The 72,089-nt window shown below is 31.9% G+C and overlaps 3 protein-coding genes across 3 annotated transcripts; all 3 read right to left on the reverse strand.

Annotated features, from left to right (window-relative positions):
- Nucleotides 1–5,400: 5,400 nt before the first annotated feature.
- Nucleotides 5,401–8,695, reverse strand: LOC145950791 (receptor-like protein EIX1). Its single transcript, XM_083062542.1, has 3 exons — nucleotides 7,154–8,695; nucleotides 5,966–7,076; nucleotides 5,401–5,855 (listed from the first exon to the last, which is right to left on the reverse strand). The coding sequence occupies exons 1-3, from the start codon at nucleotides 8,693–8,695 to the stop codon at nucleotides 5,401–5,403; spliced, it is 3,108 nt and encodes a 1,035-aa protein (XP_082918668.1).
- A 10,895-nt stretch (nucleotides 8,696–19,590) lies between these two features.
- LOC109790959 (ABC transporter C family member 10-like) lies at nucleotides 19,591–28,933 on the reverse strand. The gene is made up of 12 exons (XM_083076040.1): nucleotides 28,837–28,933; nucleotides 24,545–26,610; nucleotides 24,023–24,343; nucleotides 23,857–23,943; nucleotides 22,517–23,104; nucleotides 22,276–22,440; nucleotides 21,784–22,078; nucleotides 21,433–21,647; nucleotides 21,028–21,333; nucleotides 20,887–20,950; nucleotides 20,271–20,510; nucleotides 19,591–19,880 (listed from the first exon to the last, which is right to left on the reverse strand). Exons 2-12 carry the CDS (start codon nucleotides 26,582–26,584, stop codon nucleotides 19,765–19,767), a joined length of 4,437 nt encoding a protein of 1,478 aa, XP_082932166.1. The 5' UTR covers nucleotides 26,585–26,610; nucleotides 28,837–28,933; the 3' UTR covers nucleotides 19,591–19,764.
- Nucleotides 28,934–34,568: 5,635 nt separating this feature from the next.
- Nucleotides 34,569–47,454, reverse strand: LOC114915481 (ABC transporter C family member 10). The gene is made up of 13 exons (XM_083076043.1): nucleotides 46,889–47,454; nucleotides 44,736–46,792; nucleotides 44,219–44,539; nucleotides 44,041–44,127; nucleotides 42,731–43,318; nucleotides 42,485–42,649; nucleotides 41,884–42,049; nucleotides 36,883–37,011; nucleotides 36,520–36,734; nucleotides 36,113–36,418; nucleotides 35,683–35,746; nucleotides 35,351–35,590; nucleotides 34,569–34,983 (listed from the first exon to the last, which is right to left on the reverse strand). The coding sequence occupies exons 2-13, from the start codon at nucleotides 46,758–46,760 to the stop codon at nucleotides 34,871–34,873; spliced, it is 4,419 nt and encodes a 1,472-aa protein (XP_082932169.1). The 5' UTR covers nucleotides 46,761–46,792; nucleotides 46,889–47,454; the 3' UTR covers nucleotides 34,569–34,870.
- Between the last annotated feature and the right edge of the window lie 24,635 nt (nucleotides 47,455–72,089).

A 72,089-nucleotide genomic window follows, 5' to 3' on the forward strand; every position in this document is an offset into this window, starting at 1 on the left:
ATAGAGCACTCTAATACATATTAAAACATGATCATTCTAAAAATCAATCACATATCTACACATCACGTCTAACAAGAAGCCCAGCAGAACAATCAGGAGGCAAAACATAAATCGTTCATATGTTGCCTGTTCTTAGAAGCATGCATGCAGGCAAGGGATTGGGGGGTCAATCCTACTACCAAACAATTATTCCCACACCCCCGAGCGAGGTTTCTCATTGCCCCCTTACCTTCATAAGCAGGAGTTGAAACTAAAGCTAGATCTTGTTGGTCTCCTCCTCTAGGTTCCCCCTTGGTCTTTAGAGATTGTAGAAGAAAAAGAGGTGAAAAGTGAAAAATGTGCTTTTGGAGTGACAGAACATTCTATTTATAGGCATCAGTAGTCGCCAGAATGGTCTATTTCAAATCCAGAACGGCCCGTTTTGGACTCATATACTTCATGTCCAAAATTCTCATTTGGAACTGCCCGTTCCAGAATCAGAAGGGCTCGTCTGGAAATGAGTTTCAACTCACAATGGCCACATTTGAAATGGCCTATTCCAAAATCAGAACTGCCCGTTCTGGGTTCGAAGTGTACTCAGAGAATCATGTGTTGGAATGACCCGTTCCAACCTACTCTTTCTAGGCCATTTTAGTAGTCTAGAACGGACCGTTCCAATTTGAGAACGACCCATTTTGGGCTACTAAAAATCAAAATATTACAAAATAATTTTCATAAATATTTATGGTTAAAATAGTCATAATTATTAAAAACCTTTAAAACATTCTATAAAACCCATTAAAATAGCTATAAGAAAATAATCTCCATAAATATAAAATAAATAATAAATAACCATTATACTAGTAGAAAATTCGGGATGTTACAGAAAGGCTTGTTGCTCAAAGTATACTTGAGTAGTTGCTTAAAGAGGCAAGTCAAAGACTACTTAGTATTGAGCCAAAAGTGGCTTGGTAAAAGAATACTTGTAACTTTGTTGAAAGTTAGTTAAATTCAATCTGGTTAGATTAAGAACTAGACGTAGTCTCGATGGTTGAAATGAACTAATATAAAAATCTCTAGTGTTTCATCTTACTCTTCCAAGTGCTTCGTTTAATAAGTTATTTTTTTTACTGCACAAACATGTGAGTTTTTTATACAAACTCTTCAACCCCCCTTTTAGTGTATGTCTTTTCTCCACACCTAATTTCTTAGGCAAAAAATTCTACGTTGTTTAAGAAAAATCTCAATTCTTTGGTAAATTTTTTTAAAAACCCACATTAAAGTCATAACCTAAAAATTAACTAATAAGGTTTATCTTATTCTTTGTAATAAGTCTTTTTAACATTTTACCTATATCGTAATTCTAAAAGGTTTTCTAATCTCAGTTAAAATTATAAAATAATGCAATGATTGATCAGGTTACAATAAGCATTAAGTGAAAAGTAAAAATGATTAATCAAATAAAGACATTTCATTGAATGAGAACAAGGAGACTTACATGAGTACAATAGCTATATGTCAATTAATGTCCAACAGTGGATACTTGGTCGTTCATGGCTAAGGATTACACACAAGAAGGAAGGGATTTCAAGTGATTTATGATTTCAAGATTGCTCTCAAAAGAACTCTTTATAATCCCTTAAAATTTTTATCATAAAAGTCGAGTTGTTAAGCCTCTCTTCAAACCTAATTTATAATTTTTTAAATGAGTTGGGTTGGCTCATCACAAATTGATACTTTAAATGGGCTAGTTCAACTTGACTCACTTTCTAGTGAGACAAAAAATTTCTAACTCAACTCAACCCACCACAAATTGGTGAGTTAGGTGGGTTGACTCATCATATTTTTTAAAATAAAAATTAAATATTTATATTTTTAATAAATAAAATAAAGAGTTACACATTTTTCTGTTAAGAAATCAAATCAATCATTGATTCAAATGCAAATAAAAAAGAAAATATTAATCAAAATTTCAAATGAAAATACATAAAATATAAATATATATTTTTAATTATTTTTTTAATTATAGTAGGTTAAATGAGTCAACTCAACTCACTTAGGTTTAAAGCCGTTTGGTTCATAGGTTAAGTGAGTTGGCTGAAATTTAGCAAAATTGATACAAATTTTTATTTTCTAACCCAATCCAACTCGAACTTGTAGTGACTTGGGTTGACTTACGAGATTGGAGTTTACTTTGACACCTTTACTCAAAATGTTCATATGATTCACTTAAGCAAGTTGTTCAATCCTTCTATAGGTGATTTTTGATTTGTATCGCTCAAAAGGTCTGTCGTGGTTACTCTAAGCGAAGTAAATCCCGTTGAGAGTGAATGGGTCATTCACTTAAGGGAGCTAGTATGTACTTCTAGAGGTGGTCCCTGACTTGCCTTGCTTCGATGGTTCATCATGGTACCTTTAAGAAAATTTTAGTTTGCTTAAAGTGAGTAGGTCATTCACTTAGGCGAGATAATACCTGCTTTTTGGAGAAGTCACCATATGGACTTGCTTAATTAGAGCAAACTTTGGTTTCTTTAAGCGATCTATATCTAAAAGGCTCACTTAGAGCCCCCAATTAGTTGGCTTGGAGTAATCCTAGGTTGATTTCTTCTTAGACCGTGTAATTTTCAAGTTCTTTTCTCCTTGTGTCACATTTTAATAAAGAAATTATTAAAAAATACCTAATATGAGTCAAATTCATCCTAAATATGAAATTAACTTTAACTATGTATTTATGGGCAAAAATAAGATCTTGAACCATAAGATATATTTAATAATTGTTTAAATTAGATAAAATTTATTAACATATTTGATAATTATCACACCTATTAAATAATTACTAGAGAGATCAATGCTACTTAGAAGATACTTAGGATTCCAAAACATATGTTATCGTCAATCATTTTTAGATGACATTTTTCACTTCATATCTCGATGTTGATAAAAATTTAACCAAGTTGAACTATGTAAGAATTTAACTAAACTATGTAAGAACTTAACTAAAAAAATTGTTTTCTTTTTTAGTAAATCAAGATATCTCTTAGCTGAAAGCTAGAGACTAATTCACTAAGGTACTAAAATCTATATAATGGGTTGACCTCCCTCAATAAATATTTATATTTTTCTATACAGACCAACAAATAGTTTTCTTGAAACTAATGGAATTGTTTTGTTTTTTTGAGAATTATTTTCTCAAATTTAAATGTTTTATGTCAACCTAAACCAAACTATTTTTTAATGCACTAATAAAAATATTTCATTTATGAAAATTTTGGAATTTAGGAGATATTTTACTCCGTTATAAAAATAATTCAGTTTATTTTTTAAACAATGAGTTTTTCTTACAAGAAAATTTTGGTTTAGGTTTCTTTTATATATATAAATGGTTCGATCTTCATGGATCCGGTCAAATATGTTTTTTCTTTCAAATATTTAATATTCAAACAGTTCGATTTATTTTAATTATTAACGCTACTCGCTTTAGGTATCACTGCAAAATAAATAAATAACATTGGCCTAAATTTGATGGCCATTGTAACTCGATCTTTCTAGGTTCGTTCCTGGAGTATCCACCGTCAGAAGCAGTGACTAATCTCTCCGTTACGTTGGAGGCACCTCAAAGGGTGGGATAGCTGACCCCAAGATTTAACGCGGCTACATACACAAGGCAGGATTCGAACCCCTGACCTTGCTTAAAGGTGGAACAATCCCTACCGCTGAACTATACGCTTGAGGTTTGTAACTCGATCTTTCTAATATACTATTCGGGTTGAGATATATATCTTTCTCAGTGTAAAATTCATTGATTTTTCATTCTTCCTCAAAGTTGCTGCCTTTGTAAGTAGTGGCAAGATCAACAATTTGCAATTCTTGACACCAATCTCCAATGATGGCTTCATAGTTATACCATTAGAGGGCTTTTCTTACGACTCTGGAGCAACAACTATATACGGGCTTCCTCCAATGAGAGATTATACAATACGATTCTCTTTCTACTGAAAATGTTGGTTAGTATTATTACACTCTTTGATGAGATAATTCAATTCATTCAAACAGAAAAAAGGATAAAGAAAGAAAAAGGTGCTCGGCCCTATAATATAAGACTGATGCTTAATGAATATTGCTATATGTTTTATGTATTTTAGCAGAGGATATAAACAATATGTATATGAAAATTGTGATCAAGTTGTATGTGTGACAATATTATTTATTATTAAGATGGATGAACAAGAAGAAAATCAGACAATCAAAACAAAGTAAAATTACAAATAGATTATTAAAAAAAAACAAAAACAAAAACAAATCAACAAGTTCCCTGAAACATTGATTTACATTGTAAACCTTGATATTACGTACGCAACCAGCAATCCACGAGCTTTCATCCCTTGGAAGTTTGAAGCTAATTTGCCATAAAATGCAAATTTTGTGCTACAATTCAAATTACACGTATTAATGGTGGAGAAAAACTAAAGTTTGGATTTTAATATTAAACTAACGAAACTGAAAATGTAGCTAGCTATTAGAGTACAAAAAGTACAAAACAGCAGGCATTTTTTAAGAGGTTTAAATTTTGGATAAGTCATTTGAAAACAATAAATTTCTCTAAATAGAACATACCATCTAATTTTTGGGAGAAGTAATTCAACTTATGGGATAAGTCAAGGCAGAAACTAAAGAAATAAGGAAAGAGGAGAATCAATATGCTCAATGTTTTATCTTGATGAAAGCCGATATGAGTGTGTTGGAATAAGAGATATACAATGAAGTAAACCAATTACTTCTTGGCATGGTTTTAAATTGCAGTTGCGGTCGCGGTTGCGGTCGCGGTTGCAGTTACTGCGGTTGCGGGTATTGCGGGTATTGCGATGCGAATTGCGGCTGTTGCGGTGTGAGATTATTAATTATTTTCACTAAATATAAAAAATTTATAATTATCAATATATATTTTATTTTTAAGGATTTATACATTTTAATTCCTTTTTTTTTAAATATTCTATTATTTTAATGAATAATTTAATTTATTTTAAAATTATAGTATCAATTTATCGTGTTGCGGATGTATTGCGGTACATTACAGATGTGTTGCAGACGCAACACCGTTACGTTGCGGAAAAATGTGTGATTTCCAGTATCATCGCAATTGCGGTCCGATACCGTTGCGGACAAGGCCGCAACAGCAATATTGCGGCCGCAACACGTGTTGCGGTCCACAATTTAAAACCATGCTTCTTGGAGTTAGCATTAACAAGGATAAAGAATTAAATAAGTAAATTCTAACAATCAGATTCATGCCATTGTGTACATTAATTTTAGAAAAAAAGACATTCTTATTTCCATGTCAAAGAGTTATTGGTTTATATAACTAAAATAGAGAAATTAACACTATAACGTTCAAAGAAAGAAGTTATTAGAATTACGTACCTACTACCCTTTGAGCCACATCTGGAACTTCAATAAGTTCACTTCAACCGTCACAAGTATATAGTCTGTTACTTTGTTCAAGAATCTCATGTAAGAATTTCTCCATGGTCGCCAAACTAGTATTGGCCCTAATAGGCCCCAAAAGCCTACGAAGAATCCTATCCCCAAACTCATGTATAATGCTTCATAGAAAACTGAATTGTCATCTTCATCATGAATTGCTTGTCCTTTAGGGTTTTCTATTGTCTCATCTCCAGGACAACTTTTGTTAAGTTGTTGACCACAAAGACCAATATTTCCTTCAAAACTAGAGGCATCAAATGTTTGCAACTGTCTTCCCCAAGGGATTCTTCCAACGAGATCGTTGTTTGATAAGTCTAACACAGCAAGACGATCAATATTGGATAAAGTAGAAGGGATTTCTCTAGATAAATGATTTCTTGACAAGTCAATAAATTCTAGAGAACTTAAATTCCCAATCTCAGATGGAATTTCTCCATTCAAGTTGTTTCTTGATAAATTAAAGAAACTAATCCAAGTAAGTATCCAACCTCTTTTGGTATTTCACCAGTTAAACCATTACTTGAGAGATCAATGCTACCCTCGGGATCCCAAAACATATAATCCTGGCCTTTCCACATAAATATCACGCTAGGATCATACTCCTCATGGGTAAACACTTTCGATTTCATTTGACGAATCGAAATTCTTTCCTCTCTAGTTACTTTCCTGTCCATCATTGTAGTAAAATTCCTGAGACATGTTGGAATTCCTCCTGACAAGTGATTCCTTGAAAGATCCAAAAACTGAATTTGGCTTAAATAGCATAGGTGTACAGGAACACTTCCAAAGAACTGATTTACTCGCAAGCTCAAGATTTTCAATTGTTGGAAACTTTCTCCAATCCACGGGGGTATCGAACCAGACAACGAATTTTCACTCACATCTAATATATTTAAATCAGTGCAATTCTTCAATGTGAATGATAGGTCTCCAGTTAAATTGTTGTTTCGTAAGGCCAAAACTTTCAAAGAAATAAGAGTGCCCATGGATTGTGGAATCTTCCCTGACAATTTATTACTGCTTAGGTCAAGATATGTTAAGGACCCTAGATTTTTCCAACAGTCGGGTAGTTGTCCTGTTATTTGATTAGTTGATAAATCCAAATACGACAATTTTCTGGCTGTGTTTCTTCTGCACAAAAATGTCTTTAAATCTGAAATCTTATTTTTGGAAAGATCAATTAGAAAAGCTTGTGACAAAAAAGCAGGAATTTCACCCTCAAGTTGATTTGAATTTAGAACTACGTATGTATCATCATTAGGAAGCTTGATTGGTAAATTTGGAATTTTACCTTTGAGACTGTTGTAAGACATATTCATCTCACTTATAGACTGCAACTTGTTCCAAAACCAATCTGGTACAAAGTCATCAATCCCAGCATTAGAAATATCTAGAAACTTTAATTGAGTTTGAGTTTGGAGCCAACGTGGGAAGCTAGGACCCAACTTGCACGAAGCTAGTCCCAAAATATATAATTGGAAAGGTGGAACCCAGGTAGAACCAAACTTTAGAGACAATGAATTGTCTGTTAAGTCTAAGCTTTCCAAGTTAGACAAATTTGTGAGATGTAGTTCAGTGATATCACCTGTTAACTGGTTATTGGAGAGATATAATTCCTTCAAAGATGTAAAAATTGAAAGACTAGGTAACATTCCAGCAATCTGATTATAAGATAATCCATAGTCAGAAATACATGTCTGTTGCACCTTGAAGAATTTTGAATGATGCTAGAAATTTCCCCACTCAAATTGTTTTCGTTAAGGAGTAAGTTCTGCAATGTGCATATATTCCCAAGAGAAATTGGAATCTCCCCTTGCAAATTGTTCCTGCCAAGTTTTAATTGCTGCAATGTGCGTATATTCCCAATGGAAGGTGGAATCTCGCCTTGTAGATAGTTAGACTCAAGGTCAAGAACTTCTAGAGACTTCATTACTCTCCCAAATCCATCTGGAATGGGACCTGTTATCAAGTTTCTACGAATCCATAAGCTCTGAAGATTGGTTGTGAAGTTGGAAATCCAGTGAAATATAATTGATGATGTCAATAGATTAACGGAGAGATCAAGGGTAACAAGAGAAGATGAAGAATTTTGAATGGAAACAGATGGCACAAGAAAATTTTTTTCAGCAAGACTACAATATGCTAGATTAAGTACTCGTAGTTTGGAACTGAAGTTGAAATTTGCTTGAAATACTGATGATGTCATATTATTATAAGACAAATCAAGGATCACAAGAGAAGGAAAGTTTGGAAAGTGAGATGGCAAAACAATATTATTAAAATGAAGATAAAGCTCTTGGAGATTATGGCTATAGTTGAACAACAATTGAAATGATGATAGCGTGAGCCAATTATAAGAGAGATCAACGATGGAAAGGGAAGTGGAAAGGTTGGAATGAGAAGGAAACAAAGATGAAATATTATCATCTGAAAGTTGACAACCGCTTAGCCTCAACTCTCTTAAGTTTGGAATAAGCTCACTAATCGCTTGTTGCCAATAGTGAGAGGATTCAATTATATGAAACAATTCTAGGTGAAGAGTTGTTAATGAAGAGAGAGAAGATAGCCACTTTGCATTAGTAATTTTAGGATAAAAAAAGGTATACGTAGAAAATTTAAAAGAATGCAACATAGGAAGATTCCCAACCTGGAAAGGAATTCCAGAAAGTGAAGTTTCCAAGAGATGAAGATACCTCAACTGTGAGAGATTTCCAAGTTGATAAGGGATTTCTCCATGGATTTCATTGTAACTTAGATCAAGATAACGCAACCTTGTAAGCTTCCCTAGTTGAGAAGGGATTTTTCCGCCTAAGTTATGAGAATTGTAACTTAGATCAAGATAACATAATCTTGTAAGCTTCCCTAGTTGAGACGGGATTGTTCCATAGAGAGAATTTTCTTTAAGATCAAGGTACTCCAACTTTGAGAGATTTCCCAACTCATGAGGAATCCTCCCAGCAAAATCCGACCATGATAGATTGAGATATCTTAAGTTTTTTAAGGAGTCCATGTGTTGTGGGATTTGAGTGCCCCTGAAATCATTAAAACTGAGATCCAAATGTTGAATGTTTTGCAAGTCAAACAATGAAATGATATTGATTGCACCTCTCAAATAATGTGTTTGTGAACCAGGAAGATGAAGCACATGTACGTGACCTGTTTCATTGTTGCATTCAATGCCTTTCCATTTGCAGCAATCACTGTTATTGTCATCCTCCCTCCATGTAGATAGCATGCCAGACCCATCTATGAGGCCATGTTTGAAGTTGAGGAGTGCTTGTCTCTCCTTCTCAATGCATTTCACATGTGATGGAGAGTCAAATCCATGAATGGATTTTTGAGTATGCAAAAAGCATATTAAGATTGCAAACAAGGTTTTCACAAACTAATAGCCCATTACAATTTTGCAGATACGAAATTTCTGCTGTTAGTGTAAAAGAGCAAACACTTCGAATTATGATTTATGATGTCTTGCAAACTTGGGGACAGGGTTTAAGTAGTTAGTTTAGTTGCACACGCTACTTAATTTCTATGCTCTTAGTCTTCATCGACTATTCCCAGTCAAGCAAGCATGAAAGTTGAAATCACACAAAACTCCTCAAGCCACAAAATAAGATAATATGGAAATAAAGATAAATTGAATGACACAATTACCTCTTTAAAATATAATTTTCTTTGGTTTTAAATCAAGATAAGAAGCAATAAGAACGTAATAGATTTACAGAAATTTTGAATTATAATGGAGCTTTAATGGATAATAAATATATTTCAACTGAATTATTGAATATTTACTTACATGTACCATTTTAATACATTGAAAAAAGTAAAGCATAAACAACTATAACCGATGAAAATAACGCTCAGATTTATGAGATGAGAACTAAGAGATAACGCGGATATTCTACAAAACAGAGTATGTTAAATTAATTAAAAACATAAATATTTAACAGCTATTATCACCGTCAATTTTAGATAATATTAAAAAAAAAGATTTTTTATTAGTATTTCAACTAAGTGCTTCATAATAATATTTTAGTATATTATTTGGAGTAAGTACCAAAATATTATCTTTGGATCAATTACACTATAAAAAGGTTTTCAAAGGTTTAAAAAATTGAGATTGTATAAGTCATGTACAATAGAGATGAAGATGAAAGTCATTAACATTGAAGATTGGGAAGGTAGCATCTCCAATGTTAGGTTTTTATCCGGTTCTTAAGTTTAAGTTCTCATTACTTATAAGAAACCTGTATTAGAGCATGTTGACATGACAGATCAAATTGCTAAAATTTAAGCATTGTTACTTATATAAGAGACGGTTGCTTAAGAATAAAAAAATAATTTAGTATTTCTTTCCTTAACTGATGTCAACAACTATAATAATTAAATTTTTTAAAATTTATTAAAAATAAATTATCAATGATTAAAAAATGGAGGTACTTATAAGTAATTTTTATTAGAGAAAATTATAAAAATATTATATAAGATGTTTATGAGTGACATGACAGTGTGGGATCCATTTAAAGTGTATGAGAGTTATTTATAAATAACTTCTATTATAAATGCTATAGTCATATGTAGCTATGATTTATTTTCTATAAATACTTGTAAACTGATTGTAATAGTTGTTGAAACTTGTAAACACCTCTTATATATTAAGTTCTAAGAAAGTGATAAATCTAAAAATTTTAGATATATAGTGAATAATCCTCATACATAAAATCATGAAGAATAGTATTGAAAGAATTGCACGCATTCAAACGTCCATGATTTGTGGAAAAACATTTCAGTCTTGACGCACAGTTGACAGTGTTCAACACTTCAATGTGTCATTTTTCTAGTTTGTCGCTGCGAAGTTTGAAAAATAACAAACAAGCAAATAGAGTACACAAAAGTAGGGAAAACGTTTCCAAAACGATAGCGCTATTACGAGTAAGATTAGTTTTTACTTTTAGTAATGAAAGGTTTAGATCAAACAAAGACACCACCCCGTATAATAAGTTAAATAATATTTATAGTATGACTAAAATATAATGCAAACAAAACTTTTTAAATCATCAAATCTACATTAAAAAAAATTACAAAGTACAACTTTTTAATTGTAATTGGTATTATTTGCTAGTCAGACTTAAAATTTTATTTGATAATATATATAAATATATATTAATAAGACTTGTATTAAATATATTTATAATTTTGAAATAAAACTAGTTTTAATTCGATAATAACACCAACATTATCTAAAAAAATGTGCTTAAGTTTTGTCAAAAATAAATAAGTAAAAATCAAACAAATATATATAGAAACTCACATTTTTTTACTGCGGTTAGAATTGGTTTTTAATTCTTATCATTAAAATTAAACCAAATCTGAACTGCGCTTCTAATATATATACGTATTGATTTATATTATTACTATTATTTTAGTTTACAAAATGTATGTGGTATATATTTGTTTTATATAATTAAAACTTATACTAATACTTTAGTTAGTGTAATGTACAAACATATTTATTATATATAATTAAAAATAATTATATATAAATAAATTATATTTTAATATATAATTTTTATTTAATATTAATATATATAATTTTAAATAGATAAATTATATTTTAGATTTATGATAGATAATTTGTATTATAACAAAAAATTATTTATTTATTGATAATTTATTTTAGAATATTAATATTTAATTTATAAATATTTTGGATAAATAAAAATGAAATTAGATAAGAAGCTAAAAAAATCTATACAAACCCTCTTGTTTAAAACAATTATTATAAACACTCTCACATCAAATAGATGTTTGTGTTTAATATATAATAGTTTTTTTTTTTTTAGAAAAGCATGCAAAGGCATCACAATAGAGAAGGAAATTCTAATTATATATGTTGGCACATAAAACTCTACCAATGATTTATAGCACGCCAAGATTGTAATATTTATAAGTGTCCATTTTCTTAAAAATTGTAAGCCTTTTGATAATTATCTAACTAGGTTTAAAAAAAATGTTTTTATTAATTTCCTAAAATATTGTAAGAATCAAAAGGATATGTAAATAGCGGATTAGCGGATTTGGTTCAAAGAGGGAAGAAAATTTTAATCCAAAAAGGCTCGATAGATTAGATTTGGCTCAACTAATAAGTTTTCTTAACCCTAAAGAATTCAAAAATTTACTCAAACATTTGGAAAGGGTTAAGCAGATTGGTCAATTAAATTACAAGAAAACGGTGAATAAGCGGCGGAAAATAAGTGTCAGTTAATAGCCGATGCAAATAGTGTCGAAAAAGTCGACGCTATATTTAAAGAATAGTGTCGGCTTTCCTATGCTAAACTTAAAATAATTTAAATTTATTTTTAGCGTTGGAAAAGCCGACGATATTCTTTAAATATAACGTCGGCTTTTCCGACACTAATTTAATTTAAATTTAAATTAAATTAGTTTCGGAAAAGTCGACGCTATATTTAAAGAATAGCGTCAGCTTTTTCGACACTAAACTTAATTTAAATTTAGTGTCGAAAAAGCCGACGCTACATCTTAAAATAACGTCGGCTTTTTCGACAGTATAGGTGATTTGAAAGAGATAAAGATAATTTTTTCAATGTAATATACGCATAATGTGTCCTGGTACACTTGATTATCAAGTTCACGTAAGACCCTCAAGGTTCACGGATCGAGTCCCGGGAATGTTAAAAATACGAACGAATAAATGATAAGCTGGAAAAAGAAGATAAAGAAAAAAATAAAATAAATTGTGTCAACATAGTTTCAGATTAACTGACAATAAAAAATTAAAATAAATAAATTTGTTAGTGACAGCTTAGCCGACACAGAAAAAATTGTGTCGAATTATTTAACGTCAGCCAAAAATCAACAAATAACCGACAATATTACGTCGGTTTTTATGTGGCCGACTCTAAATCGAAACGTTCTTGTAGTGTTACAAGCCTAATCTATTTTATTTCTAGGACAAATATAAGAGATAAAAAGAAAGATAAGGTACATCAAACAAAACATGGAACATATTAAGAAGTAGAGTTAAATAGGAGAAAATTTTAAGAGACATTTAGGGACAAAGATTTTGTGTTCATCTTTTCCTTTTTATGTTTTCTTTATACATAGAGATCGTTTCCAACACCATGAGCAACTAATTTCATTCCTTTGTTGGAATTGAATATAATTTTCATTTACATATATATGTGTATATATATATATATATATATATATATATATATATATATATATATATATATATATATATATATATATATATATATATATATATGAATGATTGTCTGTTATTCAATGCTAGTAATTTGATTTTGTTCTTAATGTCTGAGGTAGATTGATCTTTCACCTTTTGATTTGTGATATACACTTTGATTACAAAATATTTTTTAAATTTATTTTGAATCAAATCACCTAATGATTCTAAAGGTTATAAACAGATTTACAGTTAGTTGAACAAATTCTTGAACCTAATGTGTGAACATTGATTTAGTAAACGAAAGAATCATTTATTATATATTAGGATCCTAAGAATTTTTAAAGACAAGGAATTGATTTAGAATGATCTAGGTAACTTAGCTTGTATCACATAATCAACGAAAAATATACACAAAATAAGGCTGATCATTTTTCCTATATCAAATTCATGTCTATTTAACACTCACTCGACTATGTGATATAAATTGTCCTCGAGGTTCCTATGTTGTACACCCTGATTCTGGTGAATTTGATTTAACATTCTTCAGGAATTTTTGTCTCGATTTGTTGCCTCATCTACCATGTTATGATTATCAATTCCATTCCTATTAGTGCTATTTGTTCTCGAAGGCTGATTATCACTCGATTTGTCTCTTATCTTAGTTATCAAGTCATATAAGGGAGTTAATACATTATGGTCTGAGTTGATGATAAGTTTACCATGTCAGGATTACTATGGTTCATTTGTTGTTGAAGAGTCATCATAGTCTAATTACTTATATCCATAGGCATATAACTACCTTGTTGAATCAATGACCATTCTTAGCTCTTACCCACATGTTGGTAAGGGTCTTGCATAACAAACCTTATTTTTCTAGGGGTCGCATTATACCCATAAGACTAACAGCCATTTAAGGATTTGGTATAGGGTAAGGTACTGGCATTTCTACACTTATAGGCTAGGTAGCCCTCCAATTTGAAGCCATACCCCATGGGTATTCTCGAGTAGTGTTCACAACTTCTTATGACACATTTGCTAATCCAACAATATTAGTAACATTTATTGGAGGTGGAGAAATTGTCCTTATGGTTACATTTACCATTACATATACATTTTCTTGATTAGGGTTCTTATTTTCTACATTTCAATGTTCTTCATTGTTCATATTTACTTGACTAGATGTAGACATTGTTCTTCCACTCCTAAGTATAAAACATGCCTATAACTAGTTTAATTATGTTTGAATTAGTACAAACGAGTCCCACCAGAAGTGCCAATTTGTCTGCGGGGATTTTCGTTTATAGATCCTTCTTGTTCAAACTAATAAAGTTTTCAATCTAGATATGTGTAGCAAGTGGTGCTTCCTACGTATTTCTCGATTATGATCACCAATGAATTTTGCAACTATTTAGATTAAACCAAATCAAATAAATTTTGTAGAAGACACCCATATTCAATTATGTACGTTCTTAGCATGTAACAAATTTTCTAGGAATGAATTTCATACACATAAAATATAAGTGACTATATTGAAATAAACAAGTTAAACTAATTGAGATTCAATTTTATGTATTTTAATGTGCAAAGATTTCCAGATGCTCTTCAATTATGACTACCATGAAACAAGATCCATGCATATAGACACTTAAGTAAATAGAATTAACAACACTTGCATTAAGTACAATAATTATATCCTTTACTTCAATTAGTTCGTGAATTACAAGGCATGAGATTCTGTGAAGAAATAGAGATACTAAACTATGCTAAACTAAGCTAAGAAAGAAAAGAAGATGGCCAATAAATTATACTCAATAGTCTCGTGCATGAGAGCCATGAATGTAGGCAATGAATGCGTGTGATTGTATAAGTATTGAATTCATGATCCTCATGAATGAGCTTGATTCGTTTATTTATGGAAAACAGGGAAGAGGCGATTATTTTGCACTAGTTCGACGGTGTGATATATAACCACTTCGCATTATGCAACGCAGGTAACCACTTTCAACTACTGTTAGCCTCTCGCAACTGCCCTCTCGATTTCTTAATACATTGTCGAATGATTTCTTTGAGGTCTTTAGTTATTATATCAAACCTTCCTCTGTTTTGAGCATTACCTCGTTTTTGAAATCCTCTCCATCTTTTTACTCTTTTTCAATTTTATAAAATTCGGCTATCTTAAAATTTTACGCAAATACATATATAAGGATTTGTTAACTTATATCCATTTATTTTTTAAGAACAAGTTAGCAAGTTACATTTTTGTGCATTTAAAAAAATATTGTAATTATAACAATATTAAAAAAAAAAAAAAACAAGTGAGTGTAAATTAATAAAAAAACAATTTCTCTCTCTCATACACACTTGCTCACTCACTTGGTGAGGGCATTTGTCCCAACAATCACAAAGGTGGATCGGTCTCTGCCAGTGACACACACTTGGTGGGGCATTTGTCCCCAACAATCACAAACGAATCAATGAATTATTACATTGTTCTCAATTATCATTTCAATTTGTTTGTAATCAAGGACGGAGCCAAGGGGGGACCTACGGGTGCCACGGCCCCCCAACAATTTTAATTTTTTTTTATATACATATATATTACTATATGGCACTCCCTATTTTTAATATAAACTCATATTTTTAATATAAACTCATATGTATATTACTATATGGCACCCCCTATATGGCACCCCCAGTATTGAAATCCTGGCTCCGTCCCTGTTTGTAATGTCTTTCTATTTACTTGTTATTCTCCAAATTTAACTTTTTTCGCTTTTTAATCTTTATTTCTTCTTTAAACTTACTCTTTCATTTCTTAATATTTTTTTCTTCTCTAAACTCTTAACTTATTTACATTTCTGCAATCTATTTCTCCCTCATACGAATGGTAATTTTAACTTTTCTTATCTTGCAAGTTGAAAACCAATAGATTAACACCCAGAATAAAAAAGAATTTACGCTCTTTTTAAAGATTTTTAGTCGTACTTAAAAAATTATTTGTATTCAATTTTCAAAACTAATTCCACTGAAAATAAAAGCATGACATTTTATCATCATTATTCTTTTAAAACTGAATATTAAAAGAAATAATAAAAATAACGTTTTTATAAAATCATGAAGAATAGCGTTGAAAGAATTGCACGCATTCAACGTCCATGATTCGTGGAAAAACATTTCAGTCTTGACGCACAGTTGACCGTGTTCAACACTTCAATGTGTTATTTTTCTACGTTTGTCGCTGCGAAGTTTGAAAAATAACAAACAAGCAAATAGAGTACATAAAAGTAGGCCAAACGTTTCCGAAACGATAGCGCTATTACGAGCAACATTAGTTTTTATTTTTTAGTAATGAAATTTTTTTTTTAATCCTTTTCGTAATACAAGGTTTAGATAAGTTAAATAATATTTATAGAATGACTAAAACATAGTGCAAACAGAACTTTTTAAATTATCAAATGTACATAAAAAATTTCTAATCAAACTTAAAATTTTATATTGATAGTATTCATAAATATATATTAATAAGACTTGCATTAAATACACTACTGAAATAAAATTCTAACTTTAATTTGATAATAACACCAAATGTATCTAAAGAATTCTGTCAAAGTTTTATCAAAAATAAATAAATACAAATCAAACAAGTATATATAGAAACTCATTTTTTTATTGCGGTTAGAATTGGTTTTTAATTCTTATTATTAAAATTAAATCAAATATGAACTATGCTTTTAATATATATCCGTATTGATTTATATTATTAATATTATTTTAGTTTAAAAATGTATTTGGTATATATTTATTTTATATAATTAAAATTTATACTAATATTTTAGTTTGTACAATGCACAAACATATTTATTATATATAATTAAAATTTATTATCAATTATATATGAATAAATACTATATTTCAATATATAAATTTTATTTGATATCATTACAAGAATGTTTCAATTTAGAGTCGGCCAAAAGCCGACTCTAAATCATAAAAGTCGACGCAATATTGTCGGTTATTCGTCGGTTTTTGGCCAACGTTAAATAAGTCGACACAATTTTTTTTGTGTCGGCTAAGACGTCACTAATAAATTTATTTATTTTAATTTTTTATTGTCGATTAAGCCGACACTATGTTGACACAAATTTTATTTTCTGTTTTTCTTTACCTTCTTTTTCTCGCTTATCGTTTATTCGTTCGTATTTTTAACATTCCTGGGACTCGATCCGTGAACCTTAAGGTCTTAAGTGAGCTTGATAACCAAGTGTACTAGAACACATTATGCGTATATAACATTGGAAAAATTATTTTTATCTCTGTGAAAGCACGTATATTAAAAGACGCTAAACTTAAAATAAATTTAATTTAAATTTATTTTAAGTTTAGCGTCGGAAAAGCCAACGCTATTCTTTAAATATAGCGTCGACTTTTCCGACACTAACTTAATTTAAATTTAAATTAAATTAATGTCGGAAAAGCCAACGCTATATTTAAATAATAGCATCGGCTTTTCCGACGCTAAACTTAAAATAAATTTAAATTAAATATTTTAAGTTTAGCGTCGGAAAAGCCGACGCTAAATCTTAAAATAGCGTCAGCTTTTCCGATACTATTTGCGTCAGCTATTAGCCGATGCTTATTTTCCGCCGCTTATTCAACGTTTTCTTGTAGTGTATTCATATACATAAATAATTTTAAATATATAAATTATATTTTAGATTTATGATAAATAATTTGTATTATAACAAGAAATTATTTTTATTTATTGATAATTTATTTTAAATATTAATACTTAATTCATAAATAATTTTGATAAATAAAAATTGAATTAAATAAGAAGTTAAAAAAAAACTCTCTACAAATCATTTTGTTGAAGAAATATCTTTATAAGCAGTCTCACGTAAGATATATAGTAATTTATTATTTATTTTTAATATACAGTAATTTATTTTTTTATTTTTAGAAAAGCACGCAAAGGCATCAAGAAGAAAATTCCCTTTATGTTGTCACATTAAACTCTACCAATGATCAGTAGCACTCCAAGTTAGTATAGAACTTAGGGGGACAAGAACCGAAACCCAAGCAAAAAGAAGTTAACAAAATAAAAGAACAACAGGCCTGGTTTTGTTATGAAAAAAGTCATGCCGACAAAAGATAGGGATAAAGAATTTCCCTCGTGGAAGATATGAGAGACTCTGAATGGCACTAGTGGGATCATTTAAAGACAATTTTCCATCTATTTTTAAGACTCTAGGGAGCAATAATTGGAGATGAAAATGCTTTTATACCAAACCTATAGAGAGGCAATTTCCATATAGCAACCATAGCCCCGATGAATTCTGCATGGAGAGAAAATTTAATGTTAAGAAACTCATAAAAACGCCTAAGGATAGCCCCACTACTATCCCGATAAAAGACTACCACAACCAACAAAAATAGGGTAACCTTGGCATCACCATCTATATGTTGCATTTAATCCACCCACATAGAGGGGGAAACCAACTCACTTGAATTATATATAGAACACGCTTTCACGTCAGTTTAAAACGTTTTTAAAATATTGTTATGTCAACAAAAATGCTTACGTCTAATTATATACTATCCTTTTATTTTGATATAACTCTTTAACAAAAAAATAATATACCTTCTTAATCCACAAACCTAATGTGTCCCTTCATGGAGTTCTATTTTCATTATTCTATAAAAATCCTATATATGCAAACATGTGACTCATTGTAGACACGAGAAGGTTGCAACTTTGTTATAATATAAAACTTGAATTACTCTTTATTATGACGACACATTAGTTTAATGTCTCTAAAATGTTGTCATATCTAAGAATACATGTGATTATATATTATCCTTTTATTTTGATATAACTCCCTTAACAACAAATCATATACCTTCATAGGAACAAACCCAAATTTCTCCTTTCATGGAGCTCTATTTTTGTTACTCTATACAAATCCTATGTATGCAAACATGTGACTCGTTGTAGACACGAGACAGTCACAACTCCATTATAATATAAAACTTGAGTTACTCTTTATTATTTCGACACATTAGTTTAAAATATCTTTAAAATGTCATGTTAGCAAAAATGCTTACACGTGATTATATACTATCCTCTTATTTTGATATAACTCCTTAACAACAAATCATATACCTTCTTAAGTACAAACCCTAATTTCTCACGTCATGGAACTTTATTTTCATTATTCTATACAAGTCTTATATATATATATATATATATATATATATATATATATATATATATATATATATATATATATATATATATATATATATATATATATATGTGTGTGTGTATATGTGTGTGCGCACAGACACATAACCGTAGCAAACACGAGACAATTGTAACGACATTATAATATAAAAAGTTGAGTTACTCTATATTACATTGAAAAATCAATTTAAAATATCCCTAAAATAATGTTGTCATGTTAGCAAAAATATTTATGTGTGATTCTATACTAGCTTCTTATTTTGATATATCTCCATAACAACAAATCTTATTCCTTCATAATTAGAAACCCTAATTTCTCCATTCATATAGCTCTATTTTCATTATTTTACAAAACATATGTATGCAAACGTGTAACCCGTCCTAGACACGAGACAGTTAATTATAATGTAAAAGTTGAGTTATTTTGTATTGCATTGACACATCAATTTAAAATGTCTCTGAAATGATTTCATCTCACAAAAAATACTTCCGTGTGATTCCATAATATTATCTTATTTTATTATAACTAATTAACAACAAATCATATATCTACATATATAAGTACAAACCCTAACGTTTTCCTCAATGTTTATTTTTAACGATTTTTAATAGAACAGTGTGAACACAATTTTGTGATGTAATCCATAAAAACCTAGCAACTATAAATATTATGTGATTAATATATAACAATTTTCATATATTTATTTCATATCTTTACATTCCAAAATAATAATTATCATGTTACAAAATTTTGATATACATATATTAAAATATTATATAAAAACATGAAATTTCAATAAACCGCACCGCAAGTCCATGTCTAGTTCACAATAAAACCAATTTTCCAGCATCAACGTGATTCTATAGTAGATTGAAAATGAGAGTAGTATTCATTGACAAGCTGCCTGAATAGTGATCCTTCAGTCTTCATTAGGCTCATTGGTTCATCATATTCCACCAAATTTCCTGTTAATACAATATCCTTTTCTTTGAAGAAAACATGTAAATGATAAGAAATACTCTTCAACTTCTTTGTTTGTTGTCTTCAAGTGTGAAATCAGGTAACCCATAATTTATAAGTTATCATTTATAAGCCATGGAAGTGTACGGAAATGTTAAATCAATTACCTTATTGTTTATCATATTACCATCTACGTTAATGCTATGCAACCAGACCCTTTTCTCAACAACAAACCTATGTGTTGTGTTGCTCAAACCAAGTGGTATTTGCACTCTTAAATGTTCAATTTTTATAAAAGGATAGTTTGGTATCAACATTAGAAAATGGAAGTAGACTTAAGGACTAGTCTTAAAAGTTTGTTAAATGATATAAAATGCAGTCAATATGCAACTTACCTTCACTGATTGAAAGAACCATTGTACAATCCATCACGGTTGGTATTCTGTGAGCTACTGTGATCACTGTGCAATCTGCAAACTCAGTCCTAATGGTTTTCTGCAGAATCATATCAGTTATGTTATCAATTGATGCAGTTGCTTCATCCAACACCAATATTTTACTTCTTCTCAAAAGAGCACGCCCCAAACAGAATAGTTGTCTTTGTCCCATGCTCCAGTTTGATCCCTCTCCAACAACTAAGTAACAATTTCAATGAGTCATTACTAATTAGGAAAAAAGCTCTTGCAGTATAGTAAAATTTTGGTTTAATTACCCTTGTGGTCCTTAAAGTTTCATGAACTTTATTTTTAGTCTCTATAATTAAAAATATTCATTTTAGTCTTAATTTATACATACTATTTTTGTTTCCTTTTAGTCTTTATAATTTCATAACTTTAGATTGTAATCCCTATAGCAGTATATGATAACGATAGGGACTAGAAACAAAAGCTGTATGTATAGGAACAAAAAGGGAATGTTTTGTAACTATAGAAATTAAAAGATAAAAGTTTATGAAACTATAAGGACTAAAAGGATAATTAAACAATAAAATTCTGAAACTTTAAGTTGTACCTGAGGAGTTGAGGCCATCTTCTTTCTCTTGAACAGTTTCTCGCAATTGACATTTACCAAGAACCTGAGTTTATATTATGCATGAATTAGTCCATATTTGCTCTGAAAATCTATGATAAAATGAATGTAACAAAGTGTTACCTCCCATATCTCTTGATCAGAATGTTGAGATAAAGGGTCCAAATTATATCTAACTGTTCCATTGAAAAGGGTAGGATCCTGAGGTATAATACAAAAACGTGACCTCAAATCATGAAGGCCAATAGAAGAGATGTCTATGCCATCAACTACAATTTTTCCACCAGCTGGCTCCACAAGACGAAATAAAGCACCTATAAGAGTGGATTTCCCACTGCCTGTCCTGCCAACAATACCAATCTTGTGCCCTCCTACAAATGTGCAAGTGATACCATGGAGTACAAGTGGCCCTTCAAGCCTATATCTTATCTGTTTTCGGTATACACCAGAAAATTGTGCAGTTCATTTAAACTCTTATATTTTATAACACTATCCTGCAAATTTTAAGATATGTAATTAAACAAGTACCTGCAGATCATGTATTTCCACTTTTCCTGCAACTGGCCAATTCAAAGGAGGGCGATTTCCTTCTATTACTTCTTCGGCCTCACTTGGAATATGCATATATTGATTTATCCTTTCTACAGATATTATATAATTTGCTAGATTGCATTGACTTTGAATTGAAACTACTAGAGAAGCGTTTAGGGAAAATCCATAAGAGAGAGCCATGCCAATAAATCCTGGAAAAAATGATATTGAAATTAAGAAGCATGCACCAAGAAAGTTAATGCTACTTTCTGAGGAAAAAAGAAAATAATTTTGAGGATAGTACTCAAAGAATGACATTTCAGAGGTCACAATGACCAAAAGTCCTACCAGGGGCGAAAGTCCCGGGTGGAAGCATAACCATGCAAAGCGCTGCAGAGGCGAGAACTACTGCAGAGACCATTTCTAAGCGTTGGATCAACCATTCATTTGAAGAAAAACTATGGAAGAAAGAACTGGCATTGATATCAATTAGATCAAGATTCTTATCAAAGAAACGAGCTTCCTCCTCAAAAGCCCTTATTGTCACAACTCCAGCAACAGTTTCAGCAAAATGATTAGCTACAAAGGATTTTGTTGTGCCATTCATCCGCATCACTTCTTTGGCAGAGGCAAAAAAGTATCTCTATTCAAAAACAGAAAGAACAAATCTTTAATATGCTTACCTTCCAAGTATTTGAAAGGCTAAAGTAGAGAAGGCTTAAAACATATCAGCTCCTCGTACAAAATTGAGGTTTATGTAAATGTATGTGCCAATAGAAATTAAAAAGAAGACACTATTTCTCTATTACAATATATTTCAAAGAAGAATCTGTTAATTACCTGCAAGCAAATCGCAATGTACACCATTGGTATAGAGACAACCAAGACTTGCCAAGTGACAATTGCTAAAACTAAAAGATTAGAACAACAAATTATAGGTCCTCCAACAGATATACCAAGGCTGAAGGGTATATCGAGATCCACAATGCTCAAATCTGATGAGACCTTGACAAGGAAATGACAGTCAAAATACTATTACCTTCATTATATTTCATTGCAAAGAAATTGTTTATATGCTTACTCTGCTAAGTATTCTTCCCATCGGTGTAGAGTCATAAAATGACATTGGTGCACGAAAAAGTGAATCCATCAACTGTACAAATAAATTTTGTGATGATTTAATACCCAAGGAAACTGTAGTTAGACATCTGATCAGTAAGAAAATAGTTGAAATTGCTCCAATCAAGATGTAAACAAGAATCAATTGTAACGAGCTGACATAGGGATTGTCAACATTTGCTGCCATCCATGAGTTTTGCAATATCTGGCAAATAACGAAGGCAATGTAACAAAGGGAAACCATAGAAAAGTATATATAGCCTTTCATCTGATTCAGATACTGCCTGTAAGGCTTCAACCCTGTGTCCCCTGTCTCTCTCTCTTCTTGCTTAATTAATTGATCTCTATTTGTTGCTTTAAACTGCTTCTCCATGAAAGCTTGTGTAATCTCTCTATCAGAAGTCAAATTTCTCTGGGAAGATGTAACACTCACAAATTGATTAGAATTAGAAGTTTCTTTGTGAGCATTGACAAGGTCTTGGAATTCTTGGCTTGAGCTCAAAATATGGTGATAAGGAGCTTGCTGTAGGATTTCTCCATCTGACATGAACTATAATGGAAAATAACTCAGTTACAAAGTCCAAGTTGGAAAAAAATGACTGAAAAATAACTAAACAATGATTTTTTTTTGGATAACCATGTTATTCGTACGAAATATCCACTAATTTTACCGATAAATAATCTTTGTGAGAGAACATGACTGATCACCTTTAGTGGGATCTCTCCTTTTAACCATGTTCAATTCGAGATCTTACTTAAGGAAACTGAGTGCAGTACCACTTGGACCAACAACTTGTTGGTAACTAAACAATAATTTACTACTCACTTAGCAACATTAAAATGAAGTGGCAAAAACTACTATAGCAGGAACAAGAGCTCAAATATAAGCTTCTAAAGTCAAAACAGTCCATTTCTTTCTGAATTGAGGAACCTTGTTATTATTGATTCTGGAAAATTAATTATCTTCTCTAGTAGATTCCACTCATCTTCGAAAAGTATTTAATGTTAAAGTCTTGATAGTAATTTAACAGGTATTTTCCTTAGGAAATGTTAAAAGTATTAATTATGATACATGGGTGAAAAACAGCATAATAATCGACAGGTCTCGTTCTTTAGCCTAACATGTTAAACCAAATAGGTAGAAGCAGGATAAACAAGAAAGATATTGAAACAAAACAAAAATGAAACCAATTAGTTCATTACAAATCAACAATTGCTAGTTACATGGCAGGAAACAGAGATATGAAAGATGAACAGTGGCATTGGCATTCTAAATTAATGCCTTAAGATGAATGAAATTACCAAAACAGAATCAAACGCTGGGAGAAAGTCAACTTGATGAGTCACGAGTAAGACAGTCTTCCCTTTTAGTCCTTCCATGATGTATTCCTGCCAAGATTCGAAGACATCTTTCAGTAAAGAATGACAAATATACAAGCAGCATTTGATGAAAGGAAGATGTCATTACATTAAACAAATTTGTGGCTGTATTTGCATCAACAGCACTGAATGGATCATCCAAGAGATATACATCAGCATTCTGATAAAGAGCACGAGCAAGTTGAATTCGCTGCTTTTGACCTCCACTCAAGTTAGTTCCTCTCTCACCTATTTCAGTTAAGTCACCATGGGGAAACAGCTCAATGTCCTTAACTAGTGAAGATCTATGAAGTGTTTCTTGATATCTATGCATGTCCAAATCAGATCCAAACAAAATATTTTCCCGTAATGTACCCGTCTGTATCCATGCTGTTTGCGAAACATATGCAAACTTCCCATAAATTTCAATCTGTAAATCAGAAAATGAAATAGACATTCATAACATTACTGGTTAAATTAAGGACATGAATGCTTCACTGCAATATGGTGAGGACATTTACTAAATATACTTGGTGACAGAAAAGTAGGAATGTCATTCATATTATAACCAACCAGAGCATCACAAGTTTTCATATGGTATTTTATGAGCAAACAAAGAATAAAAGATTACATTTCCCTTTGTCTTAGGAACTTCTCCAAGAATTGTTGCTAAGAGGGTTGATTTTCCTGAGCCAACTTGTCCACAAATAGCCACCTTTTGCCTTTGTTTAACCTCCAAGTTTATGTTCCTCAAAGTAGGCTTTGATGCATTACCTTCCCATGAAAAGTCAGCAGATTCGATTAAAATTGAGCCTCTAATATTATCATCAAAACACTTGTTCTTGAAATTTTCACTTTCCAGTTCAGATGCTTTGAGGAATTTAACAATCCGAGCAAATGCAACTTTTGCTTGAATGACTGCCCCAACAACATCTGGGATGGCTGTTATTGGCTCTTGCACAAGGCGTAAAGTAGCCACAAAGGTAAATACATTATTTGCATGTAAAGGAATGTTCAGAAAGTAACATGCCCAAAAGGAAACAGCAGAGACCAAAATAGGTGCACTCCAAAAGAGAAATATATTGTATGCCCTTCTTAATTGCACTGAAGCTAAAAATTTGAGTTCCACATTCCTCAACTTTTCTATAGCATTTTTATAATGACTTTCCCATGCATATAGTTTTAGCACTTTCATATTCACAATAGCCTCGGAACTAGCCTTCAATCTCTCATCTTGAGCCACCATGAGTTTGGTCTGAAACTTGTGTTGTAACTTTGCTAGTGGAGTATTGCAAAGCATAGTAAGAACTATCACAACCAATGAGGCAATTGTTGCTAGCCCAATAGCACGGAAAAGTATTACTAATGCAATACACAGTTGGATGCTTGTAGTCCATGTCTGGTGAAACCAAAATGGGAATTCTCCAATTCTATAAGCATCCACAGTCACATAATTCATTATCTCACCACCAGAGTGTGTCAATTTAGCTACATTGGATAACCTCAATAGCTTTTTATAAATGCATGTAGTAAGCAGTGACTTAACATTCATCCCAACAAGTCTACTGCGGAAATACCATTGCCTTTGTGATTGGGATTCTATGATCTTTATAAAGAAAAGTGATATGGCCAATACATAACCTTCATATTTGAAACTTCCTTTACCCTCAGAAACCAATATAAAGGCATTTAGAAGTAAAGGACCAGCAGATTGAGAGAGTACTTTGAACAATGCAAAAATCCCTGATATCAAAATCTCTCTCCAGTGACACAAAATTATTACCCACAAAATTGACAGTGATGACGGTTCCTTTTGTTTCTGTTTGTTCAATTGTTCTACAAACAAAAGGTAACAAGTTTCTGCTCGATCTAACTCCCGCAACTTTGGGATATCCTCATCCTCAAGTGTTTTATCTTGACCCCTTTTCATCAATGGATTCAACCACCAAAATGACATCCTACTAAAGAATCCAGCTTTGGCAAATGGGGTTACGTAGCTAATAGGATCAACTTCATTGAACTGGCCATTTAAAGGAGCATAATGTCTTTCATCATTTTCTTCATTAGTGTCTTTACATTTGCATGTTTTATAAGTGCATGAGAGTAGTAAAATTGCTCCTGGAAATGATAGAACGTCTAAAGTAGCCTTCAGAGACATTTCTTTGCTAGTAATTGCATGAGAAATGGAAAAAGCACATAGCATAACAGAAACAAAGAACATAAGAATAGAAAATAACCATAACCATACTCTTGCTAGTTGCTTCAACTGAAGACTTACGATTAAACCTACTAACAACCATGTGAATCCCTGAAAGAGTTCTAATAACCACCAATTAAGAGGAAAAGCAGTGTTCGTTTTCCTCAACTTTTCCTCTAAAACCCAAATACCTAAACACAAATGCAACAACCCAAGACTACCATCGATTATGATAGATACTAACTGCAAATTTGAATAACTTTCCATTCGGATTAGAGTCCAAAATGATCTCGGTGAAGACTTGTGAATCATTTTTAGTGACAGCATGATCAGTAGTAACACATCAAAGCAAATAACCAACAAATGGCTGAAGCATGTAGAAGGATCTTTCAAAAACTTGAAATCATAACACAAAGGCTTTCTTCCACACTCAGAATCCCCACAAATCATGCTCCAAAAATCCTCCATCTTCATTTTGGCTTCTCTTCTCTGCTCAAACTCTGTAACATATAGGGCAACTGAATCATATCTTTACCGAGAAAACTGTTGGATACAAACAAGTCCCACATTAATAAAATAAGAGAAAAAATAACAATTTATAAAACACACACATACTGCAATGTTAGAGAGGCTTTTTGGGTAATGACCAAAAATAAAATCATAAGCGCTTTAGACCCAAAACGGACAATGTCTCATCATTATGGAGTATATTTGTGTAATAACCTTATAAAAATAACCCATCAAAAACTGTTTTCTAAAAGTTGAACAATATTTGAACCAAAGAATGCAGCTCCTATCAATTGTAGAATAAGAAACACAGCTGTCACCATGAACCAAGTCTTCCAAATGCTAAATTTATTACTTCTTAGCTAGGTGGGGGTTGCAACTAACCCATGCAACAATATTTTGGGCTTGAAACCTTGTGCTGAAATTCAACTTATTCAATAGAAATAGAAGGCAAGGGTGGAACTTAGAACTATTATCATCTTAGAAATAATCCTCTTGGAAATAAAAATTTATAGTCATATCATCATATGAACCAATTCACCTAAAAGCTTATGACTCCTCTAGAATGAATCATTCACTTTTGAGAGTACTAGTAGAGATAAGAGATCCTAACCTCTTAATTTTTTTGAAAATTAATAAAACAATAAAAGATATAGTGAAATAGATGATTGTGGATGATTATTTAAAGAGAACATGAGTTATTTTTTTTTTACTTTTTAATATTTGAATAATATAATGATTTACTATAAAATGAAGATTCAAAAATGGTTACACACTTCTATCTCCTTATAATACGTACTTAGAGAAAAAAGAGGTGTCTCGTGCCTCTCCATTTGAAAATAAAAATAAAAAGATAATAAGTTGTTATTTAAAAGATGAAATTTTTGAAAATTAAATATCATGGAAAGTAAAACAAATGAAAATAAATAAATAAAATATAATGAAGTACAAAGTGATTTAATCGCTTAGAAATAATTATAAAAATAAATTAGACCAAACTTTATATACATCAAAATTTGATATCCCTTTTTTATTAGTATAAATTATAAAGTAATATCAATCATTAATTTTCCTTCAACGACTTAGTTTACTTATTTTTATCCTTACTTATTCTGGAGAAAATAAAATAAAATAAAATAAAAGCTTACCCAAAGTTTGTTAGAACACATTAGATATTTATGTTTGTTACTTTTTTTTAAATTGGGTTGGCATAGTATTGGAGAGTTATACCCAAACAACAACAAAAAAGTCCAAAAAACCTAAGTTATTAGGAACATAAGGAAGGCTAACTAAATAATCATAGGTTAAATTATTGTTTAGTCATCCTATTTATTTTTAAATTTCAATTTGATTTTATTATTTTTAAATAATTTAATTTAATTTTTTAATTTTTTAAAAATGTTCAATGTTATCCTTCCGTCCAAATTTACATTAATGATGTTAATGAAATCTGAAAGAAGGACATCATTGAATGTCGTTTGAAAATTAGATGACCAAATTAAATTATTTAAATGTTTAATTTAATTTCACTGTTTTAAAATAATTTAGTCCTCTAATTTTTATAAAATATTTAATGTTGTCATTTTTCATCTAATTTCTTTAACGTTGTTAGTATCTATTTGGACGAAAGGATAACATTAGAACATCTTTTAAAAATTAAAGACCCGAATTGAATCTTTTAAAAACAATGAGACTAAATTAAATTCTAAAAATAAATAAAGAAATTAAAAATATAATTTATCATATACAAGAAACACCAGAAAGCAAACTTCATAAGAAAAAAGAAATATTAAACATACAACGAACCAAGAAAAAAAAAAACTAGTCTTTCTTAAAATGTAAACTGTTTATGCCAATTGTATGGAGTATTTAGTTTAAAAGGCAGTTGCATATGCATCCACTACATGACACAAGTGTTTGTTTCAAGAACACAATTTCAGCTTTGCAAAATAAACACTAAGACACTTTTTCAACGCATGCAACACAACCGATTTCAGCTGGGTCACTTAAAGGGTCTCTCAGATACTGAATAATATAGAAGAAGAAAACGAATCCAAAGACAGATGATTGAGAGACACAGGAAACAAGAGTGTGATATCATAGAAAGAAGATAAATAACAACAAATCATATTACGTTGGGCTCTTCATGTTAATAAAACATAAAACCTTAGAAGCGTTTAAAACTACATGCAAGAATAGAACATACTTGTAATAATTACCTAGGGAAAGAAAAATCAAAGCAACTTCACAATCGTCTATGTTGAATGTTGTCAAAGGGAAGAACCTTTGGTTGTGAACCTCCCTATTATATATGACTGCATTAAAGTATCTATGTACATCAATATACTATTTGGTATATGATTTTCTTTAACCATTTTACAATTTGTATGAAATATTCAAATGACTAATTTTTTTATATAAAAAAATATCTAATCATTACTTTTAATAGCATTTCTTTTCTCCAACACATTTTTTTCTATTTTCAAATTCAATTCAAAACCTTATTAATTAGAAGATTAAATGCTGCATGCATGTTAAAAAATCAGTATTTTTTATTATTTGGTATAATTGCTATTTGTTCATTAGATGGTATATCTTTTGGTATGTTAAAGTAGACATTATTAAAATAATAAAACCAGATCTTCTATAAATCTGAAAGCAATAATAAATAATAATGTGTTACACGCGGTAATTTTTTAAGGACGCGTTGCATGCATGGTTAGTAATAAAACCCAGCTACTTAACCTTTTTTTTATTTTTAATAAAACCTCAGTCTTTTGAGATATTCAATCTTCATAAAGCACTGTTTGGCTTAAAATATATTCAATTGACTTGTAGAGTTGTAGTTGTAGTCGTTTTTTAGAGATAGCTATTGCTCATAACACCTAGCTCCCCTCCATAGTAATAGATCAAATTTGTGGGTTTAATGATTAATTCCATGCAAACATATTTTGTCAAGTTCTAATTAAAAAGATTCAAAATATTTATGGTAAAATGCTAGAAACAGAAATAATTTTAATCTAAGAAAAATATTGTCATTTCACGAAAGTTATTTCAATGAGTTTATTATGATTTGATCGCATATATAAAATTTAGAGGTCAACAATAATCTTTTATTCGTACTATATAATCTTTAGAATTAAATCCTCTAACATCTCGAAAGTGAATAATGCGATGACCTTTCATATTATAAATATTAGTCTTTCATATAATGTTTAAATTTATTTAAAATTAATATAAAATAAAAGTAACATGTAATGCATATAAATTAATATGAAATTTATATTTGTTTCTATTTATATTGTGTTGAATTTACATGTCGAAAGATAGCGCAACTTGGTTAAATTTCATAGGCTCTTGTACCTTGTTAAATTTCATCTTAAACTCAATTGGCATTAAGTGAAATTGTTCAATATATATATAAATTGCATCCAATAATAATTGAATAGGCAATGTAAGACTTTCCAACACCCATCACAAAGTGATCACTAGAAACAGCCTGAAACTATAAATAGGAATTGTTGCACCATTTTACATTTTCTCTTTTCTCTCTTCCTTGTGTTCTTAGTGCTAGAAATTAATAGGTTTGAGTTTTGATTCTTGAAGGTTCTTTGATGGAGGTTTGCTCTGGGAATGGATATGTAGCTGAATGGATTGCATTCATGGATCTTCTCCATGCTCCAATTTTGTGAGGGAAACTTTAATATCATTTTTCAAGTCCTTTTGTAGTGATATGATATTGATACTTTGTTCTAAACTTTGTGATTCCTTTAATCGTATCTTGATATCATACAATACATCTTCTCTTGTTGTATTCTTTCCCCCTGTTAATGAATTTACACAATTATTTCCAAGCTTGTTAAGGTTTTTCAATTATTATTCTGTTTTAACATAAACAACTAACAATGCTTCTTATCATTATAAAAGGATTCATTCACCTTCAATGAAATTTAAGTTCATTATTCACCACAATCTTTTCTTCTAACAACTCCACTTCTCTAATGGCATAGATTCAGCTTTGGTAAAAAAATTGTTCCTTAGATACTACCAAGGATAGTATTTAGAGGAGAAAAATGAGATGAAAGGTAAATGGAAAGGCAAGGATTAGAGAAGTAGTTTAAATAGAAGAGATAAGAGAGGTTTACTAAGAAAATAAAAATGGAAGGATGAAGATATAAAACTCGTCGGGCATTTCTCTTTTAGTTGTTGAACCCTTCACACCATAAGGCCCTTTAATAGAATCCATCAACTATAACTTCCTCTAACAATGTGATTCAGTAACCTAAAAATCACTATTAAAAAAGTGTCATTTTCTTATGAATTTTTCTATAAAAAAAATATTCGCATATGCTAATTTTCTTGTAATAATAATTTCACAAATTTTTTTTACAAATTTATTTATGAAAAATAATTTAAAGTTATTTCTTATAATTTTTTTATGAAAAATAAAGTACAAGAAATTTCTATAAATTTTGCTATAATTTTAAGGATCGTAAAAAAAATTTCCATGGTAAAAATTTGTAAAAAATATTGTAAGAATTTTATTTTGTTTCTTGTAAATTTTCTTGCAAAAATAAATTCGTAAGAAACTTTCCTACGATTCTTCTTTTTTGCGATTTTTTTGTAGAAAATTTTCCTGCGAATTTTTTCTCAAGAAATTTCGCAGGAGAATTTCTAGTAAATATTAAAATTTGCAAAAAATATATTATCTATGAAAGTATTACATGTAGATAAAATTTAACCGAAAAATTAGTAAGAATAATGTTTGCTACAAATTTTAATACAAAATTCACAAAAAAAAACTCATATAATAAGATAAATTCTAGTAGTGAATGAGACCAACATTCCTTTACAAGCTTCCCAAATAATGATTTTTCATTATTCATCAAGCTCATTGGTTTATCCCCAAGATACTACAAAAATATCTTAATTTTGGAACCGAAGCTACAAAACTAGCAAGAAAAACTCAAAACCCAGATCAAAGAAATAGAGATAATTTGTGTTGTGTGATAGAGATGAGAGTTTTGCTACTCATGAGTTCTTCTTCTTCAAAAGGTAGAGCTATTTACTGGAGGCTAGAGGTACACGAGAATTAAAAATTAATTTAAAGGAATAAAGAGTAATAAAGCACCAACGACCAGAAAATAAAAATCATTAAAATGGGATTTTATGAGTAATTAATTTATGAAGATGCTAAAATAGTTACTCTGGTGTAAGCTCTTAATGTTTGAAAATATTTAAAAATAATATTAAATTTTCATAAAAATTGTGAGAAGCTCATGCATCTCATCCATAAGGGGGATAAATCAGTTGATGTGCACTACAACAAACCCATTTGATCTCACGCGAGCCTCTCCACTCTTACTAGCCTCTTTGTAAGTCTATATCACAACTTGATATTAAACCATTCTCTACAAGCAATACCAACCTATGTAGGACTTCTACAATTTGTAATACCTTAGATATAACAATCCATAGCATATTACAAAAGGTAAGGGAACATTTTAAAGAAGAGAGATAGAAGCTCTGGATTCTTTTATAGGATGTAATGCATCAAATATGGTATAACAAGCTATTGAACCAAACCTTAGACTGATAAAATCTAATACATAATGTTTTGAGTGAGTAAGCCATATTAAACCTAAAACACTTGACATGTGTTAAAAGTTAACCAATCAAAACACACTCCACAATTCTTGTTTTTATCCTTGTGTTGCACTTTTATGACATGTTCTTGTCCAATATTCATGAGTCTTCTAGAGATTTCGCCAAAATCTCATACATATGACCCCACTTGACACTTGTGTAGGTGATTTCATCAAGTGTATGTTGCTTCCTACACCACCCATAAGGGATATGAACTTCATTTAAAGTTTTATTTTGTTAAGCTTTCTCATAACCACATAATGTTTAACTATAAAACTTATCTTCTCAATAATGCAATACCTAGCACTTTCTCACGTCATTTGGAGGAACCAAAATTGAATTCTAATCAATTTTAGTACTAGGAGAACTAATAAATGACTTGTTTTTCTCTTCATGGGATTTTCAAACACAAAAGTTGGGTTACCATAATAGTTTGTTTTTAGGTGGCTTATGTCTGATTCCTCTTAACGCTTCTAAAATCATTTTTCTTCGTAGGAGTTTTGTTAGGGAACCTGCTAACTTTCCTTCTATTTTCACTAATCGATGGAAATTGTTCCATCCTTTGGCAATGACTTTATCACATAACATCTCAATTGTATGTGCATATTTTTCCCATTGTAAGTTTTGTTCTTAGCTATAACTATTGTCGATTGGCAATAACAATGCATTGACAATAACAATGCATTGACACTGATGTAGTTAGTTTTATTCTCAAAGGATATTTGCTAAGTTTTTCAACCACTCAACCTTAGTGCTAGCCATTTTTGGACTAACAAACTCTAATTACACCGTTCCTCCACCAATTGTAAACACGTAACAACTAAGTGCATTTGTTTCATCTGAGTTTAAAATCTAATTAGTATCATTATACCCTTCTAGTACAACAGGAATCCACTATATACAATACCATAATCCATGGTACCTTCCAAGTATCTCATCGGTCTTGCAAGTGCATCCCAATGACACTCATTAGGATTTTGAGTGTATTTGCTCAATCTACCTACTACATATGTTATATCAGGTCTATAGAAATTCATAAGATGTAGTAGGCTGCCAATGATTTGGGCATTTGGATATTGAGTAATAAGATCTCTTCTATTTTTCTTTAATTGAGAATTAGCATCATAAGAGGTACTAATTGACTTAGAGTCATAATAATCAAACTTTTTGAGAAGTTTTTCAACATAGTGTTCTTTGGATAGTAATATATTATCTCCCTTTCTTATTATTCCCAAGATTACACTTGCTGCTCCCATGTCTTTCATATCAAAGTCAGAGACCAAAAAGGATTTAAATCTTAAAACTACATTAATGTATGTACCAAAAGTAAACATGTCATCCACATATAAACATATTATGACACAATCACCATTTACAGATTTTGTGTACACTCATCTATCAACATCACTAGATTTAAAATCATCACTTAGAACAACAACATTAAACTTTTCATGTCATTGTTTTGGTGCTTGTTTTGGACCATTAAGGGATTTAAGAAGTTTGCACATTTTGTTTTCATCACCAAGAAACACACACCTTTCAAGTTGGGATATATATATATATATATATATATATCTCTTTCTCTAGGTCAACATTTAAGAAAGTCATCTTCACATCTAATTGCTGAATTACTAACTTATATATAGACACTAAGGCTATCAAAACAAAAAATAGAGGAAATTTTGGTAATTAGAGCAAAAGTGTCAAAGTAATCTATGTTTGTTTTCTGAGTAAACCATTTAGTTACCAACCTAGCTTTGCACTTGTCTATAGATCCATTTAGGTTTATACTTTTTCTTAAAGATCCACCTACACCCAAAAGGTTTTTGCTCCTTTATGTAAATCTACTAAAATCCAAGTATTGTTCTTTTTGATGGAATTAATTTCAATCTTAATGACTTGTTTTCAAAGATCTACATCTAGAGAACTAATAGCCTCAAGATAACTTAAGCGATCACCATTAACAAGATAAGTATAGAAATCATCTCCAAAAGAGTTTTCTTTCCTTTGTCTCGCTCCTTCTAATACCTTAACACATATCTTCACTACATGCTTAACTAGGTTGTTTAATACTATCATCATGATCTTCTCTAGTACTAGCATTAATTCTAACCTTTAAAGAAAATATGTCCTCAAAGAATTCAGCATTGTTCGATGGCCATACATTTGAGGAAACCTATAGGCAATACTATGTTCTACATAACCAACAAACATGCAATCAGAAGTCTTAGGTCCTATTTTTCTTTTCTTAATTAATTAGGATCAAGTAACAACACTTTGGTTGGACACCCCACGCTCTCAAGTACTTCAAGTTTGGAAGATACCTTTTCCATAAGCCATAAGGTGCCTTACCAGTTTTTCTATGTGGGATTCTATCCTATAAGAAACAACTACATATTCAAGTCAATTTATATGAATACCCTCACTTATTTATTGACTGCAATCAGGTACATATGAACCCTCTTGCACCTTTTCTTTTAATTCCTCTTTCATTTCATAGCATAGTACATTTTACATATAACTTCTAGTTACACTTTTGTGGCTTCTTGACTCTTTCTGGTGGCAGAGATAGAGAAAAGATGTTGGCATAAAAACAAATTCTTCCCTTCAATGTGATTCTGCAAACTGAAAATGAGACCAGTATTCCTTGACAAGCTGCCCAAACAATGATTTTTCATTCTTCATCAAGGTCATTGGCTCATCATACTCTGCCAGCTTTCCTATAAATACAATCACACATTTCATTTCATTAAAAGAGAACAAGAAAATGATAAAATGTCTTCTTCACCCTTTATTTGTGATAATAGTTAACTTGTGACATTAAGTACATAGATTTTACATGTTCACATTTTTGTCACTAAAGTGAAAACGCTGAATCAACTACTTCATTTTTCTTAATATCTTTGTTGTGTGTCTAACCAAATAATCAGGAACATATGGATGAACCAGTATTTTTACTCTCAACTTGCCCACTTACCAGCAAAATGTTATGAGGTCAATAGTAGAAAATGACAATAGAGTTATGGCTTAGTCAGACAAAGTGCATGTTTAACTGAATTAAATAAAGGCACTCAATATGCAACTGACCGTCACTGATGGCAAGAACCATAGTGCAATCCATCACGGTTGGTATCCTGTGGGCCACGGTGATTACTGTGCAATTTGCAAACTCAGTCTTAATGGTTTTCTGCAGAATCAAATCGGTTGCATTATCAATTGATGCAGTAGCTTCATCCAGCACCAATATCTTACTTCTCCGCAAAAGAGCACGCCCCAAACAGAATAACTGCCTTTGTCCAATGCTCCAGTTTGATCCTTCTTCAACAACTGATTAACATTTTGTTTCTAGCCATTACTAAAATGGAAAGAAGTGCTTGCAGCAAAGTTGCAACAGTGAAACTTGAAACATGGAAGTTTACCTGAGGAATCTAAGCCACCTTCTTTATCCTGGACTGCTTCTTGCAACTGACACTTACGAAGAACCTTCACATGGAAGCTATAATTAATCAGTTCTGATTAAAAGAAAGCGAAGATATCTGGGTAAAACATCATTTGGGTCCTTGAAAGTGCATGATGCGAATACTTTAGTCCTTGAAAGTTCCTCTTGTTTCATTTAATTCCCTAAAAGTAACTACTTATTGTCACTTTAGTCCCTAAATATACATTAATATTATCATTTAAGTCACATGTCACTTTGCTTTTGGACTAAAGTGAGTATCATTTTACATTTTCAGGGACTCTTTAAAATTTTATACTTTCAAGGATTAAAGTGCAAGCGACATACACTTTCAAAGACTCTAATGGTGTTTTACCCGTAGATAAGTAGCGTGTAGCAAGTGCTACTGTTACCTCCCATATCTCTTGATCAGAATGTTGAGATAAAGGGTCCAAATTACTTCTAACTGTTCCAGTGAAAAGCGTAGGATCCTGTGGTATAATACAAAACCGCGACCTCAAATCATGAAGGCCAATAGAAGAGATGTCTATGCCATCTACCACAATTTTTCCACCTGCTGGCTCTACAAGACGAAATAATGCACCTATAAGAGTGGACTTCCCACTGCCTGTCCTGCCAACAACACCAATCTTGTGCCCTCCTTCAAATGTGCAAGTGATACCATGGAGTACAAGTGGCCCTTCGGGCCTATATCTTATCTGTTTTTCAGTTTTTGGCATAGAGAAGAAAATTATGCAGCTCATTTAAACTCCCATATTTTGAACACTATTTTGCAAATTCTAAAAGAAGTAACAAATACCTGCAAATCATGTATTTCTACTTTTCCTGCAACTGGCCAACTAGCTGGAGGACGATTTCCTTCAACCACTTGAGGTGCCTCACTAGGTATATGCATATACTGATTTAGCCTCTCTACAGATATTATTTGGTTTGCTAGGACGCATTGACTTTGCATTGAATATACTAAGGAAGAGTTTAGTGAAAGTCCATAAGAAAGGGCCATGCCAATAAATCCTGGAAACAATGGATATTAAAAATAAGAAACTTGCATGAGAGAGATACTACTATTGTCTAAGGATGAGAGCATATAATTTGTAGGATTGGTAGAAGACCCTAAGTCCTAGCATCTACATTTCAATGGTAACAATAACCGAAGTCTTACCAGAGGTTAAAGTCCCAGGTGGAAGCATAACCATGCAAAGCGCCACGGAGGCCAGAACAACTGCACAGGCTGTTTCTAATCGAAGGATCAACCACTCATTTGAAGCAAAACTATGGAAGAAAGGACTTGTTAAGAAAAACCAGAACAGAGAAGTTGAAACAGAAAAAACTGGAGGTGAGAAGTTGAGTTTCTGGTTTTTTGTTGTTTCAATGAAAGGAAGAAAAGTGGTTACACAATTTCATTATTCATTTCCACACACTCCGTAGAGTTGCATTACATCAAATATATGACAAGAGAGATTTCTGATATGCATATCATATGCTACAGTAAATCTCCACAAAATAAAGATAAACACTCCTTTTTACCTAAACATTTGTCCAAGCAACAAACAAATCTCTTGAAATATGGATTTCCACTTAATTATACCTAACCACACCAAATGCAACTAAGATACAAACAGACATAAATATTTAATATTTTCTTAAAGTATCTAGAAAAATCTTAACTTCTAACACTCCTCCTTGAGATTTTTCTTACATACTCCAAGCTTAGATCTTAGCATTTCAAACTTGCTCTTTGAGAGAGCTTTGGTCATAATGTCTGCAATTTGATTCTCAGAGCTGCAATGCTTCAAGCTGACTTCCTTTGATTTTTCTGCTTCTCTGATGGCATGATATTTCACTTTGATGTGTTTGGTTCTACCATACTGGACAGGATTTTTTGCAATTGCAATGGCTGATTTATTATCAACCCATATGATAGTAGCCTCATTTTGATGTTGTTTCACATCACACAAAATTTTTCTAAGCCAAATAGCATGATTTGTAGCTGCTGCAGCTGAAATATACTCAGCTTCAGCAGAGGATTGAGCCACTACTTCTTGTTTCTTTGAATTCCATGTGAAGACACCACTCCCAAATGAGAAAACATAGCCAGAGGTGCTCTTGGAATCATCTATGCTACCTGCCCAGTCACTATCAGCATATCCTTGAAGCTCTCCACTCTCATTTTGTAGAAACCACAAACCATAATCAGTTGTACCCTTTAAATACCTCAAAACTCGTTTTGCTGCACCATAATGAGCTTGACTAGGGGAATGCATAAACCTGGACAGCAAACTAGCAGCAAACATTATGTCAGGTCTGGTGGCTGAGAGATACAACAAACTTCCAATTAAGCTTCTATATAAAGAAGCATCAACTTTAGCAATAGCATCATTAAGTGATAGCTTTTCATTTATAACAAGTGGAGTGTCCACTGGTTTACATTTCTCCATATGAAACTTTTTCAATATCTCCAAGACATATTTTCTTTGGGAAATGAAGATTCCTGCATCACATTGGTATATCTCCATTCCAAGAAAATAATTCATTTGTCCCAAATCTGACATTTCAAATTCATTCTCCATATCATGCTTGAATTGTCTAAGGGAATCAAAATCACTCCCTATGACCAGCATATCATCAACATATAATGATATAATGAGCTTCACTTCATTCTGGGACCTTTTTACATACAGAGTAGCTTCATTTTCACTTCTTTCAAAGCCTTTTTGCAAAAGGTAATTATCAATTCTGGTATACCAAGCCCTTGGTGCCTGTTTCAACCCATAAAGAGCTTTATGGAGTTTGTAGACTTTATTTTCACTTCCCTTAACTTGAAAACCTTCAGGTTGATCAACATAGATGTCTTCTTCAAGAAAACCATTTAAAAAGGCTGACTTCACATCAAAATGATAGATCTTCCAACCAAATTTTGCTGCCAATGCCACTAGCATTCTGATTGTATCATGTCTTGCCACAGGAGCAAATGTATCTAAGAAATCAACTCCATACTGTTGATGATAGCCTTTAACAACCAATCTAGCCTTAAGTTTGTTTACAGAACCATCATAATTAAGTTTGGTTCTATAAACCCACTTAAGACCAATTACCTTTTGATTAATTGGCCTGTCCACAAGCTGCCAGGTATTATTTTTCTCGATCATATTCATCTCCTCCTGCATAGCAACTCTCCAACCTTCAAGTTCAGCAGCTTCAGCATATTCTTTTGGTTCCAGTGCAGCAACATTACACCTTTCGTAAATTTCAGCTAGATCTCTTGTGCCTCTAACTGGAAAATCATCATCATCCAAATTTTGTTCTTCACTTTCTGAATTTTGTTCTTGGAGATTGTCAACTTCAAGTTGCCTTTTGTTTGAGGCTTCTGCTTTGGATTTCTCCCAATTCCATCTAGATAGCTCATCAAACTTGACATTTCTGCTGACAAGAATCTTCTTTGTTGCTGGATTATAAATTCTATAACCTTTAGAGTAACTGCTGTACCCCAAGAAAATACCAACTTCAGATTTCTGATCCAATTTATCTCTTTTCACTTCTGGAACAAGAGCATAACACACACAACCAAAAACTTTGAGATGCTCTACTGAAGGCGTTCTTCCATGCCATGCCTCAAATGGTGTGTTACCCTTCAAGGCTTTAGTGGGCAACAAATTCAGTAAGTATACTGAAGTATTAACAGCCTCAGCCCAAAAAGTTTTAGGAAGGTCCTTTTCAAAGAGCAAACACCTTGCCATTTCCATAACTGTTCTGTTCTTCCTTTCACTCACTCCATTTTGTTGAGGAGTGTAAGGAACAGTTAATTGATGCTGAATTCCAACCTGCTCACAGAATTTTTTGAACTCTCCTGCTGTGTATTCAGTTCCATTATCGGATCTTAGTCTTTTAACTTGAAGTCCAGTCTCATTTTCAACCATAAACTTGAACTTCAGAAAATTGGCAAATACATCTGACTTTTTCTTTAAGTAAAACACCCAACTCATTCTTGTATAGTCATCTATAAATAGCAGAAAGTATTTGCTGCCATTTAAAGATGTTGTGCTCATTGGACCACACACATCAGTATGTACAAGTTGTAATTTTTCAGTGGCTCTCCAGCTAGCTTCTTTTGGAAATGGTAGTTTCCTTTGCTTTCCATATTGGCATACATCACACAAATTAGCATTATCTTGGATTGCAGGCAGATTTTTAACTAAGTCATTTGAACTCATACGCTTTAAAGTAGAGTAGCTAAAATGTCCAAGTCTTTTATGCCATAAGAAAGAATCATTTACTGCACTTGGAAAAGCATGCATGGCTGTTTGTTTCCATTCTATTGGAAAACTTTTATCTCTCATTCTAATAGTCATTAATTCACATCCAGAAGGATCAATTATTTTGCACTTCATATCTTCAAAATGCAAAACATAATTCTTTTCAAGCATTTGCCCCACACTTAAAAGGTTTAGATTTATCTCCGGTACAAACAAAACATCATAAATATACTTGGTACCTGAGGGAGTTTCAACAGCAACAACTCCTTTGCCTTTGACATCAACACATTCTCCATTGCCAATGGTGACTTTGGAGAGGTATGACAGATCAAGTTCCTTGAAAATGCTAGCATCATGAGTCATATGATTTGTACATCCACTGTCTATGAGCCAAACTTCTTTGTTATTGCTTACAGAATAACAAGAAGCAACAAATAATTGCTCCTCAATTTGTTCTTGATGCTCAGCAACTTGAGCTTGCTGTCCTTGGAGCTTTACTTTGTTTTTGCAGACCTTCTCCACATGGCCAAGTTGGTTGCATGCCCTACATTTGACTCCAGGTCTGAACCAGCAAAAATTTTCTGTATGATTTTTCTTTTTACAATGAGGGCAAGGTGGATACTTTTCCTTCCAAGCTCCTCCTTTGTTTCTGTCTTCTTCCTTTTTCCCTTTGCCTTTTTTCCCACCAAATGGCTTTTTACCAAAGCTATTGCTGCCTTGATCTTTGCCTTTGGTGTTAACTGCAAAAGCACCTTCAACATTTTCTTCCATTCTTAAAGACCTTCTCTGTTCAGTAGCTTGCAGAGCATTCACAAGTTCTGCAAGTGATATTTGAGAAAAATCCTTGTTTTCTTCAAGAGATGAGATTTTTGATTCAAACCTCTCAGGAAGACAAACCAAGACTTTCTCCACAACTCTTTGATCACTAAGTTCTTCACCTAGCAATCTGATTTGTGTAACCACCTTAGAGAGCCTATCAGAAAACTCCTTCACTGTTTCAGACTCCTTCATTTTGATTGCTTCAAATTCTCTTCTCAGATTCAGCACCTTCATCCTCCTTGTTCTTTCACTGCCTTGGAACTCCTCCTTGAGTTTGTCCCAAGCCTCTTTTGCTGTATCAAGATTCAAAATCTTGATAAAAACATCGTCATGAACAGCTGCTTGTATGATGGCAAGTGCTCTGCCTTCTTTAGCCACTTCATCATTGTGAAATCTTATCTGAGCCATAGTTGGGTTGTCTGGTAAAGGAGCTGGATTGCTTCCATTTTCCACCACTTCCCACAAACTTTGAGCTCTGAGATAAGTTCTCATCTTTGCAGCCCACAAATCATAATTTTCTCCAGCAAAAACTGGAGGTGGAGGTAAAGAGCTGCTACCGGAAGCCATTCTGGTTTTGGTGGGTGTTCTGATACAGGTTTTCTGGTTGGTTTTCACTCACTCACAGGCCCTCTGTTTTTCAGATTTTTTTTTCTTTCTCCCTCACAGACCCTAAAAGATCAATGGAGCTTTGATACCATGTTAAGAAAAACCAGAACAGAGAAGTTGAAACAGAAAAAACTGGAGGTGAGAAGTTGAGTTTCTGGTTTTTTGTTGTTTCAATGAAAGGAAGAAAAGTGGTTACACAATTTCATTATTCATTTCCACACACTCCGTAGAGTTGCATTACATCAAATATATGACAAGAGAGATTTCTGATATGCATATCATATGCTACAGTAAATCTCCACAAAATAAAGATAAACACTCCTTTTTACCTAAACATTTGTCCAAGCAACAAACAAATCTCTTGAAATATGGATTTCCACTTAATTATACCTAACCACACCAAATGCAACTAAGATACAAACAGACATAAATATTTAATATTTTCTTAAAGTATCTAGAAAAATCTTAACTTCTAACAGGACTAGCATTGGTATCAATTAGATCGAGATTCTTCACAAAAAAACGGTCCTCCTCTTCAAAAGCCCTTATTGTCATTGCTCCAGCAACAGTTTCAGCTACATGATTAGCTATAAAGGATTTTGTTGTGCCATTCATCCGCATATATTCTTTTGCAGCAGCCAAGTAATGCCTCTATATAATAAAAAGCACTTATATCTACATGACATGGTATATAGTGTTTATGAAATAACTGGTTTAGAGTTCTGTCCCTAACAATCCCATTCCATTTTTCTTCAAACAAAGTTGAAGTGCAGCATAAGGTTAGAGGGTCAAGGCACTGTTTATAATTAATTATTTTACATAACTGGTTCATATCACCATTCAATAATATTTTAAATTCTAGGGTTAAAGTAAGTTATAGAAGGATTACCAAAAGTTACACTAATAAGGATTTACCAAATGATTACCAAATCACCAAAAAGATAAAACCTGAAGAGTTAGTTTGTAAGCCTCCCCAACCCACCCCTCTACTTCCAAAGAATGAACATTATGTATCTGAAAATTGATTAAAATAGCAGGCACCATTTCTTTTGTATAATATAATTCAAAGATAAATCAGTTCACTACCTGAATGCAGATAACAACATAAACAGTTGGTATAGCGACAAACAGGACTTGCCAAGTGACAATTGCTAAAACAGTAAGATCAGCGTAGCAGTTTATAGTTGCTCCCGCAGTATAAGTGAGGATAAATGGGACATCAAGATCAACAATGTTCAAATCCAATGAGACCTAAACAAGGAAACAAACAGTCAAAATACTTCTACTTTAATTTTCATCCATTGCATGGTAAAAATTGTTCAATATGCTTACCCTGCTAAGTATCCTTCCCAAAGGTGTGGAGTCATAAAAAGACATAGGCGCACGGAAAAGGGAGTTCACCAACTGAGAAAATAAATATTTTGATGATTGAAGGCCCATAGCAACTGCAAGAAGGCTTCTGATCAACATGAAAACTATAGAACCAACTCCAATCAGCATGTAAACAACAATCAATTGCAATGTGCTGACTTGAGGATTGTCAACATTTGCAGCCATCCATGAATTCTGCAATATTTGGCATATGGCAAACATAAGGTGAGAAAGAGAAGCCACAGAGAAGTACAAATAACCACTGTTCTGATTCAGATACTGCAAATAAGGCTTCAATCCTATGCCTCCTCTTTCTCTCTCTTCTTGCTTAATTAATTGATCACCATTTAATGCTTTAAATTGCTTCTCAATGAAACATTGACTAATCTCTTTGTCATAATTTGAATGTCTCAGTGCAGAAGTAATATCTGCAAGCTGACCAGAACCAGCAGTCTCTTTGTGAGCATTGACAAGTTCCCGAAATTCATGGCTTGAGGCCAGTAATTGATGATAAGGAGCAACTTGTTGGATTTTCCCATCTGACATCAACTACAGAGAAAAAAAAAATTTGTTCATCAACAATTTTTAGATAGCAAGTCTAAGTTGGTACTATTACTAATGACAAAAAAGGAATTGAACAAAAATGAATAGTTGCCATTGAGCTAGACTGACAATGAATTGTGCTTAGATTAAATCTTAAACAAGAGGTCAAATATTAACTCTTATGGACAAATACTCAAATCAAACCTTTTATTCAGAAGAACCTTGAAATAATGCAAGGTTTCAATCTTTAATGATTCTATTAGAAACTAGCAAGTATATATGGGGGGAAAACTAATGTATCCTCTCAAGTATATTTCTTTCATCTTCATTCTTCAAAATGCTTTTAGCGAAAAAATCTCAGTAATATACATTTTTCACACATAAACTGTCAGTTAGTAGAGAGAGGGAACTTCATTAAATGATGGGATGTTTCTATCAATCTTTATGTAAGCAACAGGTAGGAAGAAGATAAATTCTAGAGGAGAAAAAACCAAGTACATCATCTGATGCTAATGATTTAGTTTTGACTGTAGAGCCTACTAAGGTAAATATAACAATGGAAGAAGATACTTTCAAGAATCTAAATTACAAGAGATATAGAGTCTAAACAAAACAAAAATCTTAACGTCAAATTTTGTCACTCATTTACAATTATAAGCTACATGCAGAAGATAAAACAGAAAGGAAAGAAAAATTATCTAAATCAATGCCTAAGGATGAAAAATTACCAAAACTGAGTCAAATGCTGGGAGAAAGTCAACTTGATGAGTCACCAGTAAGACTGTCTTCTCTGCAAGACCTTCCAATATGTATTCCTGCAAAATTTCAAAAAGTCCAAAGCCATCTTTCATTAAAATATGCTGAAGATAAAATACTATATCTGTGAATAAAGGCAGAAACCATTACATTAAACAAATTTGTGGCAGTATGTGCATCAACAGCACTGAATGGATCATCTAAGAGATATACATCAGCATTCTGATAAAGAGCACGTGCAAGTTGAATTCTTTGTTTCTGACCTCCACTCAAGTTAACTCCTCTCTCTCCTATTTCAGTGAATTCACCATGAGGAAACAACTCGAGGTCCTTCTCCAATGAAGATCTACTAAGTGTCTCTTGATACCTTTGAACATCCATAGTTGATCCAAACAAAATATTTTCCCGTATTGTCCCCGTTGGTATCCATGCTGTTTGAGAAACATAAGCAAACTTCCCATAAACTGAAATCTGTAAATTAGAAAGAGAATTCGTCACCAATTAACATTACTTCTAAAGTGAAAGACATGAAAAATGCACTCCACAAGTTGAATTAAGGCAATAAATGACGTATATACAAGCAAAATTTAATAAGGTAATCACAGTTGAAACCAAATAAAGTATCACAAGTTTTAGCAGTGTTTTCTAAAATGATGTAAAAGCTTACATTTCCATTAGTGTTACGAACTTCACCAAGAATTGCTGCCAAGAGAGTTGATTTTCCCGAGCCAACTTCTCCACAAATAGCAATCTTTTGCCCACGTCTAACCTCTAAATTTATGTTTCTCAGTGTTGGCTTCGATACATTACATTCCCATGAAAAATCTGCAGATTTGATTAAAATTGAACCCTTGAGGTTCTCATTAAAGCATCTTTTCTTGATATTTGCTCTCTGCAGCTCTGGTGCATCAAGGAACTTTACAATCCGCGCAAATGCAACTTTTGCTTGAATGACCACTCCAATCACATCTGGGATCATTGAAATTGGATCTTGCACAAGGCGTAAAGTTGCCACAAAAGTGAAAAGGTTATTTGCATGTAAAGGAATTTTCAAGAAGTAACATGCCATGAAGGAAGCAACATAGACCAAAATTGGTGAAAACCAAAATAGAATGATGTAGTATGCCTTTTGTAATAGCACAGAAGATAACCATTTGAGCTCCACATTTCTTAAGTTTTCTATGCCATTTTTAAAATGGATTTCCCATGCATATAACTTCAACACTTTCATATTCACTAGAGCCTCAGAACTAGCCTTCAATCTCTCATCTTGTGCCACCAAAAGTTTGGTCAGAAACTTATGTTGTAACTTTGCCAGTGGAGTATTGCAAAGGACTGTGACAACTATCACCACCAACGAGGCAATTGTTGCTAGGCCAACAGCATAAAAAAGAATTATTAATGCAATAGATAGTTGGAGAACTATTGTCCACGTTTGGTGAAACCAAAATGGAAACTCTCCAATCCTATAAGCATCTACAGTCACATAATTCATTATCTCACCACCAGAGTGAATCAGCCTAGCATCATTGGATAATCTCAATTGTTTTTCATAAATGGCTGCAGTAAGCTGTGACCTAACTTTCATGCCAACAAGTCTGCTACGGAAATACCACTGCCTTTGTGATACGGATTCTATGATCTTTGTCAATAAAAATGAGATAGCCAATGCATAACCTTCATGTTTGAAACTTCCATCACCCTCAGAAACCAATATAAAGGCATTCAGTAGTAGAGGACTAGCAGAAAGAGTGAGTACCTTGATCAATGCAAAAAATCCAGATATCAAAATCTCTCTCTGATGGCACAAAATTATTGCCCACAAATATGATTTTTGTGACAATGGTTCCTTTTCTTTCTGTTTTCTCAATTGATCTACAAATGATGAATAGCAGCTTTCTGCTCGATCCGACTCTGGCAATTTTGGAATATCCTCATCCTGAAGTGTTTTCTTTTGACCCTTTTTCATCAATGGACTCAACCACCAAAATGAAATCTTACTAAAGAATCCAGCTTTGGCAAATGGAGTTACATGGCTAATAGGATCAACTTCATTTAACTTGTCACTTAAAGGTGTATAATGACTTTCATCATTTTCTCTATCATTGTCTTCATCTTTACTTATTTTATATGTGCACAAGAGTAGAAAAATTGCCCCAGGAAAACATAGAAAATCTAAAACTGCCTTCAGGGACATTTTTCTGCAACTAATTGTGTAAAACATGGATGAAGCACAGAGAAAACCAGAAACAAAGAATGTAAATATACCAAATAGCCACAACCATGCTCTTGGAAGATGGCTTAGCTGAAGGCTTACAGTTAAACCAACTAACAACCATGTGAATCCCTGAAAGAGTTCCGGCAACCACCAACTAAGTGGAAAACCAACATTGGTTTTCCTTAACTTCTCTAAAACCCAAATGCATAAACACAAATGTGATAAGCCAACAGACCCATTGAGTATGGCTGAAGCTAGCTGCAAGTTTGAACATCTTTCCACCCCAAACAGACCCCGAAACGGTCTCAATGAAGACTTGTGAATCATAACAAATGACATCATGATCAACAGTAGCACATTAAAACAAATGATCATCAAATGGAAGATGCATGGAAAAGGATCTTTCAAGAACTTGAATTCATAACAGAAAGGAATAACAGAATCCCCACAAATCTTGCTCCAAAAGTCCTGCATCTTTTTCGTAGCTTCTCTTTGCTGCTCCAACTCTGTAACATAAAATAATAAACAGTAACACAATCATGTCTTTATTGAGAATGTACTTGGACAAAAAATTGAAGAAGTTGAAGATCAACGTTACGTACCTTACTTTATATGTTTCTCTGTAAAAGGTGTGTTGCACTGACGAGAATTTTTGGTTACGAAAAAGAAACTAAAGTTTTGTGTTAGTTTCTCTTTGGATTTTGAAAGTGCTATTTGGAAGAAAACATAAGTGGATGCGGAAACGAGAGAATGTAAGTAAAGAGAGTTGGAACATATGAACACAAGAATGCATGTGATGTGTGCTGTGTTGTGTGTTTGGGAGAGTGAGCCTGTATTTATAAACAAATGTCAGTGAAGTTTTCTATCACATTCTCTTACCGGTGAAAGAAAAAATGCATAATTATTAGACAAGTTAGCTGTCAAAATATTGAGTGACCACTATTAGCTGTCAATAAAATAGAGTGAGCAATAACTTTTTTTATACATATATTTTTTATTTTACCTTTATTAATAAGTGAAAGAAATATTTTATTTCTCTTAAACTTTTTAAAAATTTAAAGTAAAATAAATATATAAAAAATAATAATGTAATAAATAGTAGTAGAAAATTATTTAAAAAGAACATAATTTTTTTCTTAATATTTGAAAATTATAATAGTCCACTAAAATGTAGAGAATAAAAATTAGTTACATATTTATATATTTTTTATAATAAATATATTAAGATACATTTGAGGGGAAAAATAGAATATAAAATAGAGATATAGATGTTTTTCAAAAACTAGACACGAAATATGTATATCTTATATATATATATATATATATATATATATATATATATATATATATATATATATATATATATATATATATATATATATATATATAAGGAGGGTTATAATAATATTGGTGTAACTTTTATTAAGTATTACATAATTCAATAATTTTATATTAAATGTGAATTTTGTAAATCCAACCGTTAGATTGAAAGTTCATATCTCTTATATCATATATACAAAATTTTATATTAATTCAAGATGATTTGATACTTCATTCTTATAAAACAAAATTGACTTAATATATTCATTTTAAAATATACTAAAATATCAATACTTTGATTACCTTCAAATTGTTGTTCAATTTTAACAAAATTTAATATAACATATAAAGTGATATGAACTTTCAACCTAACGGTTGGATTTTTAAAATTTACATTTAATATAAAGTTATTAAGCGGTGTAATACTTGGTAAAAGTGATATATATATATATATATATATATATATATATATATATATATAGGAGTTATAATTACACCGTTGTAACTTTTACTAAGTATTACACCGCTAAATAATTTATATTAAATGTAAATTTTGTGTATATATATAGGGGGTTATAATTACACCGGTATAATTTTTACTAAGTCTTACATCGCTAAATAATTTTATATTAAATTTGAATTTTTTAAATCCAACCATTGATTGAAAGTTCTTTACTCTTAGATCATATATATAAAATTTTATATTAATCCAAGATGATTTAATACTTCATTCTTATAAAACAAAATTGACATAATATATTCATTTCGAAATACACTAAAATAAGATTACTTGTTGTTCAATTTTAACAAAAATTGATATAAATATATAAAGTGATATAAATGCATTACTATTGATTGTGTTGTGTGACACTCTCTATCTAACAATATTCATACTCATAAATACTAATGAAGTAAAGAATCTTGTTTGAATTGAATAAATCTTTACTTGAAATAAATAATAAATCATAAAAACACCCATAAGAATAGAGGATTCACATATTATTCAAAATATAACAAGTTCAAAACATAAATGTCTCCAACATAATGACTAGACCAAGATGGCTGTTAAAAATAATACATAAATTCAAGGACAAATAGTGTTCCTAAACAAGCTTAAATAAACCAAATAAATAGAATAACAAATCCTAAGCTATGAATCTTAATATTACATTCTATTAGAGCTTCAACTATAAACATGCTAAGGCCTAAGCCTTAACATCAACATCATCCATCATCTTGATAATTTTCTTGCAAAACATACATAAGAACAATAAATAGAGAAAATAGAATGAGATACATGAAATAAAAATAATGACTAGGAGAGAGCGCGACTAAAATTGTAGTAATATAATGGTCGATATAAAATGTACACTAAAAAGGGATATCGTCCTTATTCATAGTATAAGTTATTATGGTTTTTTACGATACAATTTGGTTTGACTTTCAAAGAAAATCAAGTGTAGTTTGTTTAGTTCGGTTTAAGTCTATTAAAAAATCTAAATCAAATCAAATCAATCTTTTACAACTTGGTTTAGTTCGATTTTGTGATTTTAAAAATCTACTGAAAATATATAATATTAAGTTATTTGTTTAAGACTCATATGTAAAAAATAAAATTAAAAGTATGTTAATACTAGAAACTTTTGATCACTTAATATATTTAGTACCATTTCTTATATTACTATTTTAGTGAAAATGTTTATTTAATACAATTTTAGTCATCGTATCAAATATATTATTTCATACATTTAGTTTGCCACTTAAAATAAATTTATTTTTAAACTTTATAAATAATTCATAATTTTCATTCTAAAATTCAATTTAATAAGTTACAATTTTATAACATACTTTTAAGATCAAATGATATTATAACATACATTTGAAGAAGAAGAAAAAAAAAACCTTTTTAGCATCTTACAATTTTATAATGCACATTTTATTTTATTTTTCAATGTCGTATACCTACCCTAAGCATTCCAAGAAAACGAAAGCCTATTTAGATATAAGTGTGGTTTGGTTTGAGTCGATTTCACATTCGAATCCATAAAGCGAATTGAAATACACAATTTAGAAAAATAAAAATCCAAACAAATTTGCTAGTTTGTGATTTTCTATCCATTTGTTCTTTGATTGGTTTTTGATTGTATTCGGATTGGTTTGATTTGGAATACCCCTAAAAATTATAAATTATAGATACAATCTTTATTATTTATTCAAAATCATATTTTTTTACTCCTACCACTGATTTAGGAGAGACTCATTAAATAAGATTTGGAGTCCAAAAAAATTATACTCTCTGTTCTATAATAAGTGTTATTTTAGATTATTTTACAAAAATTAAGAAACACTAAATAGTTGAAGAATACTAATTTTACAAAATTAACTTTGTAATTATTCTTTGTTAGTAAAAATGATACAACACAAAAAACAATTTTCTATATAATATTATTACAGGTATAAATGTAAATGAAACATTGAAAAACCAACATAACAATTATTTTGAAACTTATTTTTTCTTATAACATGACGGTTACTTTGTAATTTTTTTTTTTAACATGACATTTATTATAAGACAGAAGAATTAATTTCTAATACTCATTTGTACCAAAATGCACATGATTTGAAGTTTTAAACAACTTAAAAATAATAATAAATTATTAATTTTTAATACAATTTTACTAAAATAATATCACTTTTTAATAAATGTATTATTTTTATTGAACAATTTACAAGGGAAAAAATTAGAAGAAAAAGCTAAGATTACATCGAAGAGTGATAACAATAGTCATTTTGAGACATTTTCTAAATGCTAAAATTGCAAGTAATTTGGCACAAAGTAAGTAAATTTTAGTTAATAAAAAAAAATACTACAAAGAAAATTATTGAAAGAATGTTCTTGCATTCCCCTGTTAGGAAAGCTATGAAAATTAAATTATTTTAATAATTAATTAATGTTATAAGTGATTATAATCATAAGAAAAGTTTGCTAAGAAGAAATTTAAAATGTTTAATTTCATTTGAATACAATAATAAGATCATTTTTTTAATAAATCAACCTAAAAGAAAAAGATTTATGAAAAATAATCATATTCTTCAAATTTTCAGCGTCTTAAAAATAGCTTATTTAAAAAAAATTACAATTTTTAATTTTTATCCTAAACATACAGCTTATTTTACTAAACGGACTTTGTACTGTGAAAAAACAGTTGAAAGTCCAGAAATTAATCTTTCCCAAACACATCAGTGTAGGTTTCCTAATCACACGAGTTAATTGTTTTAATCTCGATGATTTATGGCAAGAGTTCATTTCAATATTTATTTTTATTCTAATATAAAAATAAAAATGAAAACAAATTCATTTCAATTTTCAATAGATAATATGTCTATATATCTTTAATTTTAAAAACATTTTAAGATTTTAGAAATATGTTATTTATAAATATATACATAATTTAGCTTTGTTCTACCCACATGCATAAATTCAATTAACATAATACTAATTTTTTAAATAAACTAAATGTCTCCCTCAAAAAAATAAACTAAATATCATGATAGAGGTATCACATTAAACAAAATTTAACATTAAACAAAACTAAATTCAAAAATAATTACAAGAACTAAAACAAAGTATTAAAACAATTTGAACTAAATAAGTCTAGATTCATAATTCAAATGTTAACAAAAAAAATAAATTTTCTAATTAAGTTTCGATGTCACATTATATTAGAGTACTTTTAGCATAAAACTTAGACTTCTCTAACATTATCAAATTCACATGCATTAACACAACAAAAAAAAAATCAAAACAAAAGAGAGTGAAAAACAAAATAAAAGAGAGTGAAAAATATCTTACTCTAATTACCGCGGTGCAGGAAATGGCTGGATAGTCACATGCATACAAAATAATAATTAATTAGGCATATAAAATAACAACAATAATATTAATCACATACATAATTTCTCAATAATCAAAGCATACTAAGCAACACACTTAATCACACGACAACAAGGCTTGTTCCACACATATCAATATTCATCTAATTCATATTTCAAAAACAATGAGTATGCTATGATCATACAATGGACAAGACTCTCCTAAAACTATATGCATATAGTGTTAACAAAATCACTTTATCACGGCCTGAAGGCATGAGGAGCCTAAGTGGACATGTTGAGTCTTAGTCATCGTAATACTTTACATTAGGAGAAAATATATCATTGGTGTGTTAAGACAACTGTGTCGTGCAAGTTTCACCCCATGCACAAACGGGTGAGACTAAGGCTTTCAAACCCAATTGTTCCTAAGGACATGAATTTTCAAGCTTTAACACAAGAGAAAACTTTCTTGACAACATAATTCGCATTGAACCCATTACAAAAAACATAATGCTCATGATGCATGTCACACAGACTCTATACATGCTCATACTAATCACATTCACATTTCACATATATATTCGATTCCACATCACACTAGTCACATCCCTGCTAGGCTATTCATCCAGACTTTCACATAGTTTATCATAGTTTTCTCGCATGGGTCACATCTCACTTTAGTTCAAACACATACATTAACTCATCAAGGTTCCACATAACATTCTCAATTACCTCTACTAGACTTATCATACTCAATTAGGTCATAAGGTTTACTTATCAAAGTTATTAATATTTCGTAAGCATGTTTAAGTATCTCATTTTCAATTATAGTATAGCACTCGACTAGGGTTACCCCTAGTGCAGTCGAGACTCCTCTAGAAAAATCACTCTCGGTATGGTTTGTCCTACACTAGGCGAATTAACAACAAGAAGTGTAACACCCTATTTTTCTTATTATAAATATATGTTTTATAAATAATTATATTTTATTATAATTAAATGTGTTGATTTTAATAATTATTTGTAATTATTTTTATATGAATATAGTGTGAGATTTTAAAATTAAAGGTTATATTGTTTAATTGTTTACTAATTAAAGGAAGGAATTTTTGGATAATATGATTGATGTTTTTAACTAAGGGGTTAAAGAAAGGCTAAATTTTAAAAAGAGAGCTTCCTTGATCAGTTTTTATGCTTCTCTTACTTTTCACGTATGCACCTACGCTTCAAAGATCGAAGAAATTGAAGGAGAATTCCCACTTAGTTTAATGATTTTTAAGTTTTAACCAACTTTGATCGATAGCACAAAGTGTATTAAATAAAGTGTGTCGTGTTAAAAAAAATGTATTACTAAAATTTCTTTCTCTTTATCATAATAATAATAATAATAATAATAATAATAATAATAATAATAATCCTATTAATTTTGATCTCATTTCTTTTCCATTTTTTTTTACTCTCTCCATTCTTTTTATTAGAAAAAAAATCAAAATTTTGCATTTATTAAAAATAAAACGATGAAAAAGTATATATTAAATAATATATAAATAAAGAATAATTATCATAAAAAAAAATTAAATTGAATCGAAAACTCAAGCTAATCTCCACCAAATTATAAGCACGCATAAAATCGTTATTCTCTTCTTAATCTCTTCACAAAGATTGAAAGTTCAAACCTTTTCTATTATTGAAATAATACTAATATGACTTTTATAAAAGTCTTACAAAACAGAAAAGATAACTACCAGGGCGAAAGACATGGAGGGTTTATCATAGTGACAGAACCTAATATCGGGTTACTTTGACACCTAGGTGCACCTACCGTACCCTCCATTATTATCTACGTTTTTTCATTTTGAATTCAAGTCTTTTTCCCCTTTTTCGTTTTTTTTCGTTGAATGATTTATCAAATAATTTGTGGGGATTCCGTGGTTTGCGATTGTGAGGAATGCACGGAAATTTAAATTTAGTTTTAAATCTCTTTGTTTATTGTTTATTTCTTAATTTCACGTTAACGACACTACTAACTCAATGTAATGTTTAATCAATGTCAAATTTAGGAAATCGTTGACATATCCATTTGAAACTAAATATATTGTTCGTTAAAATTATCTTGATTTCTCCATTTTCAGACTTTTCCTTTTCCTTTTTAGTTGAACGAGTCATTAAATATTTGTTTAATACAATATTGTCTTGTTTGGTGTAGTAAAGAGAGGAGAAGGAAAGAAAAGAGGAGAGAAGTGTGTCACGTTCAGAAGTATCTATAAAAGTTTGTGAATTATTTTTCTTTTTTTTGAGACATGTCAAAATCTTCCTCACAAATCTGAGGTAGAAGCTGGTGGAGAGAGCGAAAAATTATTGTTCAAAATGGGGCCGTCTACATACGTGTACAAAGATAATTGATCATGGATATATACATAATCATTATAATCATAATTGATTGTAAATAATTTTTAAATTTTGTAAAAACTTGTAAATTTATTTATTTATTTAAAAAATTTTAATTCAATGATTAGATAATTAAAATTGACTATAGAGCATGAATTATTAAACATTGCAATATAGGAAACTTTGGGTCAAAATCTAGAGATACAAATCATTGAACACGAATTTTATAATACGAATTAACAAGAAAAATTTTAATAAACGGTTTAAATTGAACAATAAAATGTATAAAAATTATAAGATAAAATTGAATTCTAATCGGAGAAATACAAATTTGAGAAGATAATCATTGCAATTTCAAAAAATAATTTGAATTTTACCATTTAAAAATTAATATGAATGGAAACGAAAAACGCAATCGCATTCTGTAACGACCTGCTATGGCCATCACACTACGAGGAACACTACACACTACTGAAATATATATACTAAAATAGTATAATAAAATATTTACAACACAAGTTGCTAATCAAGCAACCAATGTCAACCAATTATATACAACAAAATATGCTACTATAAGATAGCCTACAAAAAAAAATCCATCTCCAAGCACCTCCTGTGGCCTCTAGCAGCTATCTCCAGTCTATCCCTACCCTGCTCCCATACAACGTATGATCATCGCAGTCCAAACCACATGGAAACATGCAAGAGTAAGCTAGAGACAATAAACAAGTCATATTAATTTAATATGCAGCATAACAACTATATAATCATCTTCGCATTAGACACATGAGACAAAAAACATATATACTATACATCTTAACATCATTTTAACTTACAACATAACAACACTATCATCATCCTCAACAAGGTCAACATACAACACAATCACAGCTTAACAACACAACAACGAATATACAACTCATATCAACAACAAATCAACTCATCAATAACTTATGCGTCGTCACGCATTTCAACTCAGAGATCTCCAACAATTGAGGTTGAGCAGTCTAGGTGACATAAACCCTACTGAATCCAACGTTTGACCTATCTCAACCAGGTCAGGTATAGAACAACGTTAGGAACTCCAAAGAGAACCAGGTATAGACAACAATATGGAGTTAGTCCACCCACTGTCCTCCAAGTACCACGCACCCTCCAGTACCTAGTCAAAGACTACATCTCTAACTAGATACCTTACTCAAATTGGTCATTCAACCATGACATGGATCGACTATTTCCATGTGCCCACACAGTACTAAGGGATTCAACTTTAAAACAACTTTCAACTTATCACCTTAGTAGTATGTATCTCAACATAGGACATATATCTTTACCATATGTCCCCAACTTTCCAACTTTACAACAATAGACATCTGGCCGCTTGTAATCGGTATAGCTCGGCCTGACCCCTATACTGTGGTCGCTTTATACACATGTGCCTCGACCTTGGCCACACACGGGATCAACTAAGTCCTAGAGGAGAACAACACAACGTCCACTCCAAGGGACAACTTTCCAAGGAGGGTTTTCAACAAATTGGGCTCTCAGAGCACCACACTATCTCAATTCGCACAATGGGATGAGCAACTTCGAAAGCATCTCCTCTAGTCCTAGTGATCAACAACTTATCATCACAGCTTAATCAACTTACAACTTGACTCAACAACTTAAACAACGTATAACTTTTCAACTCATCATCTTAATCAACTTTCAACTTAAACAACATGATATATCAGCACAACAATTCATCAACGTTATTTAACAACACATTTTAACAACACAACATCTCATTTCAACCTTAAATAGCACAATCAACTCAATCATCATAAAATAATATCTTTTCAATATATGGCACAACATACAAATTTATAGCAACATACAACTCCTCTCTAACAACTTAACAATATTATCATCATGCACTTCACAACATATACATGTCCACACATAACATATAGCAACTTTATCAACTTAATTTCAACTAGCTTCAACAATATCATAGATCAACACACAACTTGTAAAAAACTTCACAACTTAACTACAACATGCATCTCATTTACATTCCATTTTCATCATGAAAGCATCACCAACAACATCATTAATAAATATTTAATCATATATTAGCAACACACAATATTTTCATCACATAACACAACTCATACTAATCAACATATAAGTACCCAAATAAGTTCCCAACTAACATACAACCAACAACTTTACAATCTAGCTTCCCTTACCTGAAGATTGGCTCAAAATAGCCAAGAACTGAGAAGAAGCGGAATTCCCTTTCCGAAGCTCAACCCGGGACTTCAATCCAGCCAAAGTAAGCTTCCTAACTCAGAGTCCTTCTCTCTAAAACTTCTCTCTAAAAACCTTCATTTTTTCCCAACTGCCCATAACCTCTATTTATAGAAGTATGAACTGGCCAGAATGGCCCGTTCCAAATCTGGAACGTCCCGTTCTAGGCTCCTTCATCATGTGTAAAATTCACATGTAGAACGGTCCGTTCTGAAATCAGAACGGCCCGTTCTGGCACATCTAGAACAGCCTGTTCTAAAATCAGAACAGCTCGTTCTGGAGTGAAATTTAACTCACAATAACCATTCTAGAACGGTCCGTTCCGGTCCAAGATTCATAGGCCTATTTAGTAGCTTGGAACAGCCCGTTCCTAACCCGTTCTAGGCTACTAAATCACCCTTGTTTTAGTAGTGTGGAATGGCCCGTTCCAAATCCGGAACACCCCGTTCCAGTCTACTAACTACGTTACACATTCTATGAAATTTCACCAAAAATGCAAATGCAAATGCAATCACAATTTGTAATTCTCTATGAAATTCAATCCGAATAGAATCTAGTTGTTAAGATGTTCAAAGTAAAGAATAGAAAATGAAATTGCAATTCGAATAAAAGAAAAGTTACTGCAATTATTGAATTCTTGAATCGGTAGAACGAATTCAACCGCACATCTTCATTAAAATGCTGAACAAATTCTTGTAGAGAAGAACAAAGAATAAAATTCAGACAGAGAAAGAGAAATGAGAGAGTGAAAAAAAAATTTCGCGAGAGAAAGAGAGTTTTGAGAGACTTCTAAAATAAGAAAAAACTCAATTTCTGAAAAATGAGATATATGATATCAAATGTATATGTATTACACTTATTTATAGGCTACACTAATGGTTCTCAATTAAATCTGTATGCATCAATACAAATTGAATAAACAAACAACTTAAGAGGTTTTTGAGTCATCTCTCTACCCTTATCCCTCATATATGTCTATGAATGTGATAATTTCTCCCTTAGTCTTTAGGTTTGGGTCCAGAGTCTAACCTAAAACCTCCTAAATTACCTCTCCTTTTTTATTTTATTAATATAAATATTTCCCTTATATTAATTATATTTTAATTATTCTAATTTATTTATGTATTTATTTATTTTTAAATAAGGGGATGTTACAACTTAGACGAAAATAAATTCTTTTCGTTAAGGTTGTCAAGGGAAGAGGTTAAGAAGAAAGTGCTACATGATTATTAGAAAGCTATATGAAAGAGTCTTAAATGTTTGCTTCATGTAAAATTTGAGGACAAATTTTCTTTTAGGGAAGAGACTAATAACATTCTATTCTTAAAAATAACAATATAATAATAATTTATTTATTTATTTTAATAGGCTTAAATTAGTTTATTAATTTAAGTTTTATTAAAATAAATTAAGAAGATGTTTTAATAATAAAATAAAATAAAAATAATAGTGGACTAGTTGGGTTGTATTAGTTTGAAGATTAAGTGATGGGTTTTACACTTCAAGAGTCCAACCTATCACTTAACTTACCAGAGGCAAAAGGAGTAGGAAAAAAATGGGTTTAAAAACAGAGACAAATCTATATTCATAAGGGTGGATTAAATTTTTCTCTCATTATTATATAATATAGATTACATTATACTATATTTTAATTATCTTTAATATATTTGTATTTTATTCACACTTTATTTCTAATAAGCAATTGTCCTCACCCATAAAATTGTCTTTAATTTTTATTAATATAATATGCTACAGTTTTTAGATTAAGAAAAATCAATTTCTTGTATAGTGATGTTATAATTTAATTTATCAAAATATCCTGCTTTTCAATTCTTTTATTTTTAATTCTTTTGATCTTGTATGATACTACAATATGTGTTGATAGGGGGTAATTCACTTCCAAAATAACATTTACTATCCCCATAAAAAAAACATATATACATAAAAAAAATAATATATATATATATATATATATATATATGTATATATATATATATAATGAAAATAAATTAGTACTAATTTTATTCTTTTAATTTTACTATTTTGTTTCTCTAATATTAAACAAATCACACAAAATCATAAATTCATTCTTTAATATAATCTAAAATAAAGAAGAAGAAAAAAGAAAAAAATTGTCACTTTATTCACGAGATAATTACAATTTATAAAACAAATAGACATTTTATATTTTCTTATCAGAAAATATGTATTTAATAAAAAAATATTATATTTTTCTTCTGTGTAAATATTATAAATTATTTTATTGCTCCCACTGAATATAATTTTTTGGATCCATTACTGTTTAGAAAGTTTATCTTATTTTATGATGCTTTAGAGAACGTATAGAGGAGGAGTTACCAAAGAAACTAGAGGAGGGAGCTTCAAATTAGTGATCATACCCTTTGTATCAAAGATCACATTATCGGGGTAAGAGAGTGAATTTTATAATATCTCCATGTGTATGAATTGGAATTGTAGGTCGTGACATGATCTCTAAACCTCTTTAGATCTTGAATTGCATGTTATTGGAGGGGTTTTGAATAATCCAAATAGTGATTAACTATTTGTGTTATTAAGTTCTTTTTGATTAAATTACATTGATGAATGTTCTACTTAAATTGGATAATTTGTTTGAGTTACAATTCTACTGAAGTGGGATCTTCCTTAACAACATGTTGAAAGGGATTGGGAAATCCCGACTAGACCCGTTTGAATGTTAATTCTAGGTGAGGTAGGTGGCAATGGATACCCATAGTTTATTTATTCATTTATTTTGATGTACTCCTAGGCTACCTATATATTTACATGACTAAGTTTGGGACTTATCCAGCCGAAAAATGGTACCACATGCACATAAAGAATAAAAGCACAAGAGTCAAAATTTAATGTGTTATGAGATTAATTTGTAATTGTGTGTGTGACGATTTGATCTTTTGTGCGTGCATATGGGTGTCTTTCTTTTCATACAAAGGCATGTTGTGAGATGTACTCTCACTTTCTATATTTGTTTGTTTGGTGTTTATTTTTGTTTGGACTGAACTCCATTTGCAAGTGAGGTTCGACCAAATATGGATGACTTTGCTACAAAGGAAGCTTAAGCTTATTTTATTGTTTTAGGTTTATGCTATAGTAGATGTGACATTGGAACATGAGAAGAATTTATGTTTTCTTTAATTTGCTTTAATTTCTTTTTATTATTAAAATTATAAGTTACGTTTACCTTTAATTCTTTGATAAACTTTATGTAAATTTCTTTGGTGCGTCTCTTTAAACATTATATTTGTTTTATGTTATTTTAAAGCTTTATTAAGAGCGATTAACAATGTGAATCTTGTATCCAAGAATTAATTTACTTTAATATATAATATTTTTGTGTTTTAAGTAAAAAATAAAGAAAATCATATTGGGGTAAAGAGTGTCACAATAGCCATGAGTAACATTTAATTTGGAGACTTTATTTTGTTGTTTGTTTTTGCAAGTTTAGCAATAGGCTGATTTTTTTTCTTGCTAGATTTAAACTACATATACATGGTCACTTTTTGTGAAGGCTTTGGATGGGTCTCAAAATAAGTCAAACACACATATCCATTGGTTCAAATAAAATATGTAGGTTTCACTCTTTTTGGTTCTAAATAAAAGCATAAAAAAACCAATTCATGCTAATTAAGAATATCCCTAAACCCTTTAATTTTCTCTATATCATCTAAAAAATAATTTATTTTGCTGAATTATCATTCATTGAAACTTGATATCAAGAATAAAAAAAAATATCAAAAATACAATCTCAATTTTATAAACTCAACCTAACCCAACACGTAAAATTTTAATTGGATTGATAACAAGTTTAGTTAAACCCAATAAACAGAGTTGTGAACACCCATATCTCTATTACCCAATGTTTTAAAACTCAAATCAATAGTTGATGACTCACAAGGAGTATTGAGTCACTAGTCGAATCAAATAGTTACTAATTGAATCACTTGAACTAATATATATTAGATTAATGTTGATAGTAATAGCGTTGCTGAGACTATCAAAAGTAAAATAGATTTTCTCTAAAAATTTGCAATACAGCAAATAACTTAAGTCATTCTTCACGAAGACACGAGCACATTTAATTCACATTTTATCACGCAATTAGCAAGGTGATTTTTAATTTTTCAACACAGTATTAGTCAACAAAATAGAGAATTAAGAATCAAAGAAATATTGATTCAAGGTTTCAACCTGTACGGTAAAATATTCATAGTTCAACAATAAATCTAAATTATCAATCAACCTAATTCAACACAAACTTAATAAGAAAACAGATCTATGAATTCCATCAAAATATGAAACACAATCGTGATCTCACAATTTTAATTAAATTCAATAATGATGAATGATTGAATTAGGCGATTTAAGTTATTTTATGTCTAAATTTAAATATAAATCTATATCTAAAATTAATCTTCAATATTTGTTCTAGATCCAAAATAAAATTTATAATCATGAAAAATGAAAGAAAAACCTAAAATAGAGAAGAAGAGAAAAAAGAATCTGTTTGGTAAAAAAATCGAGAACTCGAATTTTACTACAGTTCTTGAAACCTAGAATTGATTGACGAACTAGCCACGCATCATAATCATGTTGCAATAATCCAATTCGTGTAAGTAAGAGAGAAGATCAGAGAGAGAGAGAGAGAGAGAGAGATAGAGAGAATTTAGAAAAACTTGTAAAGGAAACAACTTTAAAATTTGAAAAATGAGAAATATGATGTCAAGTGTACATGTGTTACACTTATTTATAGACTACACTAATGGGCCTAATAATCTGAGTAATTAAAAGTCTAGCCCACTAAATTAACTAATTACATCACTAAACAAATCCTAACATTACAATTTAAAAAAGAAAAAAGAAATGTTATGTAGGGCCGCAACCTTGCAACATAATTTTGGATCACTTAACATCTAAACTGGCCTTTGATTCCAACAAAGAAGTTGTACAACTCTCTTTTATCTTTCCAAGGACACCAAGATCACCTAAATCCGATATCCGATATCTAGATATAGTCTGCATAAGAAACAATGTCAAAATAGAATAAATTACAAAAGTTAACTAGAATTTACAACTAAAACCAAAATGACTCATTAGAATAAATTAAAGCTAATATATCACAATATGATACTAATAAAAGTCAAATAAATAAAAAATAATGTATAAAAAGATACACAAAAAATTTATAAACTCAACCCAGTTCAATACGTAAAATTTTAATTGGATTGATAACAAGTTTAGTTAAACTCAATAAACTCAATCATAAACATCCATAACTTTATTACCCAATATTTTAAAACTCGGATAAATTAATAATTAATTCAGAAGAAGTATTGAGTCACTAGTTGAATCAAATAAGTTATTGATTGAATCTGTAACGACCTGCCATAGTCTCTACACTTAGTGAAATTGCACTACTACTAGTGAACTAAGAGAAGTATTAAGTTGGATAACTCATACATACAAGTATAGATAAGAATAAAAATAACTAAGTTTCTTAAATACAAAATAGAATGCCATATATGTACAGTCATCCCAAAAATAATATTCCCTAGTGTCGGTCAAGCACAGACAAAACCGTTACCCAAAATGGTAACTCTAACACAAGGATCAAACTCCTCGTCTCGCAGCGGTCACCTCAACTCCAAGTTATCCCTGACCTGCTCCTATACCAAGTATGATCATCGCAGTCCCACCACATGGAAACAGAAGGGTAAGCTAGAGTTCAAAAATCAATCATACAAGTACAAAATAAAATCTATACTACACATGCAACCAAATGAAGTCCCTAGAGGAACTTCCATCTTAATCAATCATCCATTCATCAAACATGAAGTCAAACACCATAGACTTCATCATCATAACAATCATGCAATAGATGCAACTCATGACAGATATCAATGCATATCAATTATCTAATGCGTCGTCACGCATACACCTAGGAGATCTCCCTAACAATAGAGTTGTATAAGTGACATTCCATCCTACCGAAATCACCCCAACCTTTTTCACGCCCAATGTGCCCGCTCGGTCACAGCTAAACAGGATATAATCCTCACTAAGGTTTACTCGGATGATGTCACTTACACAATTGGAAGTCCAGATCCACTGTCAGGTATAACACAGTTGGGTATGGCTTACCACGACCTTGGCATGCATTACCAAGTCAATTGTGGAGTTCGCCCACCGACTATCCGCAAGAATCCACACACCTTTCCGAGTACTTGGTTAAGGGAATAACCCTCGACCTCATACCCCACTCCAACACTAGCTAAGGACTTAGAGAAGACTCACCCAACCTAGTGGCCTACTTGAGCACCACTCTCCCAAATCTAGTGGCCTACCTGAGAACCACTCTCATATATCAGTGGCCTATCCAAGCACCACTCTCAAGAGACTCTATGTGAGCTCTTCTAGTTCGAAAATGTTTTTCCTCTCCTCAAGTCCTAGGTTAGACTCATGCCATAAGGCATCACATGCAATTATGCATCACACACATACATGGTCTGCCCACCATCATGATCAACAATCATACACATTTCATAAGATATCACATGCAATAATGCATCATACATCATACATGATCTACCCACCATCATGATCAATAAACATACTCATGCCATAAAGCATCACATGCAATAATGCATCATACATTATACATGGTCTACCCAACATCATGATCAATAAACATACCCATATGAACATATACACATGTCATATCATATTCAAACATTCATACGTATCATCACAAAGCATACATATGAATCACACCTCACCATACATCATATATCATACATACATGTTCTAAAACTTCAACTTTAAACATGCATAAGCATCAATTTAAATCAATTATTTATAAACATATTCACGCTCGACGCAGTTAGCTCGCGCTTGGCCTAACACCAACCCGAGAGCTCTAAGCTCTTCCACGCCCGGCTTGCTCAACCTGCGCCCGGCCTAAATCCTAGTCAGAGAGTTTAAAAACTCTCATCCAAACCAACAAATCCAGCCACATACAAACACAAAAACACAATGCATAGGCTCCATACAACTTAAATAAACTTAGATCTCACATGCATCCAACCTATGCATCAAAATCATCAAAATCCTCTTTTTTCTCAAAACCCCAAAAATGAGATTTTCTTCAATCCATTTATGGATTCTCAACATTCATGCATCAATTGAGTTTCTAAACTCACATGTAACCTAAACAACAAACATTCTAGCTTCCCTCACCTGAAGATTGGCTCAAAATAGCCAATAACTGAGAAGAAGTAGAATTCCCTTTTGAAGCTTAACCTGGAACTTCAATCCTCCCAAAGCAAGCTTCCTACCCTGAATTTCAAAATAAGACAGAATACATTAGTGATCTAGAGGAGAAAAAGAACCATATAGAGAAATTTGGGAGAAAAATGAGCTCACAGACCCAGTGTCCTTCTCTTTAAAATTTCTCTCTAAAAACCACATTTTCTCCTCAACCACACAACCCCTATTTATAGAAGTTCAAGAGTGGCCAGAACGGCCCATTTCTAATCTGAAATAGGTCGTTCTGCACCCTTTCATCATGTACAAAAATCACATGCAGAACGGCCCGTTCTGGGATTCATCCAGAACGACCCGTTCTCCAACCAGAACGGCCCGTTCTCCATCTAGAACAGCCCGTACTCCATCTAGAACAGCCCGTACTCCATCTAGAACGGCTCGTACTCCATCCAGAACGGCCCGTTCTCAACTACAATTTTCAGGTCAATTTAGTAGTTTGCAACGGCCCGTTCCGGTTTGGGAACGACCCGTTCTAGGCTACTAAATCACCTATATTGGACTTTTGGGCCTTCTGAAATAACCTTCTACGTTACAGAATCAGATGAACTAACATATATTAGATTAATGTTATTAGCACCAAATTAATTAGATACACATCTAATCTAATGATTAGGTGGAACCAGTTGGGTGCCTAAGTCCCAATCGATGGATCGGTTTGATGAGTTAATTCAAAGCGAATTTTAAATCAATTTGTTACCTTCAATTTATATTTTTAGCGGTTGAGTTTCTTTCATTTATTATATGGATTTTTACTTCATTAATTAGATTTTAGAGGCCTCAAATATTTTTTTTTTTTAAAAAGGAATTTAGTTTTTCTTTTTATGCTAGCTTGGCCTTTTCAATTTCTTATTCCAGTTTTCTTTTGCTAGCTGATTGTTATTTTTTTCTTTATTTTGGGCTCCAAGTTTTACCTTAGATGTGAAATGCGATACTTTATGTTCAAACCGTTGTTTAAGAGTGACGAAGAGTATGTGTTGTTGTGTTATGTTATGATGTGTTTTAAACTTAAGCAGCTTTTCTCTTAAATTATGACTAAATTAATCATTTCTTATGGAGACTTTGGACTGATCGGTGCTGTAATAAGATAAGATATTATACTTGTGGAAGAAAATAAGCACAAAATTTTTTATGATGCTAAAAGTATTGAAAAAAATTGAAGGTCAAGTTAAAGCAAGTTGATCAAGGAACAAGATTTCAAGAATTAAAAAGGTAAGTCTTGTCAACTTAGCTAAACATGTAAAAGAAACTTTTAGAAATTGCAAGTATACTTGGCCATTAAAATTAAGATTTCAAAAACCTCAATTTAATCCTTTTGAATTTAAAAGCAAGTTTTAAATCTTTTGAAAGGAAAGTAAAAGAGTGTTCAAAAAGGATTAACGAAAATTTTTTTTAATCATGAAAAAGAAGTTTCCTATATCAAAAGTTTTTTTTAAGAAAAAGTAATAATATTGGTCTAGTAATCGATTACCAGTTGCAGTAATCAATTACCAGAAGAAGGAAACTTCAAAATTCAAATTTCAAAATACAACGTTTAAGTTACTTTAAAATTTAGAACTGTTGTAATCGATTACCAATCACTATAAGAAAATTGCAAATTAGAAAGGGAAAAGTCCTTCGCAAATCCCTCGCTAAACAAAATGGCAAGGGACTAGAGAGGGATTTGCGAAGGACGATTCCCTCGCTAACTTCAAGTCGCTAATTAGCGACAAATGCATATCCCTCGCAATTCCCTCGCTACATTCCTTCGCCATTCCCTCGCAACCGACTTCGCTAATCTGTCGCAAATTTGTGCCGCTAATTCATCGTTATTGCCTCACCAATGTAGAACCCAAATTCCCTCGCTAACTGCATTTGATATTTCCTCGCTAACATGTCGCAAAACCTTCGCAAGATGTCCTTCGCTACTTTGTCGCTACTCCATCGCAAAATGTTGTCGCAATATATTAATTGAGGTCCCTCGCACATCCCTCGCTAAACCTTCGCAAATATGCCCCTCGCAAATCCCTCGCTAAGCCTTTGCAAATATGTCCCTCACAAATCGTTCACTAATCCCACGCAAATCCATCAAAGCATATCGATTGAGTGATGGAATAACACTAAGGCCGAGAAGACCAAGAGGTGATATACTAAAGGAGGCAAGAGGAATGGGATAGTGAGGCCATTTTTGGACCTTAGCTCCTATGTTTTTTTTTAGCATTTATTTTATTTCCTATTTTACCCTTGTATTTTGGGGTATTTTAGTCATAGGATTTATTTTCTTTGTATTTCCTATTTTACCCTTGTATTATGGGGTGCTTTAGATGATTAGGTTTTTAATTTGGGCTAGGGTATTACACTAGAAGGGTGACACATTTTTGGTGAGTTTTGGATCTATTTTTGGTGATAGAAAGGCTTAGGCCCAAGTGGAGGGCAAAGGTTGCATGATCATATCATACACCTTGATGTAGCCAATCTAGACCCATAGATTCCAAACTTGGTCACCAAGTAGCATCTAGGGTTCATTTGGCATGTCATTTGGAGTGCATTTGCCTTGTGAATTTTGGCCATGCACACTCCAAATGCAACCCTAGATGCCTCCCCTCCTATAAATACCCAACACCCCACCACTTGTAAATACTTTGGAATATATAGATTTTGAGTGAGCATTTTATGCCTCAACATCTCTTCCTTAGTCACTAGGTTGGATTCGTCTAACCCCCTCCTATCTCCACCCTTGGAGAGTAGGAAACCTAGAGTGGCCTCCACCTTCCCTTGGAGTGAGCCAACCTTGTGAGCACCAAACACCTTTCACCATATGCTTCCGCCCAACACCTCCTTTCATGCCCATATCCCTTTTGCCCCACAAAAACCTTCCTTTGTCTACCCCTTGGTGAACCTAGATCAAGGGCAAGGAGTCTCCTTTCAACCACTATCATCATCCATGGAAGGAACTACTCCATCAAGTGGTATCAGAGCACTTGATGATGGAATAACACTAAGGCCGAGAAGACCAAGAGGTGATATACTAAAGGAGGCAAGAGGAATGGGATAGTGAGGCCATTTTTGGACCTTAGCTCCTATGTTTTTTTTTAGCATTTATTTTATTTCCTATTTTACCCTTGTATTTTGGGGTATTTTAGTCATAGGATTTATTTTCTTTGTATTTCCTATTTTACCCTTGTATTATGGGGTGCTTTAGATGATTAGGTTTTTAATTTGGGCTAGGGTATTACACTAGAAGGGTGACACATTTTTGGTGAGTTTTGGATCTATTTTTGGTGATAGAAAGGCTTAGGCCCAAGTGGAGGGCAAAGGTTGCATGATCATATCATACACCTTGATGTAGCCAATCTAGACCCATAGATTCCAAACTTGGTCACCAAGTAGCATCTAGGGTTCATTTGGCATGTCATTTGGAGTGCATTTGCCTTGTGAATTTTGGCCATGCACACTCCAAATGCAACCCTAGATGCCTCCCCTCCTATAAATACCCAACACCCCACCACTTGTAAATACTTTGGATTATATGAATTTGAGAGAGCATTTTTGCCTCAAATCCTTTCCTTAGTCCCTAGGTTAGTTCGGCTAGCCTCCTCCTATCTCCACCCTTGGAGAGTAGGAAACCTAGAGTGGCCTCCACCTACCTTGGAGTGAGCCAACTTTGAGCACCCAAACACCTCCACCCTAAGTGCTTCCGCCCAAACACCATCATCTCACGCCAACCCCCTTTCCTTCACCAAATATCCTCCTTTTTGTCCACCTTGTTGAACCTAGATCAAGGGCAAGGCTTCCTCTCCTTCATCTCTACGTCATTCCATGGAAGGAGGGACTCCATCAAGTGGTATCTAGAGCCAAGGTTCATCAAGGGTAAAACTTTGTCTTCCTTGTCTTCTTGCTTGTTTTTCCTATTCGGTCTTTTCTCTACTCCTTCTCATTTCTTGTGTGGCCGAATAGTTTAGGGCTCATTCTTTATTCCTTGTGAGCCTTCCTTGAATATTATAGGTTTCCATTATTAGGTGTTGCCATGCTTTTTCATTTTTAGGTTTGAGTCTCATATGAATATGCTTTTTGATTTTTGAATCTTTTAAGTTTTGTCAAAGTTTTGTTTCCTATATTTTGTCAAAAAAAAATTCCATGTATGTATGCCAAACACTTTGCATGAATGCATGAATCAAAAATATATGATAGTGGGCGTGACATATAGAAGCTTTTTAGGGGTCATTCATGCATGCTACTTAATCCTAGCATGTTCCTTGTATTTTTGAGTTTCCATGTGTGAAATGCTTCCTTGCACATGCATAAAAATTGCTGCCCACTTTTCCCTTGCATTCCACTTGTTATGGTCTTTATTTGATGCTTAATAACCCTAAAAGAATCTAAGAGGTGTGCTGGAAAATTTGTGCAAAACAACTTGTACTAGATAGTACAAATCTAATTCCACTCAAAAGATACCCTAAACACCTCTAAGAAACCCCCACTTGTCTTCTTTCTCTTTCTCCTAAATTTGACCTAATTTTTCCACCCACAAGTGCAAAACCTAAGCAACAAATGGACTGAACATTTAAAAAAAAAATTGGACCCAAGGAATATTAAAAAAAAAATTGACGTGAAAGAAAAGGAAGAAAAGAAAGAACAACAAAAAAAAATTTGACCAAAAAAGGACTTGTTGCTAGACTTGTGGACTTGGACTTTTACCTATGCATTTGGGAGTTGGACTTAAGACCTTATTGACCTTATTGAACCTATTTTGAGACCTTAAGAGTGGCTGGACCGAATCAATTAAAAGACTTAAGCAAGTGGACTAAACACTAATCCATTCTAGTGCCATTCTAGGACTACTCTTTTGTGTGCTTCCTTTTTGTGATTGAGTCTTAATTTTACTTTGTCTTTTCTTTGGCCTCTTTTGTTTTGTCTTCATCAATTCCCTCTGAGTTTAGCCTTTCCTAATTGTGCTTTTTCAGTTTTTATTTCTTGGACTCTTGCTCTTTGGGTTGGTTTCATTTTGAATGTAGGTGAAGAACCTATCTAGCAAACTAGCAAACTTTTGGTGGATTTGAGTGGAGGAGTGAACCGAATCCAAACCTAGCCTTTGGAGGGATTTTCACCAAACAAAAGGAGTGTTTAAACACTTGGAGAGGACTAACAAGTTTGTTCTTTGTGAAGGAACCCAAGTGGAGGAGTTTGAAGACCCATAAATTTTATCTTTTCATATTTTTGCTTGAAATTTTCCTTTTCGGCCTCTTGTGTTTTTAGGCCTTGGTTTCATTCTTTTGGTTTGTAATTGGCCATTCTTAAACCTCTTCACTTTGGTTTTAGTTCATATAGTTGAAGGTGATTTGAAAACCTTCACCTAGGACCTCGACTAGAATATGTTTTAAGTGCTTTTCTTTTGCATGCTTTATAGTTTTTGGTAGTATAATTGTTAGGGTTTTTTTTATCTTTGCTCCAATTTCGTTTAGAAGGCTTTTGCCTACTAGGGGTAACGTGCACACACTCACCTTATTGATTGTGCCAACTTGTTTTTTGTAAGAAAAGTGGAAAAAGGCTTAGTGATTTTTACTAGATAAGGCTTGGTTATTAAGTGATTCTTTGTAGTCCACCTCCCTTTGAAAGTTCTTTTTGTACACTTAGGCCTTTTCCTACCTATCTTGCACTTTGAAAACCTTTTGTGAAAACCATTTTATCACTCACTCTTTGTGAAAACTTTTCTAACCCCTTTGAAAATAATTTGTGAAAACCTTTTCTTGATCAAAGATGAGTGATCATTCTAGTGTCCATGGTCATAATTCTCGTAGTACTAGGTCTAGTGTTAGGGATGAACTTAGGGAATTGAAAGAGTACCTAAGAAAAAAAGAAAAGGAAAATATAAAAAGAGAGGAAGAGTTGAGAAGAAAAGAAAAAGAGTTTGAAAAGAATAACAAGGAAATAAGAAATTTACTTGCAAAGTTGGTAGAAACTCGTGGATCCCACCCTAGGATTGTTCCATCTAGATCTCAAAAGGAGAAAGAAGCTAGAATTCCTAGGAGTATGCATGAGGAAGAAAATACAAAAAGAGAGGAAGAACTTAAAAGAAAAGAAAAAGAAAAGAAAAGAGAAAAGAAAGAAAAAATAAAGAAAAGTATAGAGAAAGTTCAAGAGTGGTTAGAAAATGAGACACAACCAACACTCTTGGAGAAGAGTAAGGAGGATAATGCTTCCTCCAAAGGGCTTATGCTTAAAGAGAGTCACTTTCCCATTGAAATTGATTTAAAAGAAACTCTCTTTATTCATCAAGATCTTAATTCTTTCTCTCACGTTGCCACTAGTCATGAAGTGGAGATTCAAAAACAAATCCTTTTTAAAGAAAAAGAATCTCAACTTCAAGATTTAGTGAAGAAGAAGTGGACTTCACTTAGTTCCACTTCTTGTGCTACTTCCTTGGTGGTGCCCAAGGTAGATAGCCTTCCTTTGTGTAGGACTTTTCCTACCTTAGTTGTGTCAATAATGCACCCAATTTATGGAATATATTATTTGTTGGATATACCATATGAACCTTCAAGGTTCCTTGTGACAAATTCTTTTCATAACTATCCAACAAATAATATAATCCAAAATTGCTTAGGAAATTTTCTAGTTGTATTTCCTTTGTTTTCTAGGAAATGCCTAGGTTACCACATAGGGTACTTTAGGCAAGATATTCTAGTTTTTAGGACTAATGCTTTAGTGTGCTATAGTTTTAGTCTTTTTAACTTTTTAGGTTTTAGTTATACACCTAGACTTCACTATGAGGAGGATCCTATCTTTCGCATTAGAGAGTCTAGTCCTTTTAGTTTAGACAATCTTTTTAGCATTTTTAGTGGAACTCCTCTTTGGATACACTTTCCATTTCTATCATATACTGTCACCTTTAATGCTTATTTTTATGTTTTTATTGGTCATGAGGCCCACCATGAAGAACCTCTTGATTTGAGGTCAAATCCTTTTCAAGAGGGAGGGAATGATGGAATAACACTAAGGCCGAGAAGACCAAGAGGTGATATACTAAAGGAGGCAAGAGGAATGGGATAGTGAGGCCATTTTTGGACCTTAGCTCCTATGTTTTTTTTTAGCATTTATTTTATTTCCTATTTTACCCTTGTATTTTGGGGTATTTTAGTCATAGGATTTATTTTCTTTGTATTTCCTATTTTACCCTTGTATTATGGGGTGCTTTAGATGATTAGGTTTTTAATTTGGGCTAGGGTATTACACTAGAAGGGTGACACATTTTTGGTGAGTTTTGGATCTATTTTTGGTGATAGAAAGGCTTAGGCCCAAGTGGAGGGCAAAGGTTGCATGATCATATCATACACCTTGATGTAGCCAATCTAGACCCATAGATTCCAAACTTGGTCACCAAGTAGCATCTAGGGTTCATTTGGCATGTCATTTGGAGTGCATTTGCCTTGTGAATTTTGGCCATGCACACTCCAAATGCAACCCTAGATGCCTCCCCTCCTATAAATACCCAACACCCCACCACTTGTAAATACTTTGGATTATATGAATTTGAGAGAGCATTTTTGCCTCAAATCCTTTCCTTAGTCCCTAGGTTAGTTCGGCTAGCCTCCTCCTATCTCCACCCTTGGAGAGTAGGAAACCTAGAGTGGCCTCCACCTACCTTGGAGTGAGCCAACTTTGAGCACCCAAACACCTCCACCCTAAGTGCTTCCGCCCAAACACCATCATCTCACGCCAACCCCCTTTCCTTCACCAAATATCCTCCTTTTTGTCCACCTTGTTGAACCTAGATCAAGGGCAAGGCTTCCTCTCCTTCATCTCTACGTCATTCCATGGAGAAGGAACCCATCATTGAGTTCGCTTGCAAATACCACGCTAATCCCTCGCGAAATCTTAACAGCATATCTTTTGAGTTTCCTCGTGAATCCCTCGTTAATATCTCGCGAAACCTTCTCAATTTATCTATATACATTATTCTCTTATGAACCCCTGTAAATATACCACTTAATTTGAATATTTTAAATAAAACTAAATCAACTACGTGATTTTTTTTTCAATTGGACATGATTTAAAATAAAAGTTGCATGTAACAATATCTCTTAAAAACCAAATTGTCAAATGTCTTACAAAATCCAACTTGTGCATATATACTATCTTAAAGAAACCCAAACTAATCAATGTCTTACAAAAAGAAAAGTCAAATAACGAGTCATCCTAAATAGTAATCAACCTAAGCTAGTAAAATCATCATCTTGTCCTTGATCCTCCCTACGTTGGTTGGTTGATGGTGTTGTTGATGGTTGAACTGTCTGAATTATCTGTCTCATCATCTCTGCTAATTCATAAGATTCTAAATTGTCAAAGTATTCAAGTAACTATTCACAGCACCATTAACATTGATTTCCAATCTTCCGTGTATCCAACTAATATCAAAAGCAAAAAATTGATAAATATAGTAAAATAAAATAACTACAAGAAAAATGCTGATTTCTGACGGAAACAAGTAAATTTCTGACGGATTTTTTTTTCCGAAGGATTTAAATCCGTCAGAAAAAGTGGCGTCGGAAAAAAAAATCCTTCGGAAATTTTCAGCGGAAAATTCCATCA

This window comes from Cajanus cajan, chromosome 1, assembly GCF_000230855.2.
Source record: "Cajanus cajan strain Asha chromosome 1, NIPB_CcT2T_4, whole genome shotgun sequence".
Lineage (NCBI taxonomy): Eukaryota > Viridiplantae > Streptophyta > Magnoliopsida > Fabales > Fabaceae > Cajanus > Cajanus cajan.

Coding starts and splice junctions, on each gene's coding strand:
- LOC114915481 (XM_083076043.1), bottom strand. CDS start 46,760: ATGCAGGACTTTTGGAGCAAGATTTGTGGGGATTCTGTTATTCCTTTC. Junction 44,540..44,735: donor TTCGTAACACTAATGGAAAT/GTAAGCTTTTAC, acceptor TCTAATTTACAG/ATTTCAGTTTATGGGAAGTT. Junction 42,050..42,484: donor ATGTTGTTATCTGCATTCAG/GTAGTGAACTGA, acceptor TTTATTATATAG/AGGCATTACTTGGCTGCTGC.
- LOC109790959 (XM_083076040.1), bottom strand. CDS start 26,584: ATGAAGATGGAGGATTTTTGGAGCATGATTTGTGGGGATTCTGAGTGT. Junction 22,441..22,516: donor TGGGAAGAATACTTAGCAGA/GTAAGCATATAA, acceptor TTCCTTGTCAAG/GTCTCATCAGATTTGAGCAT. Junction 19,881..20,270: donor GGTTCTTTCAATCAGTGAAG/GTAAGTTGCATA, acceptor TTGTATTAACAG/GAAATTTGGTGGAATATGAT.
- LOC145950791 (XM_083062542.1), bottom strand. CDS start 8,695: ATGCTATCTACATGGAGGGAGGATGACAATAACAGTGATTGCTGCAAA. Junction 7,077..7,153: donor CTTCAAGGTGCAACAGACAT/GTATTTCTGACT, acceptor ACATCTTTGAAG/GAATTATATCTCTCCAATAA. Junction 5,856..5,965: donor CTCAAGTAATGGTTTAACTG/GTGAAATACCAA, acceptor TAAGTTCTCTAG/AATTTATTGACTTGTCAAGA.